This window comes from Cervus elaphus, chromosome 22, assembly GCF_910594005.1.
Source record: "Cervus elaphus chromosome 22, mCerEla1.1, whole genome shotgun sequence".
In the NCBI taxonomy this organism is placed as follows: domain Eukaryota; kingdom Metazoa; phylum Chordata; class Mammalia; order Artiodactyla; family Cervidae; genus Cervus; species Cervus elaphus.
This window is the reverse complement of record NC_057836.1, coordinates 43398662-43470106: the sequence shown is the minus strand read 5'-3', so window position 1 is coordinate 43470106 and position 71445 is coordinate 43398662. Positions and strand designations below refer to the sequence as shown.

Below are 71445 nucleotides of genomic sequence, written 5' to 3'. Positions count from 1 at the left end.
ATAGATCAATGGATTAGAATACAGAGCTTAGGAATAGACCCACAGAGATATAGTCAGTTGATCTTTGACAAAGGAGCAAATGCAATACAATGTAGCAAAGACAGTTTTTTTCACAAATGGTGCTGCACAAATTCAATCTAGACAAAGAATTTATATCCTTCACAAAAATTGACTCAAAGTGGATCGTTCTGTAGATCTTGGTATAAAATGCAAAACTATCAAATTCCTGGAAGGTAACACAGGAGAAAGTCTAGATGACTTCGGTGTGGTGATGCCTTTTTAGGTGCATGCAACCAAAGATACAATCCATGGAAGAAAAAACTGATAGATTGGACTCCATTAAAATTAAAAAAACATCTGCTCTGTGAAAGACAATGTTAAGAGAATGAAAGGACAAGCCATAGAGGGGGAGGAAATATTTGCAAAAGATACATTTGAAAAAAGATTATTTTACAAAATACTCAAAGAAACTCTTTAAACTCAACAATAAGGAAATGAACACCCTGATTAAAAAATAAACCAAAGACTTTAACAGACGCCTCACCAAAGAAGATATGTCATCAGGGAAATGCAAATTAAAACAACAATTTTACACACCTATTAGAATGGCCAAAACATCTTTACATGCCTATTAGAATGGCCAAAATCCACTGACAACACCAAATGCTGGTGAAGATGTGGAGCAGTAGGGAAGTTTATTCACTGCTGATGGGACTGCAAAATGGTACAGCCACTTAGGAAGATAGTTTGGCGATTTCTTCCAAAGGAGGTGAAAACTTACGTTCACACAAAAACCTGCATATAGATGTTTATAGCAGCTTCATTTAGAGTTGCCCAAACTTGGAAGTGTTCAAGATGCTCTTCAGTAAAGTGAATGTGAAAGTGAAAGTCACTCAGTTGTGTCCAATTCTTTGAGACCCCATGGACGATACAGTCCATGGAATTCTCCAGGCCAGAATACTGGAGTGGGTAACCTTCCTCTTCTCCAAGGGATCTTCCCAACCCAAGGATTGAACCCAGGTCTCCTGCATTTTAGGCAGGTTCTTTACCAGCTGAGCCACCAAGGAAGGCTGCTCTTCAGCAAGTGAATGGATAAATAAGCTGGGATATATTCAGACAGTGGACTATCACTCAGTACTAAAAAAAAAAAAAAAAGGTTATCAAGATGTGAAAAGACACAGAAGAAACTTAAATGCGTATTACTAATGAAAGAAGCCCATCTGAAAAGGCTACATACTGTGTGATTCCAACTATATGACATTCTGGAAAAGGGAAAACCTTGGAGACAGTGAAAAGATCAGTGATGGCCAAAGGTTAGGAGCACACAGAGGATTTTTGCAGCTGCTCTGTTGTGATACTGTAATGGTGTATACATTAGACATTTGTCCAAATCCAGAATGGACAACACCAAGAGTGAACCCTAATTTAAGCTATGGACTTTGGGAGACAGTAACCTCTAAGTCTCCTTTCCAGTGCTGGAGCAGTGGCTGCATGGTGCTGGAGTGACTTTGAGGAGATGCCCCACGTCCAAGGGCAAAGGAGAAGCCCCGGAAAGATGATAGGAGGGTCGAAACTATGTTTAGATTCAAACCCCACATCTGCCAGAGATGCTCAGAGGGCTCAAACCTTGTGCATACAGGGACCAAGAGATCCCACGGAGACAGACAGAACTGTGTTTGAGTGTCTCCTGAGGAGGTACAGGTCAGCAGTGGACTGTTGAGGGGACAGGGGCTCTGGGTGCAGCAGACCTGGGTGTGGCAAAAGCCCTCTTGAAGGAGGTCGCCATTAACCCCACCACTGAGCCACCAGAACTTATATGGGACTGGGGAAACAGACTCTTGGAGGGCATAAACAGAAACTTGTGCACACCAGGACATAGGAGAAAGGAGCAGTGACCCCACAAGAGACTGACCCAGACTTGCCCGTGAGTGTCCAGGAGTCTCTGGCAGAGGCGTGGGTCAGCGGTGGCCTGCTGCAGGGTCGGGGGCACTGAGTGTATCAGTATGTGCATGGGACCTTTTTTTGAAGGAGGTCGCCATTATCTTCATTACCTCCACCATATTTTGGCCTCAGGTCTAATAACAGGGAGGGAACACAGCCCCGCCCTTCAACCGAAAATTGGATTAAAGATTTACTGAGCATGGCTCCACCCATCAGAAAAAGACCCAGTTTCCCCTCAGTCAGTCTCTCCCATTAGGAAGCTTCCATAAGTCTCTTATCCGTCTCCATCAGAGGGCAGACAGACTAAAAATCACAATCACAGACAACTAACCAATAGGATCACATGGACCACAGCCTTGTCTAACTTTTGAATATTAATCTTAGATATGGCAAGCACTGTAATTGCTTACTATTTTCAGGACAATATTTTGGGCCAGTTCTTGTGATTTGCTACACAGATCATCATGTCAGCCACTAATAAAGACTGTTTTATTTCTTTCTTCCCAATCTGTGCACCTTTTATTTCCTTTTTTTTTTTGTTTTATTGCATAAGCTAGAACTTTCAGTACAATGTTGGAAAGGAGTACTGAGAGGGGATATCCTTATTTTGTATCTGATCTTAGGGGGAAAGTTTCAAGTTTCTCACCATTACTATTAAGTTAGTGGTAGGTCTTTTGGTAGATATTCTTTATGAAGTTGAGGATCATCTTGAGTTTTTAGAATAGAGAGTTTGTCATGGAGAGGAATGTAGGGATTCAGTTGTCAGGCATAAGTACCTCTGGCTTGCAGAAACAAGGTTGGACCCAGAGTCAAAAACAGAGTCTTAAGGAGAGCTGGGAAACGTCTACGTCTGTGTTTATTCTTCCTGTTGTAGGTCAGGATGGATCTGAGCCTCCAGCTGGGGAATGAGGAGACAGTGGTTAGCCATGGGAAAGGAGGACCTAGGAACATCACTGAGAATGCCCTCCTGTGAGACTGAAGACCGTGCTCCAGGCAAGAATTCAGAGACCCCTGGAAGACATCTTGGGGAGAGGCCTGGACAAACAGATCCTGTGATTGTGACTCTGATTGAAGGACTCTGAAGGCAGATGTCTGATGGAGTAGTCAGGAGAATGGGGTATGGAGTGCTGAGCTCAGAGAGAGCCGCCTAGTCTAGGATCCTGCACAGCCTTTGGGAACCAGAATCACTAGCTCTGGTTGGGGGAGCTGACAGAGAGATGGGAGGGAGCTTAAGCCCCTCATGGCCCCTTTTCCCATCCAAAGGATCACCATCTCACCCCACCATTGGCAGGGACCTGCCCAAGCCTCAGGGAGAGCTCAGCCTCTGTTCCCAGGTTCAGATGCATTTTCTCAGGGATACTGCATAAGATCCTGCTTCTCTCTAGGCTGTGGTTTTGGTGCTATCTCTAGACTGAGCTCTCTGTTACATAATTTGATTCTTTTGAATTGATAATTTCTTGAGTACAACAGAGGAAGTGTTAAGCATGTGTCTTAGGGTGATTAGCATGGGAGTAGGGAAACTGACTGTACAGATGGGTTTCTCACACCAGATGGTCAGGCAATGAGGCCAGGGTGGGGTTGGAATTTGGTGGGAAGGAAGATGAGGAGACTGGAGTAGATTCAGACGCATGGGGTCATCAGCTCTGGCTAGGGTCCAAGGCCATCAGGGCCTCTCCCATCTGAATGCTGCCCCAGGACCTGAGCCCCGGCACTGCTCTCTCCTCCCAGCCTGGCTGATGGGGTGGCTTTTCATGCAGCTAGTTCTCCTGTGGGCTTCAGAAATTCTCTGTATCACTATCTCTTTTCAAGGGAACACTCCCCCTGCAGCCTCAATACCCACTAAGGCAAGAGGCCTCAAAAGTGCCATAGGGCATTCCACATTCTTGGGACTTTGTTTCCCTGCTGATTACAAGATAAAACTTGACAGAGGTAATAAATCTGGTTAACTGAGGGAAGTCACAAAGGTTCTCCCCTTCACGAATCACTGCAGCAATGAAATCAGAAGACAACTGCTTCTTGGCAGGAAAGCTATGACAAACCTAGGCAGTGTATTGAAAATCAGAGACATCACTCTGCCAACAAAGGTCCGTATAGTCACAGCTAAGATCTTCCCAGGGGTCACATACAGTTGTAAGAGCTGGACCATAAAGAAGGCAGAATGCCAAAGAATTGATGCCTTTGAACTGTGGTGCTGGAAAAGACTCCTGAGAGTCACTTGGACAGCAAGGAGATCAAACCAGTCAATGTTAAAGGAAATCAACTCTGAATATTCATTGGAAGGACTGATGCTGAAGCTGAAGCTGATTTTGGGCAACTGACACAAACAGCCAACTCATTGGAAAAGTCCCTGATGCTAGGAAAGATTGAGGACAGAAGGAGAAGAGGGTGACGGATGATAAGATGGCTGGATGGCATCACCAATGCAATGGACATGAGCTTGGGCAAGCTCCAGAATATGGTGAGGGACAGGGAGGCCTGGTGTGTAGCAGCCCATGGGCTCACAAAGAGTTGGACATGACTGAGCAACTGAACAACAACAGTAAAGGTTCTGGAACTTCCATGGACCTTCCTCTGCACAGAATGGGTCAATGGTGCTCAGTGATGTTATCTTGGCTTCAATGACCTTGGGGAAGATCACCTGTCCTTTTTTTTCTAGAAGAACGAACCCCACTCATCCTCAATGCTGCCTGAGGGAGAGGAAGCTTTCATTCATGCTTTGGCCCTGAACTATCAAGAACGGAAGAGCGGTCAGCTGCCCAGTGGCCCCAGGCCAGCTGGAACTGGTTATCATTTTCCTCAAAGGGTCATCAGGGCCAAGCCCAGCACATTGACTTCTTCCTGATTCACCCCAGCCACTGCCAGAATTTCAGATGCCCAGGGCTTCCCCCATGACCTAGAACTTCATTCCTGAATTCTCTGTATGCTTCCTAATTGGACTCTTGTCTGATCCTTCAGCCTTTCCAAGCCCTTCCCTGCACTCTTGGTAACTCCTGGTCTAACAACAGCTCATGTTCCCTTTTCTGACTCTTCCCTTCATTCCTATTAGGGGTTGAATTGCATCTCCCCTCAACACAGTTCATGGACTTCTTAGATGACTCAGTGGTAAAGAATCTGCCTGCCAATGCAAGAGACACAGGAAATTTGGGTTTGACCCCTGGGTCCTAAGGATCCCTTGGAGGAGGAAATGACAACCCACTCCAGTATTTTTGCCTGGGAAATCCCAAGGACAGAAAAGAGTGATGGGCTACAGTTCATGGGATTGCAAAATATCAGACAAAACTGAATGACTAAGAATACACCCACCTACTCTCAGTATGAAAAGGCAAAAAATAGGACACTGAAAGATGAACACCCACATCAGTAGGTGCCCAATATGCTCCTGGAGATCAGTGGAGAACTAACTCTAGAAAGAATGAAGAGATGGAGCCAAAGCAAACACAACACCCAGTTGTGGATATGACTGGTGATGGAGGTAAAGTCTGATGCTGGAAAGAGCAATATTGCGTAGGAACCTGGAATGTTAGGTCCACTAATCAAGGCAAATTGGAAGTGGTCAAATAGGGGATGGCAAGAGTAAACATCAACATTTTAGAAATCAGCAAACTAAAATGGACTGGAATGGGTGAATTTAACTCAGATGAACACTGTGTCTACTACTGTGGGCAAGAATCCCTTAGAAGAAAGGGAGTAGCCATCAGAGTCAACAAGAGTCTGAGATGCAGTACTTGGATGCAGTCTCAAAAGCGACAGAATGACCTCTGTTCGTTTCCAAGGCAAACCATTCAATATCACAGGAATCCAAGTCTATGCCCCAACCAGTAATGCTGAAGAAGCTGAAGTGGAACAGTTCTATGAAGACCTACAAATTCTTCTAGAACTAACACCCCCAAAAGATGTCCCTTTCATTATAAGGGACCGGAACGCAAAAGTAGGAAGTCAAGAAATACCTGGAGTAAGAGGCAAATTTGGCCTTGGAGTACAGAATGAAGCAGGGCACAGGCTAATACAGCTTTGCCAAGGGAACGCACTGGTCATAGCAAACACCCTCTTCCAACAACACAAGAGAAGACTCTACACGTGGACATCACCAGATGGTCAATACCAAAAACAGATCGATTATATTCTTTGCAACCAAAGATGGAAAAGCTCTATACGGTCAGCAAAACAAGACTGGGGGCTGACTGTGGCTCAGATCATGAACTCCTTATTGCCAAATCCAGACTTAAATTGAAGAAAGTAGGGAAAACCACTAGACCACTCAGGTATGACCTAAACCAAACCCCTTAGGATTATACAGTGGAAGTGAGAAATAGATTCAAGGGATTATATCTGATAGACAGAATGCCTGAAGAACTGTGGATGGAGGTTCATGACATTGTACAGGAGACAGGGATCAAGACCATTCCCAAGAAAAATAAATGCAAAAAGGCAAATGGTTGTCTGAGGAGGCCTTACAAACAGCTATGAAAAGAAGAGAAGTGAAAGGCAAAGGAGAAAAGGAAAGATATATCCATTTGAATGCAGAGTTCCAAAGAATAGCAAGGAGAGATAAGAAAGCCTTCCTCGGTGATCATGCAAAGAAATAGAGGAAAACAATAGAATGGGAAAGACTGGAGATCTCTTCAAGAAAATAAGAGATACCAAGGGAACTTTTCATGCAAAGATGGGCTCAATAAAGGACAGAAATGGTATGGACCTAAAAGAAGCAGAAGATATTAAGAAGAGGTGGCAAGAATACACAGAAGAACTATACAGAAAGAACTTCATGACCCAGATAATCACGATGGTGTGATCCCTCACCTAGAGTCAGACATCCTGGAATGTGAAGTCAAGTGGGCCTTAGGAAGTATCACTTTGAACAAAGCTAGTAGAGGTGATGGAATTCCAGTCGAGTTATTTCAAGTCCTAAAAGATGATGCTCTGAAAGTGCTGCACTCAATATGCCAACAACTTTGGAAAACTCAGCAGTGGCCACACAGGACTGGAAAAGGTCAGTTTTCATTCCAATCCCAAAGAAAGGCAATGCCAAACAATGCTCAAACTACTGTACAATTGCACTCATCTCACATGCTAGTAAAGTAATGCCCAAAATTCTCCAAGCCAGGCTTCAACAGTACATGAACTGTGAACTTCCAGATGTCCAAGCTGGATTTAGAAAAGGCAGAGGAACCAGATATCAAGTTGCCAACATCCACTGAATCATCGAAAAAGTAAGAGCATTCCAGAAAAACATCTAATTCTGCTTTATTGACTCTGCCAAAGCCTTTGACTGTTTGGATCACAACAAACTGTGGAAAATTCTTCAAGAGATGGGAATCCCAGACCACCTGATCTGCCTCCTGAGAAATCTGTATGCAGGTCAAGAAGCAACAGTTAGAACTGGACATGGAGCAAAAGACTAGTTCCAAATTGGGAAAGGAGTACATCAAGACTGTATATTGTCACCCTGCTTATTTAACTTATATGCAGAGTACATCATGAGAAATGCTGGACTGGATGAAGCACAGGCTGGGATCAAGATTGCTGGGAGAAATATCAATAACCTCAGATGTGCAGATGACACCACCCTTATGGCAGAAAGCAAAGAACTAAAGAGCCTCTTGATACAAGTGAAAAGAGGAGAGTGAAAAAGTTGGCTTAAAACTAATCATTCAGAAAACTAAGATCATGGCATCTGGTCCCATCACTTCATGGCAAATAAATGGGGAAACACTGGATACAGTGACAGACTTCATTTTCTTGGGCTCCAAATTACTGCAGATGGTGACTGCAGCCATGAAATTAAAAGATGCTTGCTCCTTGGAAGAATAGTTATGACTATACTGCATATTAAAAAGCAAAGACATTGCTCTGCTGACAAAAGTCTGTCTAGTCAAAGCTGTGGTTTTTCCAGTAGTCGTGTATGGCTGTGAGAGTTGGACTATAAAGAAAGCTGAGTGCCAAAGAATTGATGCTTTTGAACTGTGGTGTTGGAGAAGAGTCTTGAGAGTCCCTTGGACTCTCAATGAGATCCAACTAGTCCATTCTAAAGGAAATCAGTCCTGGATGTCATTGGAAGTACTGTTGCTGAAGCTGAAACTCCAATACTTTAACCACCTGATGCAAAGAACTGACTCATTTGAAAAGACCCTGATTTGGGGAAAGATTGAAGGCAGGAAGAAGGGGACGACAGAGGATGAGATTGTTGGATGGCATCACCAACTCAATGGACATGAGTTTGAGTAAACTCCGGGAGTTGGTGATGGACAGGGAGGCCTGGCGTGCTGCAGTCCATGGGGTTGTCAGACACAATTGAGCGACTGAACTGAACTGGACTGATGTGTCATTGCAGGTCATCACTAGTGACTAATGCATAGGTCTGGTTCATGGGGGAAGCTGCCCAGATGTAGGACAGGTATATGGGAAATCTCTATACTTTGCTCTCAAGGTTGCTATGAGCCTAAAATTGCTCTAAAGAAAAGTTTTAAGAAATTTTTAAAGCTCAAGTTGGAGGCCTGCCTGTTCTGTCCTCACCCCAACCTCTGCCCCATCCCAGCTGGCTTCCCTAAACTTGCACCTGGTACCCTGGGTCCCAGTCCTGGTGCATGAGGCCCAGCTCCCCCTTGACAGCAGCACTTCAGAACAAACCAGCTTTCACTGTCACTGTAACCAGGGGTGGGGACACCCTTCTCCTTGGGCAACAGCTGTCTGTCACTAGTGATCGCCCGGAGCCTCTTAGCTTCGGACTCCACTGCTCAGAGACCCTGTGAAACAGCCCAGCATTTGAGGAGGGAGCCTGGTTTGTCACGCAGGGATTTTGCTGGACTTCGTCACAAGAGGCAGTTGTTTTATCTGTCTCTGCATTGATGAAACGCTGACAGGCTCTTATCTTCCTTGTGACTCCAAACCACACAGCTGGGTTCCTGGTATCTCTACCACCGCCTTGACCCACCCTTGAAAAACAGAGATGGTTTTGTGCGTGGTTATCTGGCCTCATTTGCAGTTCCCCATTTTTGGCTCAGGTGCCCCTGCCAGTGGGGAGATATGTGGGGGCGCATCTCTGGTCCTGGAAGAGCTAGTGGTCCAGGGCAAAGCCATTGAGATGGTCCAGGGAGAGCAAAGGGAGGAGGGAGAGGAATGGTGATAGCAACTGTCCTCAGAGGTCTCGTCTGCGCCAAGGCCTGCTGCTCCTGCACTCCATCCATCCACTCAGCTACAAAAAGAAATGCCTGGGGCCACCCCCCACCCCCCACCCCGCCAGAACTTCAGGGTTCTGTGATGATGTCATCCAGTGCTCTGTGATTCAGTTCAGTTCAGTTCAGTCTCTCAGCCTTGTCTGACTCTTTGCAACCCCATGAGCCGCAGCACACCAGGCCTCCCTGTCCATCACCAACTCCCGGAATTCACTCAATCTCATGTCCATTGAGTTGGTGATGCCATTCAGCCATCTCATCCTCTGTCGTCCCCTTCCCCTCCTGCCTTCAATCTTTCCCCAAATCAGGGTCTTTTCAAATGAGTCAGCTCTTCACATCAGGTGGCCAAAATATTGAAGTTTCAGCTTCAACATCAGTCCTTCCAATGAACACCCAGGACCGATTTCCCTTAGAATGGACTGGTTGGATCTCCTTGCAGTCCAAGGGACTCTCGAGAGTCTTCTCCATCACCATAGTTCAAAAGCATCAATTCTTCGGCACTCAGTTTTCTTTATAGTCCAACTCTCACATCCATACACGACTACTGGAAAAACCATAGCCCTGACTAGACAAAGTAATGTCTCTGCTTTTTAGTATGCTGTCTAGGCTGGTCATAACTTTTCTTCCAAGGAGTAAGCGTCCTTTAATTTCATGGCTGCAATCACCATCTACAGTGATTTTGGGGCCCAGAAAAATAAAGTCAGCCACTGTTTCCACTGTTTGCCCATGTATTTGCCATGAAGTGATGAGACCAGATGCCATGATCTTAGTTTTCTGAATGTTGAGCTTTAAGCCGACTTTTTCACTCTCCTCTTTCACATGTATCAACAGGCTCTTCAGGTCTTCTTTGCTTTCTGCCATAAGGGTGGTGTTATCTGCATATCTGAGGTAATTGATATTTCTCCCAGCAATCTTGATTCCACCTTGCCTCCAGCCCAGCATTTCTCATGATGTACTCTGCATGTAAGTTAAATAAGCAGGGTGACAATATATAGCCTTGATGTATTCCTTTTCCTATTTGGGACCAGTATGTTGTTCCATGTCCAGTTCTAATTGTTGCTTCCTGACCTGCATACAGGTTTCTCAAGAGGCAAGTCAGGTGATCTGGTATTCCCATCTCTCAAAGAATTTTCCACAGTTTGTTGTGAGCCACACAAAGGCTTTGGCATAGTCAATAAAGCAGGAATGGATGCTTTTCTGGAACTCTCTTGCTGTTTTGATGATCCAGTGGATGTTGGTAATTTTGATCTCTGGTTCCTCTGCCTTTTGTAAATTCAACTTGAACATCTGGAAGTTGAAGCCTGGCTTGGAGAATTTTGAGCATTACTTTACTAGCATGTGAGATGAGTGCAATTGTACAGTAGTTTGAGCATTGTTTGGCATTGCCTTTCTTTGGGATTGGAATGAAAACTGACCTTTTCCAGTCCTGAGGCCACTGCTGAGTTTTCCAAATTTGCTGACATATTGAGTGCAGCACTATCAGAGCATCATCTTTTAGGACTTGAAATAGCTCAACTGGAATTCCATCACCTCTACTAGCTTTGTTCAAAGTGATACTTCCTAAGGTCCACTTGACTTCACATTCCAGGATATCTAGCTCTAGGTGAGGGATCACACCATCACGATTATCTGGGTCATAAAGATCTTTCTTGTACAGTTCTTCTGTGTATTCTTGCCACGTCTTCTTAATATCTTCTGCTTCTTTTAGGTCTATACCATTTCTGTCCTTTATTGAGCCCATCTTTGCATGAAAAGTTCCCTTGGTATCTCTTATTTTCTTGAAGAGATCTCCAGTCTTTCCCATTCTATTGTTTTCCTCTATTTTTTGCATTGATCACTGATCTGAGGAAGGTTTTATTATCTCTCCTTGCTATTCTTTGGAACTCTGCATTCAAATGGGTATATCTTTCCTTTTCTCCTTTGCTTTTCACTTCTCTTCTTTTCATAGCTATTTGTAAGGCCTCATCAGACAGCCATTTTGCTTTTTTGCATTTCTTTTTCTTGGGGATGGTCTTGATCCCTGTCTCCTGTACAATGTCATGAACCTCCATCCACAGTTCTTCAGGCACTCTGTCTATCAGATATAATCCCTTGAATCTATTTCTCACTTCCACTGTATAATTATAAGGGATTTGGTTTAGGTCATACCTGAATGGCCTAGTGGTTTTCCCTACTTTCTTCAATTTAAGTCTGGATTTGGCAATAAGGAGTTCATGATCTGAGCCACAGTCAGCCCCCAGTCTTGTTTTGCTGACCGTATAGAGCTTTTCCATCTTTGCCTGCAAAGAATACAATCAATCTGTTTTCAGTGTTGACCATCTGGTGATGTCCACGTGTAGAGTCTTCTCTTGTGTTGTTGAAAGAGGGTGTTTGCTATGACCGGTGCGTTCTCTTGGCAAAACTCTATTAGCTTTTGCCCTGCTTCATTCTGTACTCCAAGCCTGTTACTCCAGGTATTTCTTGACTTCCTACTTTTGCATTCCAGTCCCTTATAAGGAAAAGGACATCTTTTTTGTGTGTTAGTTCTAAAAGGTTTTGCAGGTCTTCATAGAACTATTCAACTTCAGCTTCTTCAGCATTATTGGTCGGGGCATAGACTTGGATTACTGTGATATTGAATGGTTTGCCTTGGAAACGAACAGACATCATTCTGTCTTTTTTGAGATTGCATCTAAGTATTGCATTTTGGACTCTTTTGTTGACCATGATGGCTACTCCATTTCTTCTAAGGGATTCTTGCCCATAGTAGTAGATATAATGGTCATCTGAATTAAATTCAGCCATTTTAGTCCATCTTATTTTGCTGATTCCTAGAATGTCAATGTTCTCTCTTGCCATCTCCTGTTTGACCACTTCCAATTTGCCTTGATTCATGGGTGTAACTTTCCAGGTTCCTATGCAATATTGCTCTTTATAGCATCGGACCTTGCTTCCATCACCAGTCACATCCACAACTGGGTGTTGTTTTTGCTTTGGCTCTGTCTCTTCTTTCTTTCTGGAGTTCTTTCTCCATTGATCTCGAGTAGCATTTTGGGCACCTATTGACCTGGGGAATTCATCTTACAGTGTCCTATCTTTTTGCCTTTTCATGCTGTCCATGGGGTTCTCAAGGTAAGAATCCTGAAGTGGTTTGCCATTCCCTTCTCCAATGAACCACAATCTGCAGACCTCTCCACCATGAGCCATCCAGCTTGGGCGGCCCAAGAAACACGGCATGGCTTGGTTTCACTGAGTTATATAAGCCGTGGTCCATGTGATCAGATTGGGTATTTGTCTGCAATTGTGCTTTCAGTCTGTCTGCCCTCTGATGCCCTCTCTCAGCGCCTACCGCCTTACTTGAGTTAGCCGCAGGAGCCGGCGAAGAGGAGCTACCCCATGTCCAAGGTCAGGGGCGGCAGCTGCACTTTGCTGGGGCAGCCATGAAGAGGCACCCCACGTCCAAGGTAAGAGAAACCCAAGTAAGACGATAGGCTCTGTGATTGTATCCTTTAAACGTGTCTGGAATGTACTCACTTTTCTTTCCCCACTGTCACCACCATAGTCCCCTCCAGCATCATCTTCATCCAAATGACTCCCTACTCTGTGATAACCCTGTCTCCAGCCTTCTTAGTGTGGCAGCCTGAGCTGTCTTGTCAAAAAGCAAATCTGGGGCTTTCCTGGTGGTCCAGTGGTTAACAGTCCACCTGCCAGTACAGACTGGTAAAAGGTCACGGGTTCAGTCCCCGGTCTGGGAGGGCCAACTAAGGCTGAAGCCACAACTCCTGAAGCCCGTGTGCCCTAGAGTCTGTGCTCCCTGGGAGGAGAAGCCACAGCAGTGAGAAGCCCACACCCTAACTAGAGCATAGCCCCTACTTGCCCCACGTAGAGAAAGCCTTCGTGCAGCAACAAAGACACAGAACAGCCAAAATATTTTTTAAAAGAAAAATTATAAAGAAACGAAAAAGCAAACCTTATTCTATCCCTGCTCTGTTGGAAATTCCTATAACTTCTTAGTGCTCTTAGGCTAAAGTCCCAAATTCTTACAGTGGCCCAAGAGTCCCCCTAGAACGCGAGCTGTCAGCAAATCTCCATCTCCTCATGTCCCCCACTCTTCCTGTTTCCCCAAATAGCTCATATTCTTTTATCTCGGGGACACTTATTAGACAAGTCTTCCCCCCCCAGCCAACTCCTACCCCCACCTACCCCTACTCCCACCCTTCTGGTCTCCCTTTAAAAGACACTTGCAGTGGGATGCTGCCCTCAAGTTCAGGCTTGATCAGGCGACCCTGTGGTTTGCCTCCTGTAGCAGCTCTACTTTTCCTTTTACAATATTTTGAAGGGTCCATCAGATTTTTGATTGTTATCTCTGTCTTGAGCAAAGGTTTAAACTTCACCAAGGCAGGACGATGGCTGTTTGGTTCACTGCTCTGATCTCAATGTCCTGCACTGTGCTCCAAAAATAGTAGGAGCTTAGATCATTCAATTAGGATTGTATTCATTTGCAATTGTTTAATTTCTTTTCACAGAATAAATCTGGAAGTGAGGTATCCCAGTGTTGGTCCATTGCCCTGATGATGTCAGAGACAGTGTGTGGATGATTCTCTTGGCTTTTCCCATCCCTGTTGTTCCATGGCTGGAAGAGAGTTGTGCTCAAGGCTTTAAGTTCCTGTTCAAGGACAGAGGAGGGGGAAGACAAGAGGGCAAAGGCCATCTCTTCACAAACCTGTATCTTTTTATTTGTGAAGTGGTGCTCTCTCCTACCCTCCTTGTTTTGGTCAAAACAGGTCAGATATTCATACTGTAGGCCAGTCACTGCCCAAGCAGAAGGAAGCTTCCAAAACTGCTTTATTAAATTATGACTCTTTTTTAAAAAGTCATGATTCTGATTATGGATTGCAATAAAGAACCATCTTCCCTGAGCATAAGGATCTCCCCAGACACCTGGAAAATCATGGTTCTGTTAGAAGAAGTGGGGAGCAGTTGGGAGGAGGACATAAGTTGTTGCTGGGTATTGAGTCACTCCAAAGTCAACTATTTAAAACAATGAACATTGACTCATATAGTCTCATATGAGGATCAGAAAGCTGGGAGCAGTTAGCAAGGTGGTCTGGCTAAGGATCTCTCATGAGGTTTTAGTCAAGCTGTTGGTTGGGCTGCAGTCAGCTGAAGGCTGGACTGGGGCCAGAGGATCTGCTTTCAAGATCACTTCTGTGTTTGTTGGCAAAAGACTTCATTTCCTTGTCATGTGGGTTTCTCCATAAGGCTGTTCATGACGTGGCAGCTGGCCTCTTCAGAGTGAATGAGCTGGGCAAGAAGGGTTGGGAAGGAAGGAGGGAGGAGAGAAAAAGAGGAGGAGGGGCAAGATGGAAGCTGCAGTGTTTTTATAACCTAATAGCAAAAATAACATGCTACCTTCTGCTCAATTCTACTGGTCACACAGACCAACCCTGGCCCAGTGTGGGGTTGGACTACATCAGTGTGAATCAGGAGATGGGACTCATTGGGGTGATCTGGGAGGCAGTTAAAACAGGCGTGGAGAGTAGACAGCAGACCTTAGCTGCTACGGTGTACCTTTGTTGAGTTGAACTGATTGAAATGAAGGAAATGAGTAGAAATGAAGTGTTCTCGATTTCAGGGTGAAGACAGGAATGGTATAAGAAAGCTTACACAAGTTTCATGCCTACTGTACACTAGCCATGCAGCATAGGTAACTGCATTGACTTTCCCCAGCAGTGCTGTGACAATTAGGGGGTGACATCTCCATCGTACAGAAAAGAGCACTAGGAGCCCAAAGCTCAGCCTGCTTCCTTTGCATCTGATTCCTTCGAAAGTCATCCCAACCCACAGCCGGCTGTCAATCCATGATACTTGGCCTAGCTGAATCTGATTCTCTTCTGTGAACTTGAATGAAGAAGACTTGGTCAAAGAGTGAGGAGATGATCACGGGAGCAGAAGCTGCAAACCACACTGTGGTGGACACAGATACACACTGAGACGGCCACAGAGAAGGGTCTGTTAACTCCGGGGCTGGGGTGCTGCTGACTCCATTGAAAGCCCGTCAAGGGAGTTCCACCTTGCCCAAGTCATGAGCTTTCCCAAGGGACAAGGGAGAAGATATATAACAATTAATGGGTGTAACACAAAGGCCTGGACATCTCGGCCTGACGCAAGACAACTCTGAAGGAACATTTTAGCTCCTATGGGATTGGCCAGGACACTTGTGGGCCTGAATCACAGTTCAACTTCTCCCTCTACTTAGTCCTGTTCCCACCCCTTCCCCTCCACGGTCTTTGATTCTAAGGGTGTTCCTTAGTAAACACCCTGCACACTGGACTGTCTCCAAGTCTAATTCCTGAGAAACCTGACCTGCAACAATCAGTAGCTGGAATGGTTCAAGAAAGCTGGCACAAAGATAAGGCTTTGGATCTGCCCAGCCAGGAGTGGGACCCCATGACTGGTGGCAGGTTGAGCTTAAAGAGCCCCCAGCACAAAGCGGCAGGTCAATGTTAATGTTTGTACCAGTGGCAAATGACAGTGGCAGATGTTAGTGTCACACTTAAAGATCTAAAGGATGCAGAGAAAAATAAATAAATAATTGAAGGATGTGGAGGTAGTGGTCTCCATCGTGACCCCACCGTGTTCATCAGTTAATGTCCACTGAAAAAAACACTGAGATCACAGAGAATGGCAGAGGTGTGTTACAAACTCAACCAAGTAGCCGCAGCTCCGATTGTAGCTGACATGGCAGATGTGGTGTCCTTGAAAGAGTGGATATACTTGGCCTTATGTCCATGGTATGTAGCCACGGATTTGGTGAACTTGTTATTTTCCACCCAGTCAGAAAGGAGGATCAGAAACCATTTGCCCTGGCATGGAATGGACGTAGTCTACAGTTAGAGATTTTCTGCAGAGCTCTGTTACATCTCCAACCCCAGGTCACAATAGAAGACAAATATAAAGGCATCTGGACCATTTGGACACCCTGGAGAGTATCAGGTTGACCCACTGAGTCAACGATACCATATTCATTAAACCAGATAAGCAAAAAATGCCCAGCACACTCAAGGCCTGGATAGTTCACATGTATCACAGTGGGTAGGATATAAAACTTATGAAAATTCAGGGCTTTCCATTTCAGTAAAAATTTCAAGGGTCTAGTGGTCAAGAGAGTACTGGGACAGTCCATCCAAAGTCAAGGACAAAACATTGTGTCTTTGCATATTTCACCACAAAGGAGAAAATCCAGTACTTTCTAGGCTTCTGCAAAGCTTCTTTTCAGCCTGGGAACACTTCTCTGACTCACATACTGGACCGCGTTAAAGCTGCCAGATTTTTTTAAGTTTCTTTTTAAAGATGACCATTTATTTATTTACTGGGGTACACTGGGTCTTCATCGCTGTGCTCAGGTTTTCTGTAGTTGAAGCGAGCGGGGGCTACTCTTCACGGAGGTACACAGGCTTCTCACTGTGGTACTTCTCTTACTGCGGAGCACACACTCTAGTCACATGGGCTTTAGGTATTGCTCCACATGGGCTCGGTCATCGGGGCACACAGGCTTAGTGGCCCTGAGGCATGTGGAACCTTCCTGGGCCGAGGATCGAACCTGTGTCCCCTGCATGGGCAGGTGGATTCTTAACCACTGTACCAACAGGGAGGTCCAAGGCTTCCAGATTTGAGAAGGACCCAGAGAAGGGAAGGACTGTGTAGCAGGGTTGAGATACAGAGCAAGCAGCCCTACCACTTGGGTCCTAAGGCTCAGTAGAATTTATGATGGTGGAGGTATCAGCAGCGGGAAAAGATGCCATGTGATAAGCCCTGGTGGGAGAACCGTAACAGAGACCCCTGGGGCCCAGGGGCAAGGCCATACCTTCTGCACAGTGGAGAACTGTGCACCTTTAGGAAAATAATCCTGTGCCATCGCTTTGCAGGGCCCAAGTAGAGACACAATACTTGCCTATGGGGTACCCTGGGATCACATGGCCGCAGCCGGGCATCAGGGCTTCACTTTGTGCACCACCCAAGCCTTAATGTGGGGAAGGCTCAGAGCATTATGTCATCAGATGGAAGTGGTCCACCTGGGGTTAAGCGTGAACAGGACGGGGGGCTGGGGAATGAAATCAACAAACCGCATGCCCCCATGCCTTTCCCTCAGCTCATGCTTAGGTTACATAGGGTGGGAGGGTTGCTTAGGACAAGCCGATAGAGAGAGAAAAAGCTTGGTCCATTTATGGGTCAGCTAGCATGTGGCTACCCGCAGAAAGGGCATGGCGGTTGTGCGGCAACCCCAGTGATGAGTGGTCTTGAAAGATCAATGAAAAATCCCCCAGTGGGCCATTATGAGTGGAGCATTTGGCTATATGTATAGAAGGAGAAGTGGCCCAGGGTTAGGATAAATACAGACTTAAGTGCTGGCTGTGGTGGGGCCTACATCACAACTCAGCTTCTGCTGCTAGTCCTGCTTCCTCTCCTCTTCTCTTACAGGTTTTGATCCCAGGACACATCTTAATAAAACTCCCACCACACACTAAACATCATCTCAGAGCCTGCCTAACAGAGAGCCCAGCCTGGGACATAGGGAGAGAAAGCAGATGGCAGGGAGCCTGTGATGGAAGAGCCCATGGGAGCCATGATCAATATGGGGATTCGGGCTGAGGATGCTGACAGGCAGGGAGGGGCAGGAGGGAGGGGGTTGAAATAGAGGGGAGTGGTCGCTGTGGTGGCAGGTGCGGCTGCTGAGTGGTTGACAGTGTAACCGGTCCCTAACACTGTCTCAAATCTCAGCCACCTGCAAGTTCCCAACTACTTTCCCAGTTCTGCAAAGCTTGGCTCTGTGGGTGCCTGGGGATGTCCATTATCCTGCATGGGGCAGAGACAACCCACTGTCCTCAGTGTCTGCACTTCCTTTTTCCTAATAAAAGGGTCTGTGGTGGATACAGAGTGCAGTGTGTTCTCCAAAACATGTCAGCACGCCAACCCCCCACAACATGTAAATGTGACCTTATTTGAAAAAGGAGTCTTTGCAAATGTAATTAAGTTAAGGATCTCAAGATGAGACCATCCTGGAATATCCAAGTGGCCCCTAAATCTGGTGACAGGTGTCTTTAGAAGAAGAAAGCAGAAGATAGATACAGAGGGGAGGAAGGACCATATGAAGACAGAGGCAGAGATTGAAGTTTTACAGCCACAAGTCATGGAACACCTGGAGCTATGAGGAGCTGGAAGAGGCAAGGATGGATCCTCCCCAGAGCCTCCAGAGAGAATACAGCTTTAAGACACAACAATTTTGCACTTTTGTTTTCTGAAACTGCAAGAGAAGAGACTTCTGTGGTTGTGAGCCACCAAGTTTGTGCTCATTTTTCACCACAAGCTGACATACACAGTCGCCATGAATAAAGACTGAGTTTCCCAGTTTCCCGTGCAGCTGAGTGTGGCCATGAGACAAAGCCCCATCTGTGGGAATAAGCAGAAGTGATGTGTGCCTCTCCTAAGCTCCGTTTCTACCAAATGAGGCAGCTTTGAGAAACTTAGAATCCAGGGGAAGAACAAAACATACCTGCAGAGGTACCTACCTCTGAGAAAGAACAATAAACCAACTCTTCCCAAATTTGTGGCCAAGATCAAGCTTTCACCAGTCTGAAATATAATGGAGAAAGTTAAAGCAATTATATTCAGGACTCCCATGGTGATACAGTGTAAAAGAATATGCCCGCTAATGCAGGAGACACAAGTTCAATCCCTGGTGCAGGAAGATTCTACATGCTGTGGAGCAAAGAAGTCCAGGAGCCAAAACTACTGAGCCTGTGAGCTGCAGCTACTGAAGCCATGCCCCTCAAGCCTGTGCTCCGCAACAAGAGCTGCCTCAGTGAGAAGCCTGTGCACCACAGAGGGGTGTTGGTCCCCCTTGTCTCTACTAGAGAAAGCCCAAGCGCAGCAATGGAGACCCAGCGCAACCAAAAAACTAAATAAATGATTTTAAAGACAGTTGTATTCAATTTATAACTATTTATTCTGGGATTGTATCCTTAAAAAAAAAAGAAAAGCCAAAACAAAAAGAACATCTTTCTCTAGTGAAATTAACAATGATAGACAGTGCGATGACTGGTTTTGGCTTTTTCATCCCATAGTTCCTTTTATTTACCTGATATTCCAGGAAGGGAACTAGAAGTAAGCTGAACATCCCCAATGTAAGAATCAGGAATTGATGGCAAGTTACAAGAGCAGCCTTGAATAATAAGGAAACTGACTGATCCGTGGTTGCTTTTGAAAATGTCCTTAACTGCTCCTCCACCAAACGTTGGCAACCCTATGGTGGTTGCTATAATACTTTGGGATAAACTGGGGTGGGAAATGTTATCAGTGTATCACTTTGCAAAATCTGAGACTTCTGGGGTAGAGCATCATGCAGGGCAGATACCAAGAGCCCGACAGCATCTTATTCAAAAAATCCATGTCCTTGGAGAACAGACTTGTGGTTGCCACGAGGAAGGGATGGATTGGGACTTTGGGGTTAGCAGATGTAATCCATTATATATGGAATGACTAAACAGCAAGGTCCTACTGTATAGCACAGGGAAGTATATTTAATACCATCTAATAAACCATAATGGAAAAGAATTTTTAAAAGAATGTGTAGGACTTCGCTGGCAGTCCAGTGGTTAGGACCTCATGTTCCACTCAGCTCTGCAGGGGGCACAGGCTCGACTCCAGGTCAGGGAGTCATGTGCCATGGCCGAAAAATTAAAAAGAATGCATATACACATATACATATATAACTGAATCACTTTGCTGCACAGCAGAAATTAACACAATATTGTAAATCAGCTATACTTCAATTTTTAAAAATCCATGTTTTAAATGTTTCTGTAAGGAAATTCTCCCCTATTTTTATTTTTTCAGTTTTTATGTATGTATTGTCTGCACTGGGTTTTCACTGCAGCGCACAGGCTTTCTCTACTTTTGGCACATGTATCTCATTGCCCTGCAGCATGTGGATCTCGGTTCCTCAACCAGGGATCAAACCCATGTCCCCTGCATTGGAAGGCAGATTTTTAACCACTGGACCACCAGGGACATCCCTTTCATTGTCCATAGATTTTAAGGAAATTCTGATCACAGCCGCCCTTTCATTGCAACGCTTCTGACTCACTAGCTCAGAAATCATGTGAAAGAGCTGAATGCAGGAAAAACTTCAGATACCAGAATCTCTTCGGGATGATCAGAGTGAAGTAAAGTTGCTCAGTCATGTAAGACTTTTGGCGATCCCACTGACTGTAGCCTACCAGGCTCCTCTGTCCTTGGTTTTCCAGGCAAGAGTGCTGAAGTGGGTTGCCGTTTCCTTCTCCAGGGGGAGACCTTCCCGACCTGGGGATCAAACCCAGTTCTCCTGAATTGCGGGCAGACACTTTACCCTCTGAACCACCAGGGATACCAGAATTTCTTCAGGATGATCAGAGTAACACATAGAATTTCAGGGACAAAATTTCAAAAAGTGGGAGTTAAAAAAACAAAAACGGTGTCCCCTGGGCCGATAGTGGCCCGCAGAGATGCTCTATGGCTCTCTTTGCACAGTGTTATATGGGACGCTGAGTTGCTGGAGGTCTGAGGCCCACAGAGGAGGTTGTGCCTAAGTACCAGACAACAAAATGTAAAATACCAAAATGTCAGGGGTAGGTATGGGTACTGAACAAAGGGAGCCACATACGATGAAAAGGAGGGTGAAGCATCAAGTTAAATAGGTAAATTCAGCAGTGTAAGTCAAACAGGTTTAAGTTAAGGAGCTTAAGTCACACCATTGCTCTGTAGTCAGATCTTGAGTGGAAAAAAAAAAAAAATACAAAATAGGCCAGAAAACAAGCAATCATTGAGGATCAGCTTCTACCCTCAGGAGTGAGGGTCCCTGGAGCAGAGCTCTAGGCAGGCGATGCTGCTGGTCGTGGTCCAGGAATCACATTCTGAGTCACAAGGGACTGGCTGACATCACTTTGGGGGAAGATCTGGGAGGGTTTGTGGAGCAAAGAAGGATGTCATGAAAGGGGGGAAGAACATATTGTATGTAAAAAGGCACAGTAATGAAGGCCCTCTCAGCTGCAAGCAACCAGAAAACCACTGAAAGTAGCCAAGCAGTAAGACATGGTGCCCGGAGGTGGGACAGTACCAGGCGAGTCACTACAAGGTCTCGACCTTATCATGAACCCGTGTGCTTTCCCTCCCTCTGCCCTGACAGCGTGGAATGTGGGTGATGATGGCTGGGGTGGCTCCAGATACACAGGCAGAGGACAATGTCAAGAGGTAGGAACGATGTCCTTCCTTGAAAGGCAAGCTTTCCCTTTGTGAGTCATTGGCCATACTGAGTGCACCTGCCTCTTCCCTAAGCTGATCTCTGGCAGAATTACCTTGAGTATCTCAGGCTAATCAAGTTCTGCCTCCTTGAGTCTGGGGACAGGAATAGATCTTATATCCAAGATCTGATTATTCCAATGTCTTTGGTTCTTGAGGGTCATTACCTATTGTTAACTGTTTCTGCTTACTCTCAGCCCTGGTGGCTCATTTCCTTGTGAATATGGTGACTGTTACTTATGGACTTAGGTGGCTGGGTGAAAAGTCAACATGGTTTGGCCAAAAGTAAAAAAAAGAAACCAAAAACATTGTGTCTTCTACAAACAGACAACTAGAGCTTGGTTGCTGAGAGGCGTTTGGGATTCAGTTGACTCATGGCTCCTCCTGGTCAAGTTGGGGTTTGCTATAAGTCACATGGTCCCTTGTCCACGCTGTCACACCTGCTCCCCCCTTTCAGCACGGCTGTGTGTGGGGGGGAAACCACAGAAAGCATAAGCCCAGAGCAAAACAGAGAAGGGTGCTTTCTCTAACACCCAATACTGGTGCTCACAGCAATCTAGGCAACCTGCCTTTACCACAATTCCAAGGTTGGAACAGAATAGGCCGTGACCATCAAAAATGTCCATTCACACCCCAAAGGAGTTCTCACTGGTAGGTTCTCTCCTTGGATTTCACTCGTGACCATATTTGCAGGGTCTCTGCAGCCCACCACAAGCCTTCTGCTATTCTTCCTCTTACCCTAGGCCTTAGGCTCTACCCTAAATCCTCCACTGAGCTGCCTGGGGACCCTTCAGGTTTCTGCAACTTAGTTATGCTGAGCAAGTCTGGCAGGAGGATAGGGGCTTCATTTTTCATGAACATAAAAGTACCTGTAGATTTCTTCAGAGTTCAGAAATAAAACAGATTTGGTCTTCACAGCGTGTTATGTGGCTGAAACTCCCCTGGGAAAGCAGCTTGAGCTGAGCTGAGGGTCTGGTTGGGCCTTGGAAATACTGTCAATTAAAGGTTGGGCAGAGAAAGAAGAGACCTGAAGGAGAAACAGAAGGAAATAGAAAACCACGGTGTTTGGAGGCCAAGGCACAAACACACATCACGCACTGAGTGTTCAACAGCATCGAAATTGTGTGTCCACAGTGCCGTAGGTGGCTGTAGATTGGCGATGTGGAGAGAGAGCTCTGCTGGCTTGGTCAGAAGCAGCGTTTATGGAGCAGATTTCCCTGGGGTGAGGAGTTAGTGGGAGGCAAGAAGTGATGGTGGTGGTTGTAACCAAGACTCTTTAGAAGTGGCAAGTGTCTTTTCTGCCCAAGGAGATGGACCTGATCATCCCATTTAACGCTGCAAGTTGCTCTCCCCTCACCCAATCTTCTTACCCTGCTTCACTTATTTTTCCCATGATGGCATTAATCCCCTTCCATAATATCACATGACTCTATCCTTTACTTGGGGCTTCCCAGGTGGTAAAGAACTTGGGGCTAGTGGTAAAGAACTCACCTACCAATGCAGGAGACATAAGAGAGACGGGTTCGATCCCTGGGTTGGGAAGAATCCCTGGAGTAGGAAATGGCAACCCAGTTACCACTACAGTGTTCTTGCCTGGAGAATCCCCACGGACAGAGGAACCTGGTGGTCTATAGTCTTTAGAGTCGCCAAGAGTTGGCCAGGACTGAAGTGTCTGACACAGCACACACAGCACATCCTTTGCTAACTTAGGTGTTCTTTGTTGATTGTGTCTCTCCCCTGTGAGACCAAAACAGTTTCAAACATGGAGATCCTCATCAGTTGCATTCACTGATATATCCTAAGTGCCTAGAGCCTAGAACAAAAGGTTAGCACCCAGTGGGTTTTCAAAAATGAATGAAGAGGAGAAGGACAGGGATTAAGAGAGATGATGGGGCAAAACAGGCTTTGGTTCTAAAGATAGTGGCAGCCTGACTATGTTTATGGCTTGGGGGACCTCTCCAGTTTGAAAGCACAGAAGAGAGAAGTGGGAAATAATGACTCAAGGTCTAAGAAATAGTGAGTTTCAGAGCATGCTTAAAAAAAACAGTCTGGTTTGGGGAAGTTGCATGTGGTGACACGTAGAGGGGAGGGTAGGTCCATGGAGTGTCTTAAATAACTCCAGCAGGCTCAGAATTAATGACCTGGGAAATGGAAAATCTGGACTTGCTGCTCTTTTTGAACAAGGAAGAGACAGATCACTTTGGTGACCACTCAGGGTCACAGCATTGCAGTGTCTCAGGACAGACCATTCAAAATCCCACATAGCACAAGGTGAATGGTGCTTTCCGGAGCTGTGCAACCTGGCAGCCCTGAGTGGAGGGGCTGGTGATGAGAAAGGTGCAAGGCAGGATTGTATGATGGGAAACTCTTGGAGACAGAATGAGGCCTGACTAGGGAGTGGAATAGGGCTGGGTAGAAAGTTTCAAAAGGCTGCTTTTTTTTTTCCAGCTTGTTGCAAGCTTTCATATCATTCACACACAACTGACTGCAGAATTTGTCCTGGTATTTGTATTCAGGATATACACAGGGATGCTTTTATTCATATTTCTACTCCTTTTATAAAGAACATGGTTTGCAAAATGTGTCCGGGGATAGCATTAATGCAGGTTTGTCTCCTTTGGCTCTGACTTTATTGCATGCTCCTTTCGTGGCCCCATACTGACTTCCATACTGAACAAAGGTCCCCTGCATTGGGAGGATGTAGAACTGGATCTGTTTCACTGGTTGGAGTTCCCTTCTCCTGTGTTCCCCGCGGAAAGCAAGACGCTGATTCCAGAAGGGTGAGCCAACACCTAGTGGTGAGCACTAGACTTTTATTCTCTGTAAGTGGAGAAATAGCATAGCCCTTCTTCATCTGCCAGTGTTGGAGGGTCTCCAGGGGAGATGCGAGTCGGCAGTGGCTTGTCATGGGGGTGGGGGCATTTGCAGCAGCAGCCAAATTCAGATCTATTGGGTTAACCAGAGGTTTCACTCAGGTTTTTCAGTAAGATGTTATGGAAAAATCTGAATGAACCTTTTGGCCATAGTACTAGTGGGTGGGCTGAAGCTCCACTACTTTGGTCACCTGATGCAGACAGCTGACTCATTAGAAAAGACCCTGATGCTGGGAAAGATTGAAGACATGAGGAGAAGGGAACGACAGAGGATGAGATGGTTGGATGGCATCACTGACTCAATGGACACGAGTTTGAGCAAGCTCCAGGAGATGGTGAAGGACAGGAAAACCTGGTGTGCTGCAGTCCATGGGGTCGCAAAAAGTCAGACATGACTGAGTGGATGAACAACAATAACAACTAGTGGTTGGGAAGGTAAGAGGATCAGAATATTAAATGCAAATTGTTTATGGAAAGCCCTTCAAAACCTAGGCTGGCTGGACTGAGGAGATAATGAACTGAGGTTTTGGTAGTTGCAGTTGCTCAAGAAAGGAGGAAGTCACTTAGATACCATAAAATGTTTTGTTAAAAACATGACTGTAGATAAGTTCCCAAATAAGACCTATAAAGGGAATTTAGCACTTACCCGGAAAAGGACAACTGGAAGAAGTTGTGACCTTTTTGAGATTGATGTAGGGAGGTCACCTATGTCCTGCTGAGATTGTATTTCACTGTCTTTACTATTCTTACTTGATTCAATGTCATCTTGTCCCCTCTGTAAGAGTTAATTACATTCTAGTCCATTTAATAGATGTTAAATGGGTATCTAGAAATCCTTGGCATCAGAAATATGAAATAAATGATGAGAAATAAATGGCATAGTCCCTGCTCTTGACTGGTTGTCAGACTTCCAAAGAAGACAGAAACACAAGCAACTACAGTAGACTGTGGTGGTGGTGGTGGTTTAGTTGCTAAGTCGAGTCTGACTCTTGCGACTCCATGGATTGTAGCCTGGCAGGCTCCTCTGTTCATGGGATTCTCCAGGTAAGAATACTGGAGTGGGCTGCCATTTCCTTCTCCAGGGGATCTTCCCATCCCAGGGATTGAACCTAGGTCTCCTGCATTGCAGGCAGATTCTTTACCAACTGAGCTATGAGGGAAGCCCTAATGCTCAAAGAAGCTTCTCTGGGGATTGGGGAGGGCAGAGGGAGGAGAAGGTGGGGAGCATTATGGTTCCTTCTCTCTGAGTTTCCTATGGAGACTTTTCCTTGTCATCTTTCTGCCTGAAGTGCCAGGAGCTGGAGTGCACAGTGGGAGGAAATAATAAAGAAAGCTCAGGATTTCACATTTGCTCCTGGGATCCCTGACTCTCCTCAAAGTCATTAGAGGTAGCATTGGCCTCCACTCAATCTCTAATTGGGTGTGACCTTGAGGTGCCACTCAATGCTGGGGAGCCTGTGAGTGGAGATGTGGACCCAGTCTTATGTGGAAGCACTTTTGATAGCCTGGTGCCCTGATTAGCAAGCCAGGTCAATGAGTAGACCCTAGGGATAATGAGTAAAAGCCCTCACCTCCAAGAAGCTTGCCCAGATAACATTTTCCTTTGCCTGGCAAAGCCTCCATAAACTCTAAGATCTAGCTCCATGGATACCTCCTCTACGGAGCCTCCTCTGATCTCCTAGGAGATGTGTTTCCAGCTTCCACATGCTCCTGCTGTGAGTGGGAGGTCCTCACAGTGCATAGGAGTGCGAGGTTTGCACCTGACCCTCCCTGGATTGTGCATTCCATGTGGCCGGTCACCGGCTTTTACTAAACTTCATTACCTAGCAGATGGCAGATACTCAGTGCTGGTTAAACAGATGAATACGTGAATGAATGTCAACACTACATCCTCCTTCACTCTACAAAGCTACCGTCAAGGTCCTTGGAAGCTTCCCTTGCCTCCTTGGGCAGAAGTCATCTTTCCTCATACTCTCATCGAATGTTCTTTTACTATCTACTACAATATGCCAGAAAATTTGGAAAACTCAGCAGTGGCCACAGGACTTGAAAAGATCAGTTTTCACTCCAATCCCAAAGAAAGGCAATGCCAAAGAATGTTCAAACTACTGCACAATTGCCCTCATTTCACATGCTAGCAAACTAATGCTCAAAATTCTCCAGGCGAGGCTTCAGCAGTACATGAACCGTGAAATTCCAGATGTTCAAGCTGGATTTAGAAAAGGCAGAGGAACCAGAGATCAAATTGCCAACATCTGTAGGATTGTAGAAAAAAGCAAGAGAGCTCCAGGAAAATGTCTACTTCTGCTGTATTGACTATGCCAAAGCCTTTGACTATGTGGATCACAACAAACTGTGGAAAATTCCTAAAGAGATGGGAATACCAGACCACCTTAACTGCCTCCTGAGAAATCTATGCAGGTCAAGAAGCAACAGTTAGAATCGAACATGGACTGGTTCCAAATTGGGAAAGGAGTACATCAAGACTGTAAATTGCCATCAGTGATCAGTAATCAGTGAAAGTCACTCAGTCTGACTCTTTGCAACCCCATGAACAGAATAGTCCATGGAATTCTCTAGGCCAGAATACTGGAGTGGGTAAACTTTCCCTTCTCCAGGGGGTCTTCACAACTCAGGGGTCAAACCCAGGTCTCTTGCATTGCAGGTGGATTCTTTACCAGCTGAGCCACAAGGGAAGCCCAAGAGTACTGGAGTGGGTAACCTATCCCTTCACCAGCTGATCTCCACAACCCAGGAATCGAAGCGGAGTCTCCTGCATTGCAGGTGGATTCTTTACCAGCTGAGCTATGACACCCTGCTTATTTAACTTATAAGCAGAGTACACCAGGTTAAATGCCAGGCTGGATGAAGCACAAGCTTGAATCAAGATTGCTGGGAAAAGTATCAATAACCTCAGATACACAGATGACACCATCCTTATGACAGAAAGCGAAAAACTAAAGAGCCTCTTGATGAAAGTGAAAGAGGAGAGTGAAAAAACTGGCTTAAAACTCAGCATTCAAAAAACTGAGATCATGGTATCCGGTCCCATCACTTCATGGCAAATAGATGGGGAAACAATGGAAGCAGTGACAGACTTTATTTTCTTGGGCTCCAAAATCACTGCAGATGGTGACTGCAGCCATGAAATTAAAAGACACTTGCTCCTTGGAAGAAAAGCTACACAAACCTAGACAGTATATTAAAAAGCAGAGATGTTACTTGGCCAACAAAGGTCTGTCTAGTCAAAGCTATGGTTTTTCCAGTAGTCATGTATGGATGTTGAGAGTTGGACTATAAAGAAAGCTGAGCACCAAAGAATTGATGCTTTTGAACTGTGTTGTTGGAGAAGACTCTTGAGAGTCCCTTGGACAGCAAGGAGATCCAACTAGTCCATCCTAAAGGAAATCAGTCCTGAATATTCATTGGAAGGACAGATGCTGAAGCTGAAACTCCAATACTTTGGCCATCTGATGTGAAGAACTGACTCACTGGAAAAGACCCTGATGCTGGGAAAGATTGGAGACAGGAGGAGAAGGGAACTGCAGAGGATGAGATGGTTGAATGGCATCACTGACTCAATGGACATGAGTTTGAGCAAGCTCCAGGAGTTGGTGATGAACAGGGAAGCCTGGCGGGCTGCAGTCCATGGGGTCACAAAGAATCGGACATGACTAAGTGACTGAACTGAACTGAACAAAACAGGAGCTGGCAAAGTTTGTTTGTTTGTTTGTTTTTTCCCCTTAAAGGACCAGATAGTAAATATGGCTTTGCAGGCCACATGATTTCTGTTTCAACTTCTCAGCTTTTCCACTGGAGCACAAAAATAGTGGAATAATTAAGAGCAGGGCCTCTGGAGATAGAATAGCTATATTCAAATTCTGTTTCCAAATTCTGTTTCTTCCTGCCTTTTACGGTCAGAGTTCCTAGGCAGCCTGATGAGGGTGGGAAGGTGACCAGGACTCATGCAAGGAGGGTGCAGTAATGGAGTACCAGAACTGGGTAGCTCAAGACAACAGGCATTTATTGTCTTACAGTTCTGGAGACCTGAAGTCCAAAGTCAAGGTGTCAACGGGGCTGAGCTCTCTCTGACAGCTTTAGGGGAGAATCCTTCTTTGCCTTGTTCACGCTTCCAGTGTAGGCTGACAGCCCTTGATTTTTCTTGCTTGGGGATGCTTCACTACTCTCTGTGGGTCTGTACATCTTCTTCTTTCTGTGCGTGTCTCTGTGTCCACATGTTCCTTTTATAAGCATGCCAGTTATAGTGGATGAGAGTTCACACTAATGACCTCATTTTCACTTAATTACTTCTATAGAGACCTTGTTTCCAAGGAAGGCCACATAAAAAGTGTACTGCCCTTAATATTTTCTGTAATTTGAAATTGTTTCAGAATAAAAGCAAAAAGAAAAAAATACAATGTAATCAGAGACTAGCTATTTGACAGGTTGTTTCACTTTTTATGCCTTAGTTTCATCAGTAAGGATAAAGCAACAACTACTTAAAGGATATTGTGAAGGATAGAGATCATATGAGTGAAGCACCAGGTCCAGTGTCTGGCCATGATGTAAATGCTCACACCACGGCTCTTATCTTATCACGCCATGAACTATGTTCTTGCCCGTAATTTGCAGTATTTCCTAGAATCTGAGATGTCATCAACTGTAAGGCACATTATTATTCTATATGCTACTGGGAAAATTAGAACATACCTAATTAAGTTGACAGAATGATTCTTTTCACTTAGAATTTTTAAAATTTCTTGAGAGTGTTCCTTTAGATTTCTTTTAATGTAGCTTTTAAGATTCTGTGTCTTTATATTGATTATGGCTCCAAAATCAATACGGGTGGTGACTGCAGCCACAAAATTAAAAGACACTTGCTCCTTGGAAGAATAGCTATGACAAACCTAGACAGTATATTAAAAAGCAGAGACATCACTTTGCCAATAAAGGTCCATCTAGTCAAAGCTATGACTTTTTCCATTAGTCATGTATGGATGTGAGAGTTGGACCATAAAGAAGGCTGAGCACTGAAGAAATGACACTTTCGAACTGTGGTGCTGGAGAAGACTCCTGAGAGTCCCTTGGACCGTAAAGAGATTAAACCAGTCAATCCTAAAGGAAATCAGTCCTGAATATTCATTGGAAGGACTGATGTTGAAGCTGAAGCTCCAGTACTTTGGCTATCTGATGTGAAGAACTGACTCAATGGAAAAGACCCTGATGCTGGGAAAGCAAAAGGAGAAGAGGGTGACAGAGGATGAGATGGTTGGATGGCATATCTGACTCAAGGGGACATGAGTCTGAGCAAACTCAGGGAGGTCGTAAAGGACAGAGAAGCCTGGTGTGCTACAGTCCATGGTGTCTCAAAGAGTTGGACATGACTTAGTGACTGAAGAACAGCAAAATGATCACATGAGAAGGAAATTATAAGCAAAAAAAATGCGTTGGTTGAGGTGTACCTAAGATTTCTTCATATTTGCAGGCTGGTGCTCCCAGATCATTTAATTCAGAGTCTTCGCATCTTTGCTTTTCTATCCAACAGCATCCTGTGTGCCATCAAGGGCATCAGGGATGCAGTGAATGTTCTGCTGTTAACCTCTGGAATGTTCTTCCTGGCTATCACCATCTACCATTCTGTGTATATTTAGACTTGTTATTCGAGGACAATGAAGGAAAAAGAGAAAAGAAAAGGGAGCAAGGGGGAGATTAGGAGAGTGATGACGGATTTTATGTCTTTCTTTTTTATGCGTATATCTTACATCCAACATCTGATTGCTCCATATCTTTATTTCTGGGGGGTTTATGTCTATTGTTTGTTGTTTTTGCTTCCTTTCTGCAGCTTCTTTCCTTGTAAGTTTGGTGACTGTCATTTGTGAGCTTATAGGTGGGGAACTGAGAATGCTTTTCTCCAGAGAGATATACATTTGCTTCCACAGGGCATCAGGGACTATCCTCCCCTAGAGTTGATTGAGGTCTCCTTCAGGGCTCTAAGTTCACGGTGAAAACCTTGAGTTCACTGTCCCTGTCTTTGGGAGCCCAAGACACCCATTCCAGATGGTCAGAGCAGTTAATCAGCATTTGCACTGATCGCAAATTTGACACCACATTTCCTGCTTGCTTAATACTCAGGGTTTCAGCTCACTACTTTTGCTTTTTTTTTTTTTTGGCTGTTTGTTTTTGATCCTTTTTTTTTTTTTTTTTAAGATTTAGCATGGTTTTATTTTTTTTATTTACTTTTATTAGTTGGAGGCTAATTACTTTACAATATTGTAGTGATTTTTTCCATACATTGACATGAATCAGCCATGGATTTGCATGTGTCCCCATCCTAGTCCCCCCTCCCACCTCCTTCCCCATCCCATCCCTCTGGGTCTTCCCAGTGCACCAGCCCCAAGCACTTGTCTCATGCATCCAACCTGGGCTGGTGATCTCTTTCACCCTTGATAGTATACTTGTTTCAATGCTATTCTCTCAGAACATCACACCCTCGCCTTCTCCCACAGAGTTCAAAAGTCTGTTCTGTACATCTGTGTCTCTTTTTCTGTTTTGCATATAGGGTTATCGTTACCATCTTTTTAAATTCCATATATATGCGTTAGTATACTATATTGGTCTTTATCTTTCTGGCTTACTTCACTCTGTATAATGGGCTCCAGTTTGATCCATCTCATTAGAACTGATTCAAATGAATTCTTTTTAATGGCTGAGTAATATTCCGTGGTGTATATGTACCACAGCTTCCTTATCCATTCATCTGCTGATGGGCATCTAGGTTGCTTCCATGTCCTGGCTATTATAAACAGTGCTGCGATGAACATTGGGGTGCACATGTCTCTTTCAGATCTGGTTTCCTCAGTGTGTATGCCCAGGAGTGGGATTGCTGGGTCATATGGCAGTTCTAATTCCAGTTTTTTAAGGAATCTCCACACTATTCTCCATAGCGGCTGTACTAGTTTGCATTCCCACCAACAGTGTAAGAGGGTTCCCTTTTCTCCACACCCTCTCCAGCATTTATTGCTTGTAGACTTCTGGATAGCAGCCATTCTGACTGGCATGAAATGGTACCTCATTGTGGTTTTGATTTGCATTTCTCTGATAATGAGTGATGTTGAGCATCTTTTCATGGGTTTGTTAGCCATCTGTATGTCTTCTTTGGAGAAATGTCTGTTTAGTTCTTTGGCCCATTTTTTGATTGGGTCATTTATTTTTCTGGAATTGAGCTGAAGGAGTTGTTTGTATATTTTTGAGATTAGTCCTTTGTCTGTTGCTTTGTTTGCTATTATTTTCTCCCATTCTGAAGGCTGTCTTTTCACCTTGCTTATAGTTTCCTTCGTTGTGCAAAAGCTTTTAAGTTTAATTAGGTCCCATTTGTTTATTTTTGCTTTTATTTCCAATATTCTGGGAGGTGGGTCATAGAGGATCCTGCTGTGATTTATGTCGGAGAGTGTTTTGCCTATGTTCTCCTCTAAGAGTTTTATAGTTTCTGGTCTTATATTTAGATCTTTAATCCATTTTGTTTTTGATTCTTGTTTGAGAAGAGGGAGTGCCTAAGAGAATTCCTTCTCCCCTGGGAAGTCGAGCAATGCATTTAAAGACAAAGTGGATGCAGAATCTAGGGATTTCAGAGTGAAAGAGACCCTTGGTGTATTTAGGTCATCACACTAATTGACCTAGTAGCTCTTCTGTTGTCTCTGTGGGGTTGACTCATGGTCACAGTGAGTGGAATGCCACAGTGGAGCAGCAGATGATGGCCTGATTATTATTATTCTTTTTATCCTGTGCAGGTGGTATGCAGGAGCCTTGAGGGTCTTTTGTCAGATTTTTGTAGGATGTCTACTTGGCTCCTTGACCAGCTCCTCTCCACTTTGAAGGGCCTTTCTATCTGGATTTGCTGACTTACCCTCTTTCTCAGTTTTGCTTCTGACTGAAGGCCAGAGGAGCTCCCTATGCTGGGTTGCCCACCCCTTCAGTGATTTCTTTGCTTCTGTGTCATAAAATTAAGAGCAGAAAGTCACTTCTATGTCCTCGATTAGTTGCTTTTGTACATTTCTTTCTGATTTTCTTCATGAATTTTTTGTTCGTTTTGGTTAGTATGTGGGAAATACAATCTGAGATTTTGCTTCACTCTCTCATTTAATCCGGTAGTCTGAAATCTACATTTTTCACAGCACCTTAGAAGTCACAGACGGTCTTTAGACCAGAATTTGAAAGTCAAGGGTCACCCATGGCAAACAAGTTAGCATGAATAAGGAGAGAAGCTTATGGACAATTCTGGTGTCAGAAAGTCTTTGCCTATCACTTTGTTTAACTGAAGCACATAAAATGCCACTAAGAATAATGTGATTTCATACAAGTAAAGTTCAAAATCAGGCACAATTCAGAATGGCAGCCCCTCAGTCATTTAAACAGAAGTACCATAGGCTCATCAATTCCACTTCTGGGAATATTCTCAAAAGGAGTGAAAGCAGGGGTTTGAACAGATATGTGTACATCTGTGTTCATAATATGTGTGCATCTATTGCTCATAACAATATATAAAAGGTAGAAACAACCAGGTGTCCATTATAGTTGATTGGATAAACAAAAGTAGTCTATTTATACAACGGAATATATTCAGCCTTAAAAAGAAGGAATTCTGACACATGCTACAGTATGGATAAAGACATTACGGCAAGCGAAATAAGCCAGTCCCAAAAAGATAAACCATGTATGATTCCACTTACATGAGATATTGAGAATGGTCAATTTCAAAGAGATCGAAAGTGGAATGGTGGTTGCCAGGGAGTAGGAGGAGGTGAGAACAGGGAGTTATTGGTTAATGGGGATAGACTTTCAGTGTTGGATGATGAAGAATCTCTGGAAATGGATGGTGGTGATGGTTTCCCAGCCATGTGAGTGTACTGAACTGAATGTCACTGAACTGTACAACAGGGTAAAAACAGAAAATTTGTTTATTTCACTCCAATTTGGAAAAAAAACAACAAATTTACAGTCGGGGAAATCAAAGTAATGGTTATCTTAGAGAGAGAGAGATGGATGGAGGCACAGAGGAGCCTTCTGGGGTTTGGGAATCTTCTATATTTGATCTACAGGTGATTATAAGAGCATAGAGATTTCTTAACAGTCCCTACACTATATATTTGGGGTTTGTGCCTTTTAGAGTATGCAACTTTAAAATGTTCTAAATACAAATACCATGGAGAATTTTTTTTTTACTTCCACAGGCAGAACTTGTTTGGTCCCAGGCAGAGAGGAGTTGGGCTCCACAACATTCACGGCAGTCGAGAAAAGAATCACAGAGCTGGGAAAAGGCAGCCTGCCATGAACCAGGTGGCAATCCTGCACCCTCCAGCCAGAACCATGTTGAGTAACCACGCACCCCATCCCGCCCTGTGGAAGTTCACACCCACGTCATAGGCACGCCTCAAGAACACAATTCAGTTTCTCTTGGTTTATGTTTTGCGAAACTTCTTCTTGTTGTTGCTTGTTGGTTTTTACATTATTGGGGACTTTCTTTTCAGATGTCGAAGATTGTTAACCTCTGATGTTCCATGTTCAGGTCACCTCACTGCTAGAAACGCGTCCCATCACTGAGTTCCCCACATGGAGCCCCGAGCCTGAGGGGCATCTTTGCCCACTGAGAAAGAGGGATATGACTGTTTTTGGGAGCTCTGCTGAGCTGGGAGAGGGAGCTGGGCTACCAGGTACCAGAGAGCTGATGACAACAGCCAGCTGACAACTGAAAGGGTTAACTTTCATCACTTACTGCGATGGTGTAGGATGCTATAAGATGGTAGAAGCAAGATGGTAAAACAGGAGAAAGCGCAGACCCTTGTCCTACCTCCATAGGGTCAGATGAATCCTCTCATGGTTGAGGGAACTAGAACACAAGGCTCCAGCCTTTTTATGGACCTTGGAGTTGGGTGAGGGCCAGGGGGAGGGCTTGGAGTTGAAAAGCAGAGGGTTCTGAGCAGGGGAAATGTCCTCCAGGTGTCTCCCTCTCCCCACAAGGAGACCTCCACCCAAGGCCTCAGCTAAGAGGCCTAGGAATGCAAAGATGGGAAAGAGCATGACCAACGATGGGGGGCCTGAGTCCTTGACCTCAACTCTGCCAGAGCTGGCCCTGCGCTGTGTGCGCACAGTCTGGAGTAGGGGTGGGGGGCAGACAGGGAAAGCTAATCTGGGGTCAGGGCTGCAAAGCACGCACAGATTTTTAACCAGGAGCCGGAATCCTCAGCAGTGTGTCTCTTGCTCTCTCTAGGTGGGAAATGAGGGGTTGGAGGGTCGGACCTTCCCCGAGGAGACAAGATGGAGCTCCTCGGGCTCCCTGGAGACCTGGAGAGCTCCGTTCCTGTTGCTCTCAGTCTGCAGAGCTCAGTCCAGTGGGACCACCCTACCTCGACTTCCTGGAAGGGCCTGTTTCCTCCCCTCTAGTGATCAGGCGTGGGGTGGCCCCTTTGGGGTGGGGTCCCCACCCCCTAGACCAGAACAGAGGAGCACAGCCCATGCATTCTCTGTCCCACAGGACATTCCAGGCACTTTTGGGCCAGGCCTGTCCTGGTAGGAGAAAAGCCAAGAACCATCAGGCCAGGAATCCAGTGGCCACAGGTTCCAGCCTTCCTCACCCTTCTGCCCCGGCCCCTGCCCCGTACCATTTCCCCTCATTTCTCCTCTTTCCTGTCACTCTGTCTCTGCTCAGGAGAAGAGGTAGTGTTTCTTGCCTGACTCCAGTACGGCTCAGGGTGGGCCATCACCAATGTGTCTTTATTTAAAAATGTGTATTTGTTTATCATGTATTTTTAAAACTTTTTTACAGTATTGTATTAAAATACCATCTTGAGGACTTCCCTGGTGGTCCAGTGGTTAAGAATCCACCTGCCAATGCAGGGGACACAGGTTCAATCCCTGGTGGGGGAAGATTCCACATGCCACAGAGCCACTAAGCCTGTGTGCCACAACTAATGAAGCCCGTGCTCCCTAGAGCCTGTGCTCCGAAACAAGAGAAGCCTGCACACTGCAAGCAAGAGCAGCCCCACTCGCCCCTACTAGAGAAAGCCCTTGCACAGCAGTGAAGACTCAGCACAGCCAAAAACAAAATAAATACTTAAATATATATATATCATATATATTTAAAATATAAATGAAACTATCATATTGATTATTGAGGATTTGGACGCCACCTGAAATTTTGAGCCCAAGGGGATGCCACATTCACTTGGCCTTCATCTTGGCCCTGCTGTGCTCAGGGGCCACTCACCATTCACTCGTTCATTCAGCTGTTCCACACACAGTTGTTAAGGGCCGCATCTGTGCCAGGGAGTGTGCTGGGTCCTGAGGAGAGAAAGCAAGCTCACAGGACAGTGCTGGGGAAAGACAGCTGTGAGCCCCAAGACTTGTGGGACAGTGGGGGAAGGTGGTGCAAGGCAAAAGGGCCCCAGGGGAAGCAAAATTGTACCAGCTAACACCTTGGGGGTCTCTTGTACCAGGCTTTGAGCTAAAGTCTTGCCCTGTGACATTTCAAAGGCCCTTTGATGTTTACAGATGCTTGTAAGTCAAGAGGCGGGTCCTGAGCCCTGGTGAAGTTACATGCAGGTAATTTGCAGAAGATCTCACCCTGAGCAGGTGGCAATGGGAGGCCAGGTCCCTGTGGCTCTGAGCTCTCGCCGGCTCTAGAGGCCCTCCCCCGGCATCCCCCCTGGGGGTATCTGGGAAGGCTGCTTGAAGGAACTTTGCACTGAGCAGAGAGAGCACACGTTGAAGTTTATAGGGAGACCACACAGAAAAGATTGAAGTACTTCTAGAAGGAACAGCATTGGCAAAGCCAGAAAGGCTCAGAATAAAACTTCATATCTTGGTGTCCACAATTCTGAGAAGCCAATCTTGTGAAGAGGCACTTGTACGGAAAGAGGCCAGGGCCTGCCGCTTCCTCTTTCTGCTTCTCTGTTTCCTAACAACGTCAGCATAAATAGGAAGCCTGAGAGGCTCGCTGACTGCCTCCGGGAGACACCACAGAAGGTCCGTCTGTCCCGGCACAAAGAGGGTACGTGTGGGCTTTGGGGCAGGCTGAAGGGCGGGATCGGGGGCAGGGGCGTGTGGGAGTCTGGGATGGGAAGGACTGGGAGAGCCTGGGGGTGTCGAGTGGGCAAGTGTGCCCCAGGGACTTGGGAAGTTAGGGCTTGGCCTCTTGGGAAAATCTGAACCCAGACTCCCAAGCAGCCAGTGGACGAGGATGCAGACAGCAGGGACCGACCTGCCTGGGTGTTGGGGGAAGGGCTTTGGGGGTTCGGTCCTCACTGCTGGATCTGACTGTCCTGTCAGCGGGGAAGATGCCTGGGGCGGTAGAGAGTTCAGGCCTGGGAGTCACACAGCTGTGTACAGTTGTCTTTACTTTGTCACAAAGGTATCACTAAGGTGTCACTAAAGTGTTGGTGGCAGTGATAATATCCTGTCCTGGGCTTCTGTCTCCTGTCTGGAACAGGGGAGTGACGATAGTCCCTGACATCCTGGTTTGGAAAAAGTCTGTGTGTGCACACACACACACACACATTCGTGTGCCTGCACACACGTGTGGATGTCCACGGGGATGCAGAGATACTGGAGGCAGATGATGAAGCCAGGAAACTTGCTATGCTCAGACCTAGACTGGTGGGGGTTGAGAAGCTCATGTTGGAAGATAAGAAGGGAGCAGGTTCCTTCCTTACTTAGACACATGTCTTCCCCCCTCCAAGAATGTTTTCTTAATGGTCACACTCTGCCCTGACCACTGTCGATACGTTACGTTTGGGCCCAGCTGTGGATGCCTGTTACTGAAGTGAGTTGGCTAGGTGGTGGGTGTCTGGGGGTGTTTCCGTCCAGGTGTGCGCTTGCCCTGTGGATGGGAAGACAGGTGTTTCTCTGGATCCCCACTGAGATAAGAGCCTGTGGGGACTCGCCAGGCAGCCTGTAGTGACAAGTTGCAAATGTGCAATGTTTAGTCTTTAGACACCTCGCTGTTACGTTTTTGTATAAACAGATTCTAATTTTCTCTGCTTACCATCTTCCTTGCTTTCTAATGGTTTTATAACAAGCAAAATCTGTCCTGCTAATTTTGGGTCATCCTTTTTTTCATTCATTAGTTTTACTTATGTTGTTCTATATCTACTAACATCACAGGATACTTCTTGAGTTCTTTAATGAATATATTTAATATTAAACAAGTGAATCCATGGATCAATGTTTTGCTAAAAATTTAAAAATTGGGAGTACATAAAAGTGATTATAACATACATGTTGTCCTACGGCTTAATTTTCCACTTATTATTATGTTCTGGACAACATTCCATAATAAGATGTAGAGATTTGACTCGTTAATTAGCCCTAAGAGATACATGACATTTATCAGTTTAGGTGTTACTGAAAGAGCGTGGTGGGGTCTGGCTGCTTGCTGTTCAAAAGCCAATAAGCAGGCCAGGTTGGTGGAAAGGAAAGTTTGCTTTATTTCAGATGCTGGCAATTGTGGTGGCAGGGCGTTGTGGACGTTTGTCCAAAGGCCGACTCCCCACACGGGCAGCCAGCGGGGCAAGAGCTATTATAAACAGAAGGTGGGGATGGGGGGCTACATACAGAAACAGCACAATGAGCTCTGACAGTCATCTTCAAACTGGTCATCGGTGATCTGACCAGTGTCATCATTATTGTTTTAGGTACAGTTAATCTTCAGTTCCAGGGTCCGTTTGTTCCCATTTCTTTGAGGCCAGTTCTCGGAATCGTGGCAGCTTATGTTGTGGGTACAGTCTGGTCGTCATGAAATTAACTTCTCCATCTTGGTGTTTTAGTATCTATAAGACAGCTCACAGGATATGGCTCAGAATATTATCTACAGCCCTTAAGACAGTGCTAAAGATCCTTGACTATGCTTAATGATTGCATTATTATTATTTGGTCTCTTTTGACCATTTTCCTTTGTTTCCGTATTTCTCACTTTTCTGATTAAACTTATTCTTTGACTAAAGTTTTCCACAGACAAAAGGCAGGCAGGGGACATCGCGGGGTGGAGCGTGGGCAAGGACCAGGGGGTCCTGCTCCATTACACAGGTACACCACAATTTACCGATCACATGTTGCTAGACACTTGGGTGGTTTCCAGTTTTCCACACCTGTGAAAGAATTCCTAGAGCCCAGATTCCTAGAAGTAGAATTGCTGGGCAAGAGACTGCACATGTAAAATAATAGTAGATATTGTCAAACCTTCCTCAAAGTAGCTGAACTAACATATCCCATGGTAGTGCATAAAAAGACTGGTTTCTCTTTAAGGAAACAGTCCATCTTTTAATTGGGTCCAGTATAATAGATGAAAATTATCTGGTTCTCACTTGTATTTTTCCTTTCCCTGGTGATAGGTGAAGTCATGCGTCTTCCATGTGTTGAAAGGCCATTTGGATTCTGTTTGTAATGTGCATGGAAATGTCCTTTACATTTCTCAGTGAGCTGGTTGCCTTTTACATATTGAGTACTAACACATTTGGAGCATTTTAGGAGTGTTCCATTTATTACATGTATGGACAATTTATTGACATATGTTGAAAATATGTCTTTCAGATTGCCACTCTATTTTTTCTTTGGTGTGTTTAAAGATACCTTGCATTGTATAAAGATATATTCATTGCTTTTAAGTCAAATCTGTCATTATTTTGTATTTCAGGCTTTCCAGATTCAGTGTCTTATTCAATCCCTAAGATTAAAGAAATATTTTAGAGCTTTTATTATTTTAGCTTTGACATTTAAATCTTTAATCCATTTAGAATTTGGAGGTCTAGGTAATAAGTAATCATCTAACTTTTAAAAAATGATTAACTGGTTGTCTCAATATCATTAATTTTGAGTGTGCAAACCATGTGTTCTCTGTGATTTGAAATTCTATTACTGTTTCCAATTCCTAGGTAATTCTTTTCTTTAATATTTTCTGTTCCATCTGTCTACTATTATACTCATTGTTTTTCTAACCAGTAGAGCAAGTTCCTCATGTTGGATTTGTTATAATCTAGAATCAGTTTGTTAAGCCAGTTGAAAATCTTTCTGGAGTCTTAATGTGGATTGTCTTGAATTTAGAGATTACTTGGGCTAAGACTGATCCCCAAGTAGGGGTCACAACAACAGTGGGCAGCCTTCTACTTTAAAGCACAGAGGGTACTGACATTTCTGTTGACTTTAATGTTACTGTAGTTTTCTAGTACATACCCAGAAATGCCAATGTTCTTTTCAATTCCTCATTTGCCAAGGTTTATTTCTTTGTTTCATCAGGAATGGCTTTTGTACTATCAAATATTTAAGGGCATTTGTCAAGATAAGCTTATCTTTTTCTCCTTTTAATCTGTCTGTTGATATATTTCTATTAATCACAAATAGAGTTGATGCATTCTTCTTTTTAAAGTGTTTATCAGGTTATCCTATGAAACTGTTTTTGTCTGGAGTGAATTTGTGCCTTTTTTCCCCTTTTCCAATTGCTATTTTTATCATTAAATTTCTGTATGAGTTTGAGAATTTTGGTGAGCATGTTTATTTTATTTTGAGTGAGAAGGCATCTGGCTTTTCTCTCCTCTTCCTCCCTCTTCCTCCTCCTCCTTCCCCGCTTCCTGTCATCCCCTGGTTTCCATGGTTAATTCTCACTCATAGTGATCTTTAACCCTTACATTTTAAACACACGTATTTATACTTAACTTATATTTTCCATCAGCATTTGGGCTTACTCAGAATATATACACTCCTCCAAAACAAGGCAAGATCCTTAGCAAGTTTTCGGTTCATCTCTGCTTTTTACCTGTAACCTCACAGCCAACAGGTGTTAAAATAATCTCTGTTTTGCTTCAATGTTGTTACTGTGTATTTATTTGCTTTTACTTTGAAAAATGGAGTTGCTCAGTCATGTCTGACTCTTTGTGACCCCATGGACTGTAACCTACCACTCTCCTCCATCCATGGGATTTTCCAGGCAAGAGTACTGGAGTGGGTTGCCATTTCCTTTTCCAGAGGATCTTTCTGACCCAGGGATTGAACCTGGGCCCCCCTCGTTGCAGGCGGATGCTTTACTGTCTGGGCCACCAGGGAAGTCAGTAACAATATTTCTTTACTTAACAGTACCTATTGGTTTTTTTTTTTTCAAAACTGATTCCAGTATCATATGCTATCTCTCTTTCTTGGAACTTTTATTTTTTTCTGAAATACATGCTAGAGTAATTTTCTTTAAAAAGATCTGGAAAGCTTTTTTTATCCTTACATTTCCAAAATATTGTGATTTTTTTCCCCCTTGAACTTCAAAGTAAGCTAGACTTTTTATATTTCTAGGTTCAAACATATTTTCCTCTCAGTATTTTCAAGACATTACTATCTATTTAGAGTCCTGTGTTACTTGTGAGAGGACCTTGCAAACCCAATCTTTTTTTCACTGAAAATAACTTGTTTTTTTCCTTCTGGAAGCTTCTAGGATTACCCTTTTACTCTTTGATGACTAAAAGTTTATTAGAATGTGACTGAGTATGGTGCTATTAAAAATGAATCTTGTTTTTAACTTAGCAGATTATTGCCTGATTTAAAGCCCTGTGAATTTTTCTTCTATTTGCAATTATATCTGTGTGCTTACACACGGAAAACCCCCAAATAACAGTAGCATAAAACTATATAAGTTTATTTTTCCCCTCACATAAAAGATGTCCAGAGGTAGGCAGTCTCAGACTGTATGGTTGGTCCACAGCGAGAAGAGGGATCGAGGTTCCTCTTTTTCTGTTGCATATGACTTCTACGCTCAAGAGAACCTTATACTTCAAAATGACTGCTGGAACTCCAGCCCTCACTTCCAAACTGCAAACTGGAGAAAGGGAAAAAAGCAGGAGGGCAAAGATGGATTTCTCCTACCTGAACTACTTCCTTTAAGCAACTTTTTTTGAAAGGCACACCCAATGATTCTACTCACATCTTCTCGGACAACATTTAGTCACATGACCACACCTAGCAATAGGAGAGTGCAAGAAATAAAATCTTTTATTCTGTGAGGCAATAAACCTAGGTAAGACCTATGCTTTCATTACTAAGGGGAAAGGGGACAGCTAGGTAACCAACACTGTCTGCAGTACCTGCCCTCAGTTCTCTGTCTTCTGCTTCTAGATGTTGGAACTCTTGGATTTCATTCCTAGGCCTCAGTTTTTCTCTAAGACTTTCCATTTCCTAGCCTATTTGCTGTCTTCAATATCTACCTTTGTAACATGGCAGTTTATAGTGTTAATTCTGATTTGGCCCATTATTGAGCTATGGTGTTTGTCTGGTTTTTTTAAATGGATTTCATACCTTCAAATGCCAAGAACTCTGTTTATTTGTTCTTTGCATAGCAATCTGTTCTTAAATGGCCATGATTTCTCAAATCTCCCTGAGCATGCTACTTGAGATGTTTTAACGTTTTGTTTTGTTTTTGCACAGACATCTGTGCACATCTGTAGAAGTGTCTGTTGGGTCACTATATGTCAGAATAGAGATGTACGATACCAATAATTGGGAAATACAACACTATGCCACTCACTATTATGACTGGTTAAGAACACAAATTCTAAAGCCAGTCTCCTGTGCTATAGTCTCAGCCTGTTCCTTTCTGCTGTATCATCATGGACCTATACCAGTTTCCTCATCTACAAAGCGGAGATTTTAACCTACACATTGATGTATTAATATCTGTAAACCCTTTTGAACAGTGGCCAGCTGATGGTAAGTGTTTTGTACTTGTTAGCCACTAATACGAATTCTCTGCACGTAGGTGTCTTTTATGCTTGTGTCCTTGGACGCCTTTAATTTGTTTGAACTATTTATAGCATAAAGGTAGTCGCTTGTTCGCCATACTTCTGGCACAAACATTTATTTTGCACTTTGTCCTTTGCTTTGTGGTTCAGTTATTTTTATAAAATACTGACGTGTTCACTTTTATGCACTTTTATTTGTCAGCCTTTGTCTCTGATTTCTTCTAGTGCTTTGAAGCTTAAATAGTTCAAAGATATTCACTTGTACAGCTTGCAAGTTTCATAGGATTTAACTGCCTATATTTAAATTTTTCATTGATTTGAAATGAATCCATGGGGAATGGTGTAAGGTAGGGATTTAGGCTGATATGTTTTATGTTGTTATTCAATTGTCTCAACACTTTTTTTTATTCCATCACTTAATACTGATTTATGGTTCCTCTTTGTCACATAGTACATTCTCTGATGAAATACAGTTCATCTGATCAGTATGTCCACTGATTTGTTGTGTGTGTGTGTGCACATGTGTGTGCATGTGTGAAAATCCATTACTTTACTTATCAGGTCTTTATAATAAATTTTGCTATTGGGCGGATACTCATTATTTTTGTTGAATTATAGTTGATTTACAATATTTAGTAGGTTTCAGGTGTAAAGCAAAGTGATTTGGTTATACACACACACACACACACACACACGTATATATATATATCTGTATTTGTTTTACTTTTGATTCTTTCCCATTATAGTTTATTATAGTTTTTTTTATAATAGTTTATTATTGAATATAGTTCCCTGTGCTGTACAGTTAGGCCTTGTTGTTTATCTAGTTTATATATGGTGATGTGCATCTATTAACCCCATACTCCCAATTTACCCCTCCCCGCTTCCCATTTGGTAGCCATAGTATGTTTTCGATGAGGGCTTACTCACTCAGTTGTATCTGACTCTTTGCGACCTGCCAGGTGCCTCTGTCCCTGGAATTTTTCAGGCAAGAATACTGGAGTGGGTTTTCATTTCCTCCTCCAGGGGATCTTCCCAACCCAGGGATCAAACCGGTGTCTCCTGTGTCTCCTGCATCGCAGGCAGATTCTTTAACTGCCGAGCCATTAAGGAAAACCCATTTTTCTATGAGACTTCTTAGTTTTTAAAGTCTCATTAACTGTCCTCACACATATTTTCTCCCTTGTGAATTCCTGCCAAAAAGAAAGAAAATCTTGCTAAGTTTTGATTAGAGTTGTGTTAAACTTATAACTGACATTCAGAAAAATTGACCTCTTTACATGAGAGGAATTTGCATTTGTGGTAAGACCCAAAGAGAAGCTCTGAGCTTTTAGCTGAGTTCCAGGTAGGCAGAGCAAGCTGCACCAGCCCAGGCAGACTCTCCTTTGCCTGCCAAGGCACTGCTCCCCTGCAGGAACTAAAATACTCTCCCCCAGCCCCAGACAAACCCACTCTTCCTTCCCAGGCATTTCTTGGACTAACCACCCCACAAACATCACCAAGTTTGGTTCTCCCTCATGATCTCATGTGAGATACGTTGGGTTGGGCCCATTTTACAGATTTAGAGAGCAAGGTTCAGAGGGCACGGATAAGTCAACCCAGGCCACCAGCACAGGAGGGACAGGGCCTGTGTTGAAAGTCAGTTTGAGCCTAGAGCTGTGCTTTTCCCAGCAACAGAGCTTCTGGTATATGTGTCTGTGCAGCTTGAGTGAAGTTTTCGACAATCTTACCGACAGAAAAGGAGTCATGGTCCTCTGTTCTACTTTCCTGGTACTTCCCAGGGGCTGGATGAAATGAAATGAGGAAATCCCCAACCTTCTGCAGAAAAAAAGGGAACCAGCATTTCAGGGGGCAGTGTGGGAGGAATGAGGTAAATGGAACAGGGTGGGGAGAGCACCAGGCTCGTGTGTGTGTGTGTGTGTGTGTGTGTGTGTGTGTGGTGTGTGTGTGTGTGTGTGTGTGTGTGGTGTGTGTGTGTGTGTGTGTGTGTGGTGTGTGTTGAGGGTATGTGCACGTGCTCACTCCCACTGGGGGATCACACCCCAACACCCAGTAACCCCCACCCAGGTCAGTACCTGATGGGGGGGAAATCAAATACCAGGCTTCCCTCTTGGATTTTCTCATCACCACGGCAGTGTGACCCAGTGGGAACCCACATCTGCCAAGGCCACTAAGAGCATCTCCTTCATGGTCACATCCCAGGCACTGAGCTGAGGAGCAGGGACGGCCCCAGGGGCCAGGCTGAGGCAGCAGTGGGCTGCAGCCAGGCAGCAAGGCCGCGCCTGGGTCCGCCCTACCACGAGGGCTGAGTCCCATAGGCTGACGCTCCCTTCCACAGGCCTGGAGGAGGCAGGATCCCAGAAAGAGGAGGATTCCCAAGAACTGATGACATGGGTCTAGCCCAGCCTCCAGCAGGGGAGGAACACAAGACTCCAGGACAGTGAGGAGCCCACACCTTGCCCAGACCTGGACCCACCCGAGCGGGCCACCTGTTCTCCAGAGCTGAATCACGAGATGATGCTGACCCAGGGGCTGCTCCCCCTGGCTCTGCTGGCACTCTGCTGGGGACTCAGCATAAAAGGGGCTGAAGGTGAGCCAGATCACCCCCTCCCTCTCCATGTCCCCCTTCTCACTGCCGGGGCACAAAACCCAGACCCCCAGCCTTCCCCCACCATCTCTTCTCTCTCCTGACTTTCCCTGGAGGCCTCCCTTCCCTCCCCCCACACTCCCGCTCATTCTTCTCTGGCCTCCTGTAAAGACCTTCTCTGTTTGTGTGGCTTCTCTGTCCACATTTCCCAGTGTGGCATTCCAGACCTCCAAGCTCCCGGCTGCCCATTCCAGTCCTTTGTCTGGCCTTCTCTCCCCTCAGGCACTCAGAACCTTGAGGTCTTGACCAGTTCCGACCTCTGTACCTTTGCTCCTGGGGAACCCTCAGCCTGGGTGGGGGGTCTCTCCTCTTGCCTCGAGGCCCTGCTGAGACAGCCCCCAAACTGGGGCTCCTCAGACCAGTGACCACCCTCCCCAAGTGCTCCCGGAAAACTCAGTTCCGCTGATAACCCTGGGAACCACACTCCACTTTCCAAGCATCAGGCCCAGTGGGGCCAGATCCAAGAGCAGGGCGAGGCGGTCCCAGAGGAGGCCCCTTAGGGGTGAGTTTATGCCCCTGCTCCCAGGCTGCACCCACCCAGGGGCCCAGGGGCAGGGCCTGTGTCTGACGCATGTGCCCACCTGTAATGGGAGGGACTCTGTTCCTCCAGGAGGAGGGCAAGGCAGGGGCTCAGGACACATGCTCTGAATCAACTAGAATATTGTGTTTTTCCCCAGACAGGAGGGTCTGCAGCTGGCTCCCTTTCACCTGCACACCTGCAGAGACAGCCCCCCCTGCCCCTGCCAAGGCCTCTGGGGACCTGTGCCTGGGCTCCAGGAGCCTTTACAGAACTCTGGGAGACTTCTCTGCAGTGCTGGGCCATCTGAGGGGGAAGCTGTGACTCTCTCTCTGCTTCCCTCCCTGGCAGAGACTGTCCCGCTGCGGACCCTGCGCTGTCATAATGACTACACCAGCCGCATCATCTGCAGGTGGGCAGATACCCAGGATGCCCAGCGACTGGTCAACGTGACCCTCTACCGCAGGCTCAAGGAGTGAGTGAGGCAGGGCCCAGGGCTGGAGGGCAGCGAGGGGCACTGCTGTGTGGGCAGTGCCAGGGGTTTGGGGCTGGACAGATTGTAGGGATGGGAGACCCCTGCCCAGGAGCTCCTGCCCCATCAGGCAGCCCTTGGGCCAAGGGGCTTGGGTCTGATGTCCGGTTTGGGGGAAGAGCATCTGATGTTAATATTGTTGATGATGGTGATAATCTCTTATTTTGTGACAATTGAACAAAATCAGTCGGCAGAAGTCAATTTTGGTTCATCCTCCTTATGAGGTGGGCAGGACAGGGACATAATGCCCAATTCACAGATGGAGAAACTGAGGCTGCAGAGGTGAGGTCCATCCCTCTGGCCACACAGTGGGGTCAAGGCCTTAGCAGGACCAGTGTCCTGTGTCCAGCCTGCAAGGCTAAGCTCCATGTCTCCCCCAGGCCCTGCTTCCTCCGGAGTGGGGGTTTCTCTCTCTTTACCTAGTCTCTAGGGCATAGCCCCTTTGGGAAGGTGCTCCCACCATTCTGGGATCTGGTGATAGTCTAATTCACCATAATGGAAGTAATTAAACAGCGGGCATCACAGGGTCTGGGGAGACCCCTGACGACCTCCCCTAGGAAGAAGGGCTTTTGCTCCGCAGCATCATTGCCTCTGCACTCTCTCCACTGCTCTCCCCAGAGCCTCCGTCCTCCTTGTCCACTGTCCCCACCCCCACCCCCAGCTGTGGCCTGCCTCCTCCTACACTGGGACAGCAGACACCCCCAGAAGAGAAGCTTCCCAGCACCTCCCCCCACCATGGCCTGCCACTTCCCTGGATACTCCCTGCAGTGATTACCTGTCCCAGGCAGGCCTGTCTGAGGTCAGAGCCAGGGTCCCACCTGGTCTTGCTGCTCAAGGACATCACTGCCATCCCAGTCTCCACTGTCCCCATGCTGTTGAGGGTCACTGTCCTGGGATTCACTTAACAGGTGCCGACCAGACTGTAGCTCAGGGCCTCCCGGGTCCGGTCTCGTAGCCCGGCTGTCCATTCTCTGCTTCCCTCTGAGGGAACCTCCTCTAAAGAGCGATCTGTCTGGAGCCCTGTTTCCAGTGCCTCTCAGGTACTTCCTCCAGAGCCCACTCTCCCAGGACTCTGCTGCCCCCAGCAGGCCATTTAAATTGCTCCCGCTGGAGTCAGCGATGCCCACTTGGTGTAAATCAATGGTTAGTCCTGGCCTTCTCCCCACGCACCCACAGGCAGCCCCTGACAAGGCCTGGCTGGGCCTAAGCACGAGGTCCCACTGTGGCACCTCCCTCCCGGACCCTGGCCAGCACCCGGGCCCTTCCCCATGTCCCCCTGGCCCACCTTTTCCGTCTCCTGGTCTGTTCCCTGCTCTGAAGGGGATGATGTCCCAGGGCTCTTGGATCTCCATTCTCTTGCATCTGCATCCAGCGGCAGAGATCCAGCCCCAGACTGGATCTCTGACCCAGACACACTCTCTCCAGCTGGGACCTTTGCCCAAGTTCCAGAACCATAGGTGCACTTGCCTCTCCACATTGTCCCGTATAGTCTTTAACTTCAAGTGTCCTAAACAAGTTCCTGCTCTGCCTCCCAGAGACAGCCCCTGTGCTAGATTCCCATCTCAGTTCACTAAAGGGGAGCTTCCAGGGGCTCAAGCCAGACAAATGGGGGCAGTCTTTTACTTTTTGCTTTTCAGTCTCCTTTCCCTCCTTTCCTTCTCTACCACGGCATCCAACCCATCAGCAAATGCGATCAACTTCATCTTCAAATAGCAAGTGAATATGGCTAACACCCTGATTCAAACCACTTCTTATCACTGAGATAGTCCAGAAGCCTCCTAACTTGTTCCTCTGCTTCCGGTATTGCCACCCCCACCCAACTCAATCTATCCACAGCTCAGCAGCCACAGGAATCCTTTCAAGGTGTGTGTCAAAACATCACTCCTTTGCTCATAACTCAATTTTCCTCACTTGCAGTGAATTCAAAATTCCTTACATTCCTTTTAAGCACTGACCTTCTGCAACCTCCCTCTACTAGGCTCCTGGACCTCCTACCCTCACATCTCTACTCTGCACACACTGTTAATTGCCTAGTCATACAACACTCCAGACCTAAGCCTACCCCAGGACCTTTGCACTTGCCGTTCCCTTTCCTTGAAATCCTCTTTCCCCAGATTTGGCATGGCTCCCTCCCTGATCTTCAAGTTTCTGCTCAGATGTTACCTTCTCCAAGAGGCCTTCCCTGCCTCCTTTATTTCAAACTATATCCCCAGGCCAGCCGTCCTGGCCTGTTCACACCTCTTTCTTCCTGACTTGTCTATGTACAGTTTTCTCCATTTGACATGTGACATCATTCCTTCATTGTTTTGTGTATGTCTGCCTCTATTAGGATGTCTGCACTACAGACAGGGATTTGCATGTGTTTTCTTTCCTGCCAGGCTCCCTGGTACTAAACAAATCCTTACACATAGGAACCACTCGTAAATGTTTGTGAGTGAGTGATTCTTCTCTCTGGGCTAAACTTGTCCTCTCCTGGCAGGGACCATCCACAGCGAGTGTCCTGCAATCTTAGTGACGACAAGGCCTGGTTAGACAGCGATTGTTTTGACTGTGTACCCAGAAAATGTGTTATTCCTTACCGAAGCTTTGTCCTTGCTGACTTTGACTACTTCTCATTCCGACCGGACCAGCTTCTGGTCACTGAGCTCACCGTTAATCTGAGCCAGCATGGTAAGACCTGGGGTCCCCGGCCAAGGGTGGTCTCCTGTGAGGACCAGGAACCCTGGAGTGTCCACAAGCCCCTGGCCTACTTGGGGAGGCAGATGTGGAAACATCTAATCCTCCAGGGTTGTAAGGACCATACAAAGGGTGTGGTGGGCCAGGAAAGGGAGCAAGGGACTCTGCCTTGGGGAGAGGACGCAAGAAGTTTCCAGAGAAGGATGCACGTCTGCTGTGTACTGAGAGGTGCGGGATGACCCTGGGCAGAGGAATGAATAAAGTGTGGACTGAGGGGGGAGTTACAGGAGTCACAGTGCCCTCTGCTGGGAAGGAGGCCACAAAGGCCACCTCATGGGCAGTTGGGACAGAAGGAAGCTAGCTCCCTTTGGAGTTTCATTTGAGCACCTTTTATGGAGCTTATGTTCTGAGGCCTAGGAATCTACACAGCTTCATTCATGTTCACACTGAATCCCCACGATTTAGCAAAAGGCAGTCTGAGGTCCATGGAGAAGAGGGGTCTGTCCAGGATCACTCAGCCAGTGGGAGCAGTGCCTGGCCTGGGACCCAGGCCTATCCACACATGGGCCACAGAGGGCCTTCACATCCCGCACAGTCGCCCAGCCCCTTAGGGACACTTTCCTTCCTCTCCCTCCAGTGCAGCCCCCCACACCCAAGGACCTCAACATCACTGCTACCCGGGAGAGTTTCCTGCTGTCCTGGAGTATAGCCCATGAGGGTTTCCAGAGCCACTGGCTGTCCAGCCTGGAGTTTGAGGTGGTCTACAAGCGGCTTCAGGACTCCTGGGAGGTAGGGACCCCACCAACTGTACCCCAAACCCACAGGTACCCGGCCCAGCCGGCCCTGCTCCAACAGCCCCTCTCCCCTCCAGGATGCCCGCACCACCTACTCCAAGTTCCCCCCGGCCATCCTGGAGCTAAAGCACCTCCTGCCCAGCAGCACCTACATGGCCCGAGTGCGCACCAGGCTGGCCCCAGGCTCGGGGCTCTCAGGACGACCCAGCCAGTGGAGCCAGGAGGTTTCCTGGAAGTCCCAGCCAGGTAACAGTGTTGGGACAAGGCTCCCTTGTGGAGAGGGGGACTCATTACAGCTCCAGGACGAGTCAAGTGTCCACACGATAGGATCCTCGGGTGCTCTGTATTCAGAGTGGCTTCCTTGAGCCCACCCCATGCCTACGGTGACTCTGCAGAGGCAGCGGCTGCATCTGACTCACCCCCAGGCCCCAGGTTGCTGTCCACGTTCTGTGGAGGAACAATGACAATTTAATCACAATGGCATATGGGCAGCTGCGTTTTTGTGAGGGCTTCATGACATGTGGACACACCAGCATGACGGTGTTATTTAATAAATCCCCAAACCCCGAGGCTGAGCTGTCCTCCCCATTTTGCACAGGGGGTGTGAAGGTTCACAGAGTTCACCCTCTGACCTGAGGTCACACGGCTGGCAGGCCAGGCTGAGTTTAACCCCTGATGTTTTTGGCCACAGTCTCTCTGTGATGAGTCTCATGGTGAGCCCATTGAAGGCTAGGGAATGAACGAATGAGGACTGAAGGAGGGTTTGTTCTCCCTCCCAGGGGATGAGGCCCAGCCTCAGAACCTCCAGTGCTTCTTTGACGGAGCCGCCCTGCTCACCTGCACCTGGGAAGTGAGGTCCGAGGTAACCCACTCCGTCTCCTTCACCCTCTTCTACAAGACTGGCCCCAATGCACAGTGAGTGTCCCCTGCCTCTGTCCCCTCCCCTCCTCTAAGCCTCACCCTCTCCAGGCCTCCTCCTGCCCCTGGAGCCCAGCAGAAGCCATAGCTCCTCCTGAGGTCTCACCCCTCACATGGCCCTGCCTCCCCCTGCCCTGACCTCTGCCGTGATCCTCAGGGAAGAAGAATGCTCTCCCGTGAAGAAGGAGACTGGCAGCCCCTACATCCAGCACCGATGCCAGATTCCGGTGCCCGACGCCAGGAACTACAGCCAGTACATCGTCTCTGTTCGACCAAAGATGGAAGAGAGACTGATAAAGAGCTCAGAGAACAGTGAGTTTGCCCCTAGCCTTCTGTGTGGAGCATCTTCCAACAGCACTGTTTCATTCCTCATGGTCCAGACTTCATGTCTGTCAATTTCAATGAAACAGCCCAGGGAGCCAATTGGAACAAAAATGATTCTAGTCTATCCTGGAAGTTCTCAAGAAGCAATAATGCAACAATGACAAATAACATGAAGGAAGATGCAATTAATATTCCTCCAGAATATCAGTATTAAAAAACCTTTGATCTCATTCTTTTAGCTCTATCTTCCCTGGTGGCTCAGATGGTAAAGAATCTGCCTGCAAGGCAGGAAACCCCAGTTCAGTCCTTGTGTTGGGAAGATCCCCTGGAGAAGGGAATGGCTACCCACTCCAGTATTCTTGCCAGGAGACTTCCATGGACAGGGAAGCCTGGCTATAGTCCATGAGGTCACAAAGAGTCAGATACGACTGAGCGACCAACACTTTCACTTTATTTTCCCCTCCAACTTCTCAGTTGCTCGAAAGTTCCAGCTTCTGCCCACGACCTCCTGGTCTTCCCACCAATTTTTCCCTTTCTTTCTCAGATTGGGTTTTTCTTTTTGAGGTTTCCAAAGTCCTTCCCAGACTGATATTTTCAGTGTTCATAATGATTCATCTGTGATTTACTTCTTCAGTTGGGTACTAGTGGGGTATGCAAATGGACTGTGGTTCCTTGCAGGTTAAGTTCCCCGGTTCCTGTTGCATAGAGAGGACCTCATGCAGAGGAAACTCCTGCATTGCTTCTCGATGATCAAGTTCTTCTTCCCAATCTCTAGTGTGTGTCAGGGACAGCAGCTGATTTGTCTTAGTTACCTGGGTTTAAATCTGCTACTTACTGTTTGGGATCTTCCAGACTGCAATCTTTGTTTCTACCATTCGTTAGCTGCCTGTCCTTGCAAACTTACTGAATCACTGTGGGGCTCAATTGTCTGAAAAGTGGATAGATTAAGAGTACTTACTACATCCAGTTGTTGTTACAATCGAGTGAAATTATTCATATAAATTTTGCATGTATAATAATACTTAGAACAGTGTCAATACTCTAGATTAGAATAAATTAATACTACATTTATTTCTATTAAATACTAGGGGTAACCCATACTTCTGGTCACCTCACTACAAAACAATGTATATTAACATCTCCCAAGAGAAGGGCATTTCAGGTCAAAATAGATGACATGGTGAAGTGGGGGTGCAAAGACCCTAAGATGGGTGGGACCTGGGGTCCTGGGTCAATGGAGAGAGCACCTGTGATCAGCGTGGAACACAAAAAATGTCCCACTGGAGGAATATTAGAAACAATATTCCTTAAAAGTTTTCTTCCCTCCAGTCCAGATGGCTCCCCCGACCCTCAACGTGACCAAGGGCAGAGATGGCTACATCCTGCACTGGAAAGAAGAAAAAATGAGCTACTCACACATAACTTGCATGTTCCAGGTCCAGTACAAGAAAGAAGGAGCCTCATGGGAGGTGAGGGCCTGTGGCCACGGAGGGGCCTGGAGGGGAGGAGGGAGCAGTGAGACAATACTTGGGGAAATGCCACCTGCGAGATGCCTGGCTCCCAGCATGTGACCAGTCACAGAGAGCCACTGGGACTTGGTGCTCACTCCTTCTGAGCAGGCTCATCGTCTCATCCTTTGGTGAAGGAACCGAGACTCACAGAGATGATGTGAACTTGGCCAAAGTGTACACGTGACCCTGAGTTGCACAGGGGGCATAGACATCAGGAGGGGGAGGGCTGAGAGGCAGCTGGAGGACAGGTTTTCAAAAGTCACAATAAGGTGACACTTTTTCGTAAGAATCTCATCCAGAATGCAAATGTGCAGCTGCTAAGAGCAGAGCAGCTCCTGGGGAGGCAGGCAGGGCCCCACCCCGGGGCTCAGTATCTGGCCCTGGCCCCCAGGCAGCCCTTGGGCCTTGTGGACAGAACGTGGGGCTCCACAGAGGGCAGATCAGAAACCTCAGAGCCAGCCCCAGAACTTTCGGCTGGAAATGGGGAAACTGAAGCCAGGAGGGAGTGGGTTAGTGGTGGAGCTGGTAGTGGTCCTTGGGCTCCTGAACATCTGTTTGATGGTCCAGGGTTTGGTCACCCTGCACCACACTCCAGGGGAGACCACATCTGGGGTCCAGGCTGCCCCAAGGAGAGCTGGGAGGGTGAGGGGGGCCATGGTGACTCCTCAGGGTTTCTGCACCCCGCTGTTGTCATGTGTGCCAGGAGTTCAGTAAAAGAGGTGCTCCCTGGTCCTGCCCCTCTGGAGTGTGGTCCTCCGTGGTGGGGGTGATGCTGCTCAGATCTGGGGATGTGACTGCAAGCTGGGAACGGATGGGTAGAAGGAAGGCTGGGGTGCTGAGGCGGGAGGGCTTCGTAGCTGTGCCCACGCACCGCAGACCTCAGCACTCCTGCTCACACACCTGCCCCTGCAGGACACCAAGGCAGAAGACTTCCAGAATGCCCACACTATGTCCCTACCGACCCTGGAGCCCGCCAGCAGGTACCAGGCCAGAGTGAGAGTCAAACCGGAGCCGGGGAACTACGAGGGGATCTGGAGCGAGTGGAGTGAGGCAAGGTCCTGGGACACCGATTGGGGTAGGTCTGCCACGCTCCCCTCACCCCTCCTGGCACAGCTCCGCTGGGCAGAGGACAGGGAGGATGTGAACACAGAGACGTAACCCCACCCCAGGGTAGCATCCTTCCTTCCCAGGCGTCATCAGGGATTAGAAAATGACACCTCCTGGTGTGCAACACAGACTGCGGGCAAGGTCTCCAGAGGACAGAGGAGGGAGCATGGCTCCCCAACAGGTCTCCCACCGACTGAACCTTAGCCTTCTATTAATATGGCCCAGGCTTCTAGTGGCTTCCCAGGTGGCGCAACGGTAAAGAACCCACCTTGCCTGCCAATGCGGGAGACACAAGAGATACAGGTTTGATCCCTAGGTCAGGAAGATCTCCTGGAATAGGAAATAACAACTTGCTCCAGTATTCTTGCCTAGGAAATTCCACGGACAAAGAAGCCTGGCAGGCTACAGTCAATGGGTTCACACAGAGTCAGACATGACGGGCGCGTGCGCGCGCGCACACACACACACACACACACACAAAAGCATGCTTTCATTAGCTTTTGTGGAACCTACTACCCAGGGACCACTCAGCCTGAGGAACTACAGACTGGGTCCTGAGATTGGAAAGCTTCGGTCTGATTTTTCAATCTTTTACTTTTGCTAATTTCATTTATCTACCACCATCGCCATGGTGGCCACCAGCAGACAATTATAGGACAAGGTCCAGGAGGTGGCTGCAGAAAGAGAACAAAGTATTTGCAACAAGGTCCCCAGTCCCAGACGACTGTCAGGGAAAGAGCCCCAGAGAGAGGACCCCAACCAAGCAGAAAGGAGAAGTGGGCCACAGGACCTAAGGGAAAGAGATCAGGGGAGTTCTGGAGGGGCCCAGCCAGTAAGGGGCTTAAGGCCAATTGGACAGTTGAGAGAGTCTTTAATGAGCCTTTGTACCTTCTGGTTCCTCCACCATCACCCCTTTCTCCATCTCTGCCTCTCCTGTTGTCCCTGTTCTTAATGACCACCTTATACGCTGCCTCCTTCAGGAAGTCCCCTGTGATTGCTTTTGGCTACAGTTGCTGCCCTCCTACAGCAACTCCTGCTACTGGCCAGTATCTAATCCTCTGCCTCCTCCCACCTAGCCAACATTGTGGGTGGCTCAGACAAAGGCCCCCTTCTTATTAGTCAGTTTCTGGCCTCCTCTCCCCCTCTGCACCCCAAGGAAGCAGCTGCATCCCATCTTCTGAGTCTCTAGCCCTTTTCCTCCCTGGATGCTAATAATCTTTTTTCCTTCCTGGCTTCCTGAAGTGCTCCCCATGTGGGTCCTAGCCCTCATCCTTGTCATCAGCACCTTAATCCTGCTTCCAGTCCTGCACTTCTGTGGCGTCTACGGGTACAGGTAAGGGGACTCCAAGAGGGGGGAGAGTGTTATCCAGGGCCCCAGAGGATGCCAGGGTCACTGTCTGTCACAGCCCTGTCACCCGCTCCAAATGGGGTCTTGGACTAATCTGAGCTCTCCCTGGGCTGCAGTTTCACCTCCGTACATGAGAACAGGCAGCTGCCCTGAGGTCTTGGGCAGCGGTCACCTCTTTGCTGTCTTTCCAGGCTGAACCGGAAATGGGAGGAGAAAATCCCCAACCCCAAAAAGAGCCACCTGTTCCAGGTAGGAGCTAGCTGTGAGGGCGGCGGAGGTGCTGGGGCTCGCGTGCTCTTGCGCCCATGTCCCCGCGCCCCTGTCCTGCTCCCCTTCCTGGGGGCTTTGAGTGGGGCTGGGGGTGCAGGTGGTTAGAAGAGGGGCTGGGAAGCTCTAAGAGCCAAGCCAGCACCGCAAGCCCAGCACGGAGACCCCCTGGTCTCCCCCGATGCTCAGCGTGCCCTGCTGGCGAGGACTCACCCGGGACAGGAGGGAGGGTTGACGTTGGGGGGCTCGTCCCTGGGAGGCTCCAGGAGAGGCATAGTCACATCGAGGGCAGGTGGATGGTGGGAGGCAGAGTGGCTTTCCGAGGACAGGATGGCAGAGCTGAGCGCTAAGGGGTGCAGGGTGGTGGGAGGTGGGAGAGGCCACGGCAGGCAGAAGGCATGTGGAGGGTGGAGATGAGGCGCCTTTGAGAAGAGAATTGAGCGGGGAGGGCAGTGAGTCTGGGGCAAATGGCGGAAGGCTGAGAGGACCCTGGGGAACAGGAGCCCTTTGGTCAAATACACGGGGCCAGAGCTGCCTTGGGAGGGTCTCACGGCTGGTGCAGAGGGGGCTGGGGTGAGCACAGAGCAGGGACAATCCATATAGTGTCGTCAGGCGACCTGGGACCCCAGCGAGGTCCCAGCCCCTCTCTGGCCTCGTCTCCCTGGTGTCAGGAGGCCGTCCTGCTGGTGATGAGAATCTGCCTCGTCTGGGGGTTCCTGAATCTCCACCATCCTCAAGGCCTTCCTTCCATCTGCACCTTCTGGAGCGCCCTGACTCCCAAAGATACAAATGCCCTTTCTCTTCCCAGAACGGGAGCGCCGGACTCCGACTGCCAGATAGCATGGCCACCCTGGATAGTGGGAGCCGCCCACACAAGGGGCCGTGGGGCAGCAGCTGCCCTCAGCTGGAGGGGTGAGTGTTGGGCAGGGGATCCCTGGGCAGTGGGAGGGTGGCACCCTCCTGCACACCCGAGGTTTGGAGGAGGTGGCCTGGGTCTGGGCCTCAGTTTGAAGAGATCCATGGAGGCTGGTGGCGCTAAAGCAAGAGGCATCCCGGGTTAGCAAGGGTCAGACCACAGACTTGACTGGAGGCAGGAGACTGGAGCAGATGACCTCCCTTCACCCTGCTGCCCAGGGAGACCCCACACTGCCTTGGCCCCACTGGGTGGCAGAGGGTCTGTGAACCTTCATGGCCTCAGCATCTGAGCCGCCAGCTTGCCACTAACCCTCGTGGGGGAGATGACTGAGCCCAGGCTGGACGCTGACTTGGGGCCTGAAGCTGGGTGATGGGAAGGAGTGGAGGGTGGGAGGGGTTCTTGACCTGGAATGACAGCACGGAGGCTGGAGGGCCAGACCCATGGGGAGGCTAAGGAGCATCTGGTTTCCTGCTCTGGGCCTGCTTCCCAACCTAGCCCTGCCCTGAGTTTTCTGAGAGCTGTGGGTGTGGCCAGGCCTCTCGTCCCACAACCCGCTCTGCCCCTGTGCCCAAGGAGGTCCCCGCATCCCTGCCCCTGTTCTCCCCACAGGGTGTTCCCTGTAGACTGCAGGCACAGCGAGGTGTCACCTCTCACCACAGAGGAACCTAAGGATGCCTGTGACTCATCATCAGAGCCTGACATGACTCTGACCGCCTCGGACCTCCCCACGGAGCAGGCCCCCAGCCCCCCGACAGGGCTGGCCGCCCCCTCAAGCAGGCCTGAGAGCCAGGCTTCTGGCTTTGACTTCAATGGTCCCTATCTGGGGCCACCCCACAGCCGCTCCCTGCCTGACCTTGTGGGCCAGCAGGTGCCCCCACAGACAGGCGTGAGCAGGAAGCCACAGTCCCCAGGGTCCCTGGAGTACCTGTGTCTGCCCGCAGGGGGGCAGGTGCAGCTGGTCCCGCTGGCCCAGGTGAAGGGGCAGGGCAAGGCCAGGGATGGGGACACAAAGTCCATCCCAGAGGCCCAGAGGAGCCCTTCCCTGGAGTCAGGGGTGGGCCCTGCCCCTCCAGAGCCTGGGCTGATGGAGGGTGGTCAAGACCAGAAGGACAGGTCCGCCACAGTTCTGCCCACTGGATGGCCTGAGGTTGGCACCGAAGCCTCTGGTTACATCACCACTCCAGATCTGATATTCACCCCACCCACTGGGGCCCCATCTCCCTCCCAGGCTGCCCCTCCGAGCCTCCCCTCAGCCCAGAACCCCACTTTCCATCCTGGATTGGCTGATGGGCCCCCTGTAGCCTCAGCCCCCCGGAAACCAGAGTTCGAGGGCTACTTGGAGCTCCCTCCAGCCACAGGCCAGTTTCCGCAGTCCCCTCTGGCCAGCCCCGCCCCTCCTAGAGTCAGCAGCCCTGTCCTGAGCCCAGGCCCGCTCCGGGCAGACACGTCCCCCAGCTCCCCAACCCCTGAGGGTCTCCTCGTCCTGCAGCAGGTGGGTGACTACTGTTTCCTTCCAGGCCCTTTCTCCCCCCAGAGTAAGCCCACCTCCCCAGGACCCTGTCCTGAGATCAGGGACCTCACCCAGGTGGTCCAGCCTAAGAAGCCTCCAGCTCAGGCCCTTCCCCAGGTGCCGGCCATTCAGCTCTTCAAAGCCCTGAAACAGCAGGACTACTTGTCACTGCCCCCTTGGGACATCAGCAGGCCCGGGCAGGTGTGCTGAGACTCTGGAGACCTTGAGGGGGAGGAACAGAGGAAAGGGCCTGCCTTTCCTCCTGCCCTGCCTGGTCCTCCTGCCACCCCTGCTCCCTTCCCTGGTCCTTTCCACAAAGCTGTGGAGAAGCTTCCATGTTGTAACAGATAGAGACCGGAAAAATAAGTTAACCATCTACCTCCTTCCTTGACCTTCAGCAAGGTCAAGTTTCTCTCTCTTTCTCCCTTCTTCTCTGCCACACACACACACACACACACACACACACACACACACACACACACTGTTCTTTGAAATTAACTTATTTTAGGTTCTGAATTATTGGAGCTTTATATATATACACACCAGAGAAGGAAATGGCAACCCACTCCAGTACTCTTGCCTAGAGAATCCGGTGGACAGAGGAGCTTGGTGGACTGCTGTCCATGGGGTCGCACAGAGTCAGACACGACTGAAGCGACTTAGCATGCATGCATGCATTGGAGAAGGGAATGGCAACCCACTCCAGTGTTCTTGCCTGGAGAATCCTAGGGACAGGGGAGCCTGGTGGGCTGCCGTCTATGGGGTTGCGGAGTCGGACACGACTGAAGCAACGCAGCAGCAGCAGCGGCAATATACACACACTCATTTCATTTGTCTCCTTTTCCTTTTTACCGAGTTTCCCTGATTTTGCTATTGCCTTCTTTCTCTTTCCACGGATTTATCATTAGTTTGAGGTCCGGGCTAAGCCCATTCTGAAGTTCGTCCTGTCTCTGTCAGAGCCTTTTCTGATGCTGACATGTCTGGTTTCGTGGAGGATTTCTGTCTGTCCCTGGCAGGCATGAATGTGCAGATTCCAGCCTGGAGGCAGGAGGCTGGAGGCACAGTGTGGAGGCTTGGGGGTTTCAGACTTGGAAGAGCAGCCCTGGACTCAGCAAGCATCTGTCAGCCCCAGGTGTGGTAGCAAAGCACCAACCTCAACTGTCACTCCAAGAATTGTCACTTCCCATGGACTTGGCATGGGAAGCACTGTCCTGGACTCATGGGAAACACTGCTGGTCTCTTCAAGGTGACTGGGGGAGCCTCAGGGGACCCCCCCCAGTCCCTGCATCTGAGCAGTGGGCAGTGCAGGTTGCTGACTGAAGTGATCTCCTTCTTATACTTAGGCTAGTGGGGCCAGGGAAAGTTTGAGAGGGAAGCAGAGTTCAAAAACCACATAGAAAAGTCAGAAAGAATTGCTCAACAAGGGAAAATGGAAAACGACCCAAGGACATGGACACTTGCGCTTATAGTCCAGATCTCCCTACTGCCCTCCCTCCAGAAAGACCTTACAACTCCCACCCCCACCAGCCACCTAGGAGAGGCTTTTGGTCTGTGGTTGGCCTACACTGAGGATCATGGTTCTTTTAAATCTTTGCCCTTCTGATATGCAAAAAATGGCATTAAATTTTTTCAATTTGCATTATTTGGAAACTAACATGTTTGCACATATTTTCCTATTTCTTGAACATTTGTATTTTTTTTTTCCCCCTGAGCTAAACTCATTAAGATCTCATTGTGTCAGATGTCCTCTTTATTCTAAGTAACCTTTAAAAAGTATTTAGCTCTGGCCGGCCTTTCGCAAATGGTGCAAATTTATTTTCCTAGTTTGTGGTTTGCCTTTTAATTCTGTTCATCACGCTTTTGATTGTATTCAATGTAGACTTGTCTGCGTGGTCAAATGAATCTATGGGTGAACTCCTTCACAGCTCCACTTTTGGTGTCAGATTTGACAAAGGCCTTCCCCACTTGAAAAGTGCATTTGTCCAAAGTTATGTTTTTTCTGGTTCTTTTTGTGTTTCAAAAATGTATGTATGAAATTCTTTTGGAATGTATGCATTTAAGGTGGAGAGCCAGCTTAGACAAGTAGCCCAGATGTTCTGGAATCATTGGTGGAATCACCCATTCTTCATCCATGTATCTGATATAGAAAATCTGTGTATACACTTGGTCAGTTTCTAAACTTTCCTTTTTATTATGTGGTCTTCTCCATGGACCCCACTGCTTTGACTGTTCTAGCTTTATCATATGTTTTAGTAAATGGCAGAGCAAACGTTCTTGTTTCTTTCATCTACAAAATCTCTGTTGATGACGGCATTGTTTGTAGCCGAAGAAAATGATAAACAGTTGAAATCTTCACCCATAGTGAAACTAATCACAACATTTGAGTCCATTCTAAGGTGGAATCCTGTGTGCAAAATGAATGAAGTGGACCTACGTGCATTAGAGAGAAGTCCAAGATGTGAATTCCAAAATGTCTGGAAAAAAAATTGTTAACTGAAAAAAAATTGTGATAAAATATTTTTATTACAAGACATTAAAGTGTATATAAGTGTTTAGGTGGATGTTCAGGGGTGCCGTTTGAAAGCACAGTCACCCTAAGGAGGATTGATTCTGTTCAACAGAAGGGCCTTCTGTCTACCACAGTGCGTTAGGGGCAGTTTTGATCAGACCTAAGATGCTGGTTGTAACAGAATGAGAAGCAAGTGGCACTCCCAGGACAAGCCAGGAGAGAGTGAGGGAAGGAGAAGGATGGGCTGGGGGAGAGAAATATAAAGGACACACTCAAGCTAAAAACAAGGGATTCATTGTAATCCAAAATTCAAATCTAACTGGGCATCCTGTGTTTAGTCTCTAATAAGAGTGGAGACAGAAGGAAGAGACTGAATTCCCCATAAAAATAAATGAGAATTATTTTGTTGTTGTTGTGGATTTTTAAAAAATTTTGTTAATTTATTTTTATTTTTAGCTGTGCTGAATCTTCATTGCTGCTTGACCTTTTTTCTCTTTGCTGCGAAGGAGGTCTTCTCTCTAGTTGCAGTGCGTGGGCTTCTCGTTACGGTGGCCTCTCTTGTTTCGGAGCACTAGCTCTAGAGAGCGTGGGTTTTGCTCAGTAGATGCAACTCCAGGTTCTAGAGCACAGGCTAAGTTGCCCCGAGGCATGTGAGACCTTCCCAGACCAAGGATTGAACCCATGTCTCCTGAATTGGTAGGCAGATTCTTTACCACTGAGCCACCAGGGAAGCCCTAGATGAGCACTATTAAGACTTATGCCTGCCAGGCCCTGCTGCATTGATTTAGGGGATTGCAACCCCTTGAGATAAACACTACCTTTATCATATTCTTTTTTGTATGTGGGGAAACGAAAGCACAGGGAGGTTACATACTCACTCCAGGTCAACCAGCCAGTGGGTGGCAGAGGCAGGATGCAAACCTTGGCCCTGTAGCTTAGAAAAAAAGAAAGCTAGTCATTCAGTTGTGTCTGACTCTTTGAGATCCCATGAACTCTAGCCTACCAGGCTCCTCTGTCCATGGAATTCTCCAGGCAAGAATATTGGAGTGAGGTGCCAATTCCTTCTCCAGGGGATCTTCCCGACCCAAGGATTGAACCTGGGTCTCCTGCATTGGAGGCGGATTCTTTACTGTCTGAGCCACCAGGAAGCCCTGGAGTTTAGAACCTGCCGTCAAAAGCAAGGTCTCCCACCAGAATGTCCACCTGTGAATGCAAAATGACCCATGTTGCTTGGCAAGACAGAAAAAATTTACAAAATGAGCAGGTTTGGTTGTGGGGTAGGAGCAGGGGATACTGAGTCAGAGCCGAGAAGAAAGCAATGTTTTTACTTATTTAAGTTTAATAAGTGAAAGTCTCTCAGTCATGTCTGACTCTTGCAACCCTATGGACTATAGAGTCCATGGAATTCTCCATGCCAGAATACTGGAGTGAGTAGCCTTTCCCTTCTCCAGAAGATCTTCCTAACCCAGGGGTCAAACCCAGATCTTCCCTCATTGCAGGCAGATTCGTTACAGCTGAGCCACAAAGGAAGCCCAAGGATACTAGAATGAGTAACCTATCCCTATTCCAGTGGCTCTTCCCAACCCAGGAGTCAACCCAGGGTCTCCTGCATTGCAGGCGGATTCTTTACCAACTGAACTATCAGGGTAACCCTTTTATCTCTTTGGGAGCTAAATATTAAGGGCGTGGGTTCTCACTCACTGATGTCTAGAGATACCTTGCAGGTAGGACCGTGTCCTCCTCACCTATCTGCCCTGAGAACCCAACCCAGAGCTGTACAGATGAGTAAGGGACCACCGAGGGGTTGTCATGACTGGAGATCTCCAGGAAGCTGTCCCCGAGAGGGAAGGAGACATGCAAAGGACCTACTGGGAGTGACAGCACAGTGGGGAGGGTGAAGCAGAGCTGAACAGGAGCCATGAGGGTTTCCAGACCTGGATAGACATCTACCAGCCTACAGGGAGCTCCCGAGCAAAAAGCGCCTGCTGAAAGAGCCCCACAATGGACAGAAATGACCAGGCCCCTGGGCCCTCATGATGTTGGCCCATGATATTTTCTTAATATACTTTACTTTTTAGAGAGGGTATCCCTGATGGCCCAGTGATAAGGAATCTGCCAGCCAATGCAGGAGACATGGTTTCGATCCCTGGGTCGGGAAGATCCCCTGGAAAAGGAAATGGCAACCTACTCCAGTATTCTTGCCTGGGAAAACCTGTGGACAGAGGATCCTGGCAAGCTACAGTCCATGAGGTGGCAAAGAGTCAGACACAACTTAGCAACTAAACCACAACAACAACAATTTTTTTTCTAAGAAATTTTAGGTTCACAGCAAAATTGAGCAGAAAGTACAGAGATTTCTGATATATCCCCTATCCCACATATGCACAACGGCCCCCACTAGCCACATCTCTGGTTCACCAGAGTACATTTGTTATAATTGATGAACCTACACCCGTGCATCATTATCATCCAAAGTTCATCTACAGTCCATGGGGTCGAAAACAGTTGGACATGATTGAGCAATTAACACAAATCTTGGTGTTGAACATTCTGCTGGTTTGGAAAAATATGGAATGACATGTGTCCCCATTATGGTATCATACAGAGTACTTGCACTGCTCAAAAAATTCTCCATGCTCCGCCTATTCATCTCTCCCTGCCTCCTAACTCTAGGCAGCAACTGATCCTTTTACTGCATTCATATTTTTGCCTTCTCCAGCATGTCATATAGTTGGAACCACAGTGTATAGTCTCTTCAGTTCAGTTGAATTCAGTTCAGTTGCTCAGCCGTGTCTAACTCTTTGCGACCCCATGGACTGCAGTACGCCAGGCTTCCCTGTCCATCACCAATCCCGGAGCTTGCTCAAACTCATGTCCATCGAGTTGGTGATGCCATCCAACCATCTCATCCTCTGTCATCCCCTTCAGATTGGCTTTCTTTCACTTTGCAATATACATTTAAGTTTCCTCCAAGTCATCTCATGGCTTAGTAGCTCAATTTCTTTTAGCACTAAATAATATTACCTTTGCGTGTTACATTTGGATGTATCAGTTTCTTATCCATTCACCTACTGAACATCTTGGTTGCTTCCAAGCTTTGGCAATTAGGAATAAAGCTGTTATAAACATCCACGTGTAGGTTTTTGGTGAACATAAGTTTTCAGTTTCTCTAGGTAGATACCAAGGAGCATGACTGCTGGATCATATGGTAAGAGTACATTTAGTTCTGTAAGAAACTGCCAACCTGTCTTCCAAAATGACTGTACCATACTGCATGCCCACCAGCAATAAATGAGAGTTCCTGTTGTTCCACATCCTTGCCAGCACGTGGTGATGTTGGTATTACAGATTTTTGCCATTCTAATCAGTGTGTAGTGGAATCTCATTGTTTTAACTTGTAATTCCCTAATTACATTTGATGTGGAACATCTTTTCGTATGTTTATTTGCCATCTGTACACTTTTTGGTGGGAGGTATCTGTTCACCTCTTTTGCTCATTTTTCAATTCAATTCAGTTCAGTCGCTCAGTCGTGTCCGACTCTTTGTGACCCCATGGACTGCAGCATGCCAGGCTTCCCTGTCCATCACCAACACCCAGAGCTTGCCCAAACTCACGTCCATCAAGTCAGTGATGCCATTCAACCTTCTCATCCTCTGTTGTCCCCTTCTCCTGCCTTCAGTCTTTCTCAGGACCAGGGTCTTTTCAAATGAGTCAGTTCTATGCATCACTTGGCCAAAGTATTGGAGTTTCAGCTTCAGTATCAATCCTTCCAATGAATATTCAGGACTGATTTCCTTTACGATGGACTGGTTGAATCTCCTTGCAGTCCAAGGGACTCTCAAGAGTCTTCTCCAATACCACAGTTCCAAAGAATCAATTCTATGGCCCTCAGCTTTCTTTATAGCCCAACTCTCACATCCATACATGACCACTGGAAAAACCATAGCCTTGACTAGATGGACCTTTGTTGGCAAAGGTCTGCTTTTTAATATGCTGTCTAGGTTGGTCATAACTTTCCTTCCAAGGAGTAAGAGTCTTTTAATTTCATGGCTACAATCACCATCTGCAGTGATTTTGGAGCCCCCAAAAATAAAGTCAGCCACTATTATTATTCACTTTCTTATTATTGTTATGAGTTATGTGAACCATTTGGATAATGGTCCACTATCAAATATGTCTTTTTCAAATAATTTCTCCCAGTCTGTGGCTTGTTTTTTCATTCTCTTGAGCAAGTACTCTTACACTATCTTGGTGGGAAGTAGTTTTTTAGACAACATGGAGCAAAATGAAAAACACTTATCTTTTAACCTTGCAATTTTGTTTCTAAAAATATTTGAGAAACATGACCAAAAAGATAGGTATATAAATGTTTATTGCAACATTATTTGTCTTTCAGAAACAGAAACCACATGGAAGCAACAGTGTGTTCCCTAAGTCTGGGGTAGGGAGAGGTGTGGATGTGTGTATTCCACCCTGTGGAATACTACATAGCCAACAAAAAGGAAGGTTATTATGAAAAGATTACCAAGCTACATTAATTAGAAAAAGCAAGGTCTAGAACAATCTGTTGAGTAGAATCACATTTTTTAGGTGGGGAGCCTGGAGGGAAGTAGTCAATCTAAGCTTAAGTTTATAAATGCAAGGGGAAACAATGAGAGCACACAGCCACCCAAGACTGGGGTTTCCTCTAGTGAGGGCAGGGAATCAGAATATTTTTATTCTACACCCTTTCAAACTGACCTTTTAATGTTTATGTGCTACTTGTGTAAAATAAAACTGATATTTTTAAAATATTATGATTGTGTCAAAAGCAAGGGAAGTGAAAAAGAAAAGAAAAAAAATCAAATATCTACTTATTACTGTGAAAACAAATAGAACCATAAGGCCAGGATTCTCAGATTGGATTACATATGTTTTAATGCAGCTGTAGTCCGTTTTCAAAACACACACTCCACACAAAGGGTTTGAAATTTAAAAATAATAGGATGGAAAAGACAACTGTTAATAACAACAACAAAATGCAGATGACAGTGTAAATATCAGATTGAACAATATTTAGGACCAAGTATATTAAATAGAACAAAGAAAGATACTTACAGCAAAAATAAACAACAACTTTGAAGATACAGTGATCATCAACTTTTTAAAACTGAACAGCACGGCAAAACATGGAAGCAACCTAAATGTCCATCCACAGAGGAATGGATAGAGAAGAATGTGGTACATCTATATGATGGAATATTACTCGTCCATTAAAAAGAATGACATAATGCCATGTGTAGCAACGTGAATGGACCTAGAGACTGTCATACTGAGTGAAGTAAGTCAGACAGAGAAGAGAAATACTATATGACAGCCCATATTTGAGGAATCTAAAAGAAAATTATACAAATAAATTTACAAAACAGAAAGAGACCCACAGACTTAGAGAATGAACTTATGATTGCCAGGGGAAGGGATGGAGTTTGGGATGGACATGCACACACTGCTATATTTAAAATGGATAACCAACAGGGACCTACTGTGTAGCACATGGAACTCTGCTCAAGGTTATATGGCGACCTGGATGGGAGGGGAGTTTGGGGGAAAATGGACACATGTGTATGTATGGCTGAGTCCCTTCACTGTTCACCTGAAATTATCATGACACTATTTGTTAATCAGCCATACCCCAATAAAAAATAAAAAGTTAAAGAACTAAAAAAAAAAAAAAAAAACCAACCTGAATGGCATAGGGCAATCCATAAAGCAAATTCTTATAAATTTAGGAGAATCTGATAAAACTCTGTTAGCAAATGTACTTATTTCATATTTGGCAGATCTCATAGATAAAATATTTACAAGGATTCAAGAAAGTGGCCTGGTACAGGGCACACAGTGGACTCTCAACAAAAACGGGTAAATGAGTGAGGGAAACAATTTAAAAGCTGACAAAGAGCATTAGATTTTATACCAGGCACTTTACTCTCTTAATCCTCCTGCCGACCTTGTGACATGGGCAGGATTATCATCCCATTTTACAGATGAGGAAGCAGAGGCACAGAGAGGGTTGGGAATTTGCCTAAAGGTAGAAAGTGGCTGAACTGGGGTTTAAACTCAAGCAGTTTAACTACAGAATCAGAACTACTACCCTCTCCTGCCTCTGGAAATAAGTTACATATGATAATAATTAACAAGTGAGATTATATAGGTGAATAAGTTTATTCATAGTTGTATAATATACATATGTATATAATATACAAATAAAGATTATCTTTTCTTGCTTTTTTTTCTTTTATTCCTAAGGAATAGATAGACCAATCTACTTAGCCACAAGGAAAAGATTAAAGAAATTCCAGAGAGGAGAATTTTCTATATTGTGGTTACATTTTCTGCTACAATAAAAATAAAAATCAGTAATAGAGGGGATCAAAGAAGAATCTTGATTACTTGCTTATAATTAATCTTAATTGAGAACAATTTCTGGAAGTGAGGGCTTAGACTAAAGAAACTTGGCTGAGATGTCTTTGCCAGTCTGAGCGTGATGGACAAAGTATAACTCAGATCTTCAAAGAGTGAAGCCAAGGCAGGATCCAGCATGACTGAGGAGTGACAGACAGGCCTGGACTGACCTGACAGACAGGCCTGGCTCTTCTCTTGACTCAGTTGAAGCTCTGCATCTGCATTAAATCCCGGACTTCTTTTCCCCAGAATCTTTCATGTGTCTAAAGAAGGCTTCCCTCATAGCTTGGTAAAGAATCTACCTGCAATGCAGGAGACCTGGGTTCAATCCCTGGGTGAGGAAGATCCCCTGTCAGGGGGGCTGGAGGGCTGCTCCACTGGGGAGGTCCGAGGTGGTCAGAGTCATGTCAGGCTCTGATGATGAATTACAGGCATCTTTAGGGTCTGCAATTTAATTATTATAAATGTGAGTCTCTGCACTTTAAATGCTGACATTTTTCTGGGTGATAACAGTTTTCCAGCACTCTCAGCACCAGATCACTCCTGGGTTTCCTCTCCTACACTCTCGTAATGCCTAATCAACACTCGTTTGGATAATATCCAACTGTTGGAAAAATTCTTAATCTTTGGATGCACAGCTGAAGATCTGTCAGTAAAAGTTTCTGGCAATACATTTCTAGAAAGAATTCGGTACCCAGGATTAATGGTTCAGAAAGATTTTAAAACCTTTATCTTTGACTGTAGAAAATGGTTGACAGTCTAGATCAGTCATTTCTAAAGCATTTTGTTTAGACTTTAGCCTCTGAGGACTCAACACTATGAGGAATGGCCTTCCTAAGTCATTCTTGTGCGACGTCTGCTGTTTTGAGATTTGAATAAGAGGAAACAATGTGATTGGGTGCCTTGTCTATCTGTAGGACTGGCTTCCTTTCTTCTTTGCTTCATCATCTTCAGGGTGTCTGCCTCAAAGATAATTTATCATGAATCTGAAACTCAGTTTTGAACTTATTTGTCTTTGTGAAATTTTGACATGGCTAAGCTGACATTTTGCTTCTAATTTATTCACACAAGATATGAACAGTTGGGAACTATAGTCAGTATCCTGTAATAATGGAAAAGAATATCAAAAAGAACATATATATGTGTATGAGTCACTTTGTTGTACAGTGGAGACTGGTACAACATTGTAACTCAACTATATATACTTCAATAAAAAATAAAGTACAAAAAAAAGTGGCAATTCTCACATTGGAGCTCTTCTTGAAGGGTATATCACCTAAGTGGAATTAAACCACTAAAAAAGGAACTAGAATTCTTGAAAGGATTCTGTTCCATGTGAGGAATATTGCTACTCTAAAATTTCTACAGTGATGAGACACAATTAAATCTCTATTCCTGCCTTTTATTGTGATTTCAATTTTAGAAGCTCAAACCATCTATAATAGTCTTCCTGAAATTATCAAGCAAATACACTCTCTTAATATTTGTATTAACCATCAATCTAGTCTCCTAGTCAATGATTTAAAACCCTTAATTATTATTTTTCTTCAGAAAATTAACAGCTTTCACCACTATTAATTAGTGCAGCCTTTTACTTTTGAAATAATAAATATATGTTTATACTTCAAGTGACTGATTCAATTTCAGCATAAAAAGTGTGTAAGCAAACATACTGCAAGGAGAAAAAAGAGAAGTAGATGGAGTAGCTACACATTTTAAAAGGTAAAACTATGATAAATTGTTTGGAGACATATCTTGGATGATAAAAAAATAAAGAGAGGACTTCCATAGTAGTCTAGTGGTTAAGACTCTGCGCTTCCAATGCAGGGGGCATGGGTTTGATCCCTGGTCAGGGAACTAAGATCCCACATGCTGCACAGTGCAGCCAAAAAGTTAAAAAAAAAAAATCTACATCTATCTAGCTAGCTAGCTAACTATATATGTTTGCAGGGCAGTAGTAGAGATGCAGACACAGAGAATAGACTTGTGAACATAGCAGGGGAAGCAGAGGGATGGACAACTTGAAAGAGTAGCGTTGAAACATATATATCACCATAAGCAAAATGGATCACCAGTGGGGATTTGGTGTATGACACAGAGAGCACAACTTGGTGCTCCATGACATCCTAGGGGGGTGGGATGGGGGGAGGGAGGTTCAAGAAGAAGGGGACATATGTATACCTATGGCTGATTCATGTTGATGTATGGCAGAAACCAACACAGTATTATAAAGCAATTATCCTCCAGTTAAAAATAAATACATGTTAAAAAAAGAGAGAGAGAGAGAAATTCTAAAGTGATGGACTCTGCCCTAGAGGTCCATGTCACCCCCAAGCCCCAACAACTCCTTATCTCCCTGGGCCCCTTCTGGTGTGAGTCAGCCCTGTGTCTAAGCAACCTGCATTCTAATTTCTCAAGGCACACGCTGAACACTTCCTTAAACTCATGCAAGGCTATTAATTCAAAAGAATCAAATTCTATGGTAGAGAGGAAACAATGGAAAGGTTTGGACTAAGAGGAAGGCTGGCCCTTAAGATCTGTGCATTTGAAGCTAGGAACTTGGGATGCAGACCTGGACTCGCCCTGAAACCTTGACAGGTCCTTGCCAATGGTGATAGCTGACTGGACAGAGGATAAGACAGCTCCCCAGATCAGGGCTTGGGTCACAGACTCCCCATGGCTGGGCAGGGCCCCAGCTCAGGCAGGCCACTCTGAGCCCAGCCCTCCACACCCACATCTCCTGCCTCTTGCCTCCTGACTCCTCCATCAGCACCACCTCTGCCCACTGGCCCTGCATTAGCAGCAGCTCGGAGCCTTGGGCTACACTTGTAGGATTTGTCCATCCAGGTCTCTCTGTGCCCAGTGGTGGGTCCTCTTTTCCCCTTGACTGAGTCACCTGTGCCCCACCTTCCCATTCCCTCCTTCCTCCCACTGCATAGCTGGAGGCAGTGATCCATGCTCCATCCTAAGACCAGCCCTGGCCCTAGGCAGCAGGGATGTACAGGGCCAGAGCAGTTTTTGACCTCACGCACCTCCGTTCTCATCCTTCAGTTCAGTTCAGTTCAGTTCAGTTCAGTTCAGTCACTCACTCATGTCTGACTCTTTGCGATCCCACGGACAGGCTTCCCTGTCCATCACCAACTCCCAGAGCTTGTTCAAACTCATGTCCATTGTGTTGGTGATGCCATCCAACCATCTCATCCTCTGCTGTCCCCTTCTCCTCCCACTTTCAATCTTTCCCAACATCAGGGTCTTTTCCAAAGAGTCGGTTCTTCGCTTCAGGTGGCCAAAGTACTGTAGTTTCAGCTTCAACATCAGTCCTTCCAAAGAATATTCAGGACTGATTTCCTTTAGGATTTACTGACTGGATCTCCTTGCAGTCCAAGGGACGCTCAAGAGGCTTATCCAACACCACAGTTCAAAAGCATCAATTCTTCCGCGTTCAGCTCTTTCTTTATAATCCAGCTCTCACATCCATACATGACTATTGGAAAAACCATAGCTTTGACTAGTCGAATCTTTGTTGGTAAAGTAATTCTCTGCTTTTTAATATGCTGTCTAGGTTGGTCATAGCTTTTTTCCCAAGGAGCAAATGTCTTTTAATTTCATGCCTGCAGTCACCATCTGCAGTGATTTTGGAGCCCAAGAAAATAAAGTCTGTCACTGTTTCCATTGTTTCCCTATCTATTTGCCATGAAGTGATGGGACCGGATGCCATAATCTTAGTTTTCTGAATGTTGAGTTTTAAACCAACTTTTTCACTCTCCTCTTTCACTTTCATCAAGAGACTCTTTAGGTCTTCTTCGCTTTCTGCCATAAGAGTGGTGTCATCTGCATATCTCAGGTTATTGATATTTCTCCCAGCAATCTTGATTCCAGTTTGTGCTTCATCCAGCCTGGCATTTCACATGATGTACTCTACATATAGGTTAATATGCAGGGTGACAATATACAGCCTTGACATACTCCTTTTCCTACTTGGAACCAGTCTGTTGTTCCATGCTCAGTTCTAACTTTTGCTTCTTGACCTGCATACAGATTTCTCAGGTCAGGTGGTCTGGTATTCCTATCTCTTGAAGAATTTTCCACATTTTGTTGTGATCCACACAGTCAAAAGCTTTGGCATAGTCAATAAAGCAAAAGTAGATGTTTTTTCTGGGACTCTCTTGCTTTTTTGATGGTCCAGCAGATGTTGGCAATTTGATCTCATCCTTTGGTCCAATCTTATTCCTGAGAGCTAGGGCAACTGGATGCTAGCCTCTAACACCTGAATTCCTACCTTCTTTCTCCTGCTGGAGTCTCTGTCCTAAAAGACTAGAGAATCAGACCTGTCCTGTTCTGCCCCTCCCCAGCTCCTGACATGCTTCTGGTCCCACACTTGGAAGTTGGACCCCTTTCTACTGGAGACTTCCTCTTGGCTCCCCCTGATTAATGAGTGATGACACGCTTCCTCCTCTATTACTGCTCAGTGCTCTTCTCTGCTTCCCTATCTCTCTCTGCATACATGGCTTCTAAGCTTTGCATTTTCACTGATATTTGTGAGACTTAAAAAAAACAAACAAACAAGAGAAGCAGTAGTAAATTTTTATTTTTTAATCAGATCAATTAAAAAAAAAACATTATTAACTATGCTTTAGACCAGCTTCTTGACCCTAGGCTCTGACCTCCCTTTTTTTGAGGCATTTTCCTTAGAAATCTTAACTCTCTCTGTCCCTTTGAGATATGTAGACACCATTTTTAAAAGGCTCTTTCCAGTCTTACAATCCAGAACTGTCTTACTCAAGGACCTGGCTGTTATCCCTTTGAAGTGTCATCCTGAAAGAAGTTGAGTCTCTCTCTCCCAGTTACTGTGCAGAGGTAGGTGCTTGACTGTAGTGGGCACCATGCTCCAAATTGTAAAACTACTTTCTGACTTTCGATAGGAGAAAGCTTGCTTCTTCTTTGGGTAAAGCCAATTAGCAAATACAGACAGGCAAATGAGCTCCCTCTCTGGAAAACTGTTAAAAACCCTCCAGCCCTTTTTGTTTCAGGAAAATTGAGTTTACATTTGGTTCTAGTCTCTCTCCCTTAGCAATAGTCTTTTTGTAAAAAAAAAAAATTTAATTGGAGGCTAATTACTTTACAATATTGTAGTGGTTTTTGCTATACATTGACATGAATCAGCCATGGGTGTATATATGTTTCCCATCCTGAAACCCCTTCCCACCTCCCTCCCCATCCCATCCCTCAGGGTCATCCCAGTGCTTCAGCCCTGAGCACCCTGTCTCATGCATCGAACCTGGACTAGCGATCTGTTTCACATATGATAATATACATGTTTCAATGCTATTCTCTCAAATCATCCCACCCTTGCCTTCTCCCACG

At 46.3% G+C, this 71445-nt stretch overlaps 1 protein-coding gene and 1 long non-coding RNA gene across 3 annotated transcripts; one reads left to right on the top strand and one right to left on the bottom strand.

Moving 5' to 3' along the window:
- Positions 1-36193: 36193 nt before the first annotated feature.
- CSF2RB (colony stimulating factor 2 receptor subunit beta) lies at positions 36194-59507 on the top strand. 2 transcript variants are annotated; one of them, XM_043881752.1, is made up of 14 exons: positions 36194-36344; positions 44402-44653; positions 45579-45702; positions 48239-48429; positions 49073-49224; positions 49307-49475; positions 50009-50144; positions 50305-50459; positions 51801-51940; positions 52895-53057; positions 54332-54422; positions 54629-54686; positions 55513-55616; positions 56230-59507. In XM_043881752.1, the coding sequence occupies exons 2-14, from the start codon at positions 44578-44580 to the stop codon at positions 57338-57340; spliced, it is 2670 nt and encodes an 889-aa protein (XP_043737687.1). In that variant the 5' UTR covers positions 36194-36344; positions 44402-44577; the 3' UTR covers positions 57341-59507. The 2 variants fall into 2 exon arrangements, with proteins under 2 accessions (XP_043737687.1, XP_043737688.1); XM_043881753.1 differs by lacking the exon at positions 36194-36344 and adding an exon at positions 41895-42031.
- LOC122680415 lies at positions 43137-46668 on the bottom strand. The gene is made up of 3 exons (XR_006336695.1): positions 46535-46668; positions 43794-43881; positions 43137-43256 (listed from the first exon to the last, which is right to left on the bottom strand). It is a non-coding gene; the product is annotated as an uncharacterized LOC122680415 (long non-coding RNA).
- Positions 59508-71445: the final 11938 nt, after the last annotated feature.

What these genes read in the sequence shown, in the direction of transcription:
- CSF2RB (XM_043881752.1), top strand. Translation starts at nt 44,578, where the DNA reads ATGATGCTGACCCAGGGGCTGCTCCCCCTGGCTCTGCTGGCACTCTGC. An exon ending in GTCCTGGGACACCGATTGGG is followed by an intron (nt 53,058 to 54,331) that starts GTAGGTCTGCCA and finishes GGCTTCCTGAAG; the next exon opens with TGCTCCCCATGTGGGTCCTA. An exon ending in TGTGGCGTCTACGGGTACAG is followed by an intron (nt 54,423 to 54,628) that starts GTAAGGGGACTC and finishes CTGTCTTTCCAG; the next exon opens with GCTGAACCGGAAATGGGAGG.